The sequence below is a fragment of the Gobio gobio genome (genome assembly GCF_949357685.1).
Source record: "Gobio gobio genome assembly, chromosome: 8".
Taxonomy (NCBI): domain Eukaryota; kingdom Metazoa; phylum Chordata; class Actinopteri; order Cypriniformes; family Gobionidae; genus Gobio; species Gobio gobio.
This window is the reverse complement of record NC_137114.1, coordinates 48,921,498-48,993,586: the sequence shown is the minus strand read 5'-3', so window position 1 is coordinate 48,993,586 and position 72,089 is coordinate 48,921,498. Positions and strand designations below refer to the sequence as shown.

The following is a 72,089-nucleotide window of genomic DNA, read 5'->3' as shown; positions in this document are numbered from 1 at the left end:
CTCCTACATAATGCCTTGAAGAAATTTAAAGTATATAACACACTGCTAAATTAAATAAAAATCAGCATGCCAGAATTACAATATTCTCTTTTTCCAAACTCACTACTACACTCCAGTAGGTGGCGAAAATGCACCTTGAAGTGGTTTACAAACTATCATAAACGTAAAAGAAGAAGATGGTCGTCCTGAGAAGAAATCCAAGCAGAAACAGCTGTATTCTGTATGCCGTATTATAGTAAAAGTTTGTTAAAGAGGAGATTGAAGACATGAGTGATCCAGAACCATCCAGAATAAAACATGAAGATACTGACGAACAAACAGGTTGGTGTCCATTTGTGATTCTTTATTGTTTACTTCTGAGAAACATTAACAGAGCTTCAGTTCAACAGATTGGGTGGCTGTGATATAATAAGCAGTATATAGATGATAAATGACAGAAAATTAATCTAAATGATCATAATCTTTTATAGAAGTTGTCAAACACATTTTAATTATTTTAACAAGTCAGAAAATTTTTGGCATATCAAAGATCTGATACCTGATCTCTATTGCTTTCTTCTGTTAAATCAGAGTTCACTTGAACTGATTTAACCACATAATATTTTTATTTTAGACCAGACGGAAGCCATGAACGAAGTGGAGGGAAGTCGTAGCTTCAAAACTCGAGGAACAAAAGCCAAAAAGCCGTACACCTGCTCTCAGTGTGGAAAGAGTTTCACACAGAAAGGAAACCTTAACATACACATGAGAGTTCACACTGGCGAGAAACCGTACACATGCTCTCAGTGTGGAAAGAGTTTTAATCGCACATCAGTTCTCAGTAATCATCTGCTCTCTCACTCTGGAGAAAAGCCATTTAACTGTGATCAGTGTGGTAAAAAGTTTATTTCGTCATCACAGCTAAAACAACACATGAAAGTTCATGCAGATGAAAAGCCTTATGTGTGTCCTGTCTGTGGAAAGAGTTTTTCACGACTGGACTGTTTTAAACTGCACCAGAAAACACATGATGAAGTGAGAGATCATGTGTGTTATGATTGTGGGATGAGCTTTACTACAATTGCCCAACTGAAACGGCACGAAGTAATTCACACCGGAGAAAGACCTTACAAGTGCTCATACTGTGACAAGAGTTACACTGTGTCTGGAAATCTGAAAGTACATGAGCGACTTCATACTGGAGAGAAGCCGTACTGTTGTACTCAGTGTGGAATTGGTTTTGCACGCAAGGACAGTTTGAAGAAACACACAAGAACTCACACTGGAGAAAAGCCATTCACGTGCCATCAGTGTGGGAAAAGTTTCATTCAAAAACCTCATCTTATCAAGCACACAAGTATTCACACAAGACAAAAGTCTTACACTTGCCCTCAGTGCGGATGGAGCTTCACATTTGAATACAAACTTAAGATACATCTTCGTGTTTGTACTGGAGAGAAATCATACGCCTGCCCTCAGTGTGGAAAGAGTTTCGCACATAAGTCAAGTCTCAGATGTCATCTGCGTGTTCATACTGGAGAAAGACCTTATGTGTGTTCACATTGTGACAAGAGTTTCACTCGGTCAGGAACCTTGAAAAAACATGAGCGACTTCATTGCAAAACCACCATAGACTGATGAGAGACCGTACCACTGCTTATTTGGGAAGAGTTTCACCCGATCAGGAGATTTCTCTCATCTTAGAAGTTGTTGAAATTTATTTTTTTTGTCAGATAAATAAAGGTTAAAGACAATTCTAAAAAATAAAAAATCACAGATTCTTGATTTTATTGCATTTTATTCTGCATATTGCATTTACTCTCAATGACAAATGCGAAAAAGTTAGTTAATGCGTTCATGACCTCAAGGCTAGATTATTGTAATGCTCTACTGGGTGGTTGCCCTGCACACTACACTTAATAAATAAACTCCAGCTTGTCCAAAACCCAGCAGCTCAAGTTCTTACTAGAACCAGGGTGTATGACCATATTAGCCCGGTTCAACACTGCATTGGCTCCTTATTAAACATCAAATCAATTTTAAAAATGTTGAGAGAACCTGAAGAACCACGCAAGAATTCACTCTGGAGAAATGTTTTCACCTGCCGTCAGAGCTTGACAACTGAATACAGATTTAAAGTACATTTAATGTTTTTGTTTTATTTGCATTTTTTTTTCAGCCTAGGTTGTGTGGTTAGGATAAATTGATGCCATCTGCTTATGACTAGTGTCGTGGCAAAATTTCAACTATCACCGCATTACTGAATAAGAGACAAAACCTTGCCCAATTGTCTTTATAAAGATTTATTTTCTTGCAAGAAAGAGTCACAGTCATACAGTCATCCTCAAATGTCTGCAGAGAGCACTAACTAGACATAACAGCACTCAGCTTTTATCAGTTCCCAAAAAAAGTCACTCCTGGAAATTTCCACACATGTCAAGAATCAGTAGCACTTACTCAAATCCCCAAGTCTGCTGTTCATTTTAACTCTGATCTCTAAGTTTGGGCCATCCTGACCCCTAAAGGTCAAATCCCAGTCTTCATGTCTCCTGTACAAAACATGTTTTCGACATAGGTTCCATGTTGTGCGTGTCCCGCAAAGTTGTATATAACCTTTTACCTAGATACACTGATTCTGTATGAATATATGCCATTTATTAAACATTTCATGCACAATGTTTAATCTCGTGGTCATGATTAAAATTTTCCTATAACAATAGTTAGGTGTACTATATAGTGTTCTGATTGTACATGAAATTATGAGAAATAAAACATTGTGATTGCTGCATTAAGTTGTGTGTGCAAATATAAAACAATTTTGATAAACTTTTCAACAACCAGTTTTATTGTTTGATTTGTTACCATTTTAATCTGAATCAGCATATTTCCTTTTTTAGTTATATTTTATTTATTTATTTCCTTGTTTAATTTGATTTCAGTAAAATAAAAAAAAATAAAAGTAAATATCATGCATGGCCACCAAATGTTGATGGTTATAACATCATACACATGTACATCCACTGGACCCACAAAGATATGCCAGCATTTGCCACAGGCTGCTATTTTGCACAAGTCTGTTTTGTCTAAATATGCAGTAATGCCCCTGTTTTAGATTCATAATGCCTTGAAGAAGTAAATGACACTCTTAAATCAGCAGACTAGAATTACAACATTCACTTTTTCCAAACTTAATACTACACTCCAGTAGGTGGCGCAAATGCACTTTGAAGTGGTTTACAAACTTTCATAAAATGTAAAAGAAGAAGATGGTCGTCCTGAGAAGAAATAACGGGAGAAATCCAAGCAGAAACAGATGAAATATGTGAGCTGTACTATAGTAAAGATGGAGTTTATTAAAGAGGAGATTGAAGACATGAGTTATCCAGAACCATCCAGAATAAAACATGAAGATACTGAGGAACAAACAGGTTGGTGTCCATTCTTGAATCTTCATTGTTGACTGATGAGAAACATTAACAAAGCTTTATTTCAGGGTGGCTGTGATATAATAAGCAGGATATAGATGATAAATGGCACAGAAAATGCATTTAAATCATCATACTCTTGTGTTGTCAAACACATTTTATTTGTATTAACAAGACAATTACTGAATTAAACTTTGGCACATCAAAGATCTGATACCTGGTCTCTGGTGCTGTTAAATCAGAGTTCACTTGAACAGATTAAGTTTAACCACTTAATATTGTTTTATCTTAGACTGGATGGAAGTGAAGCAGCAAAAACAAGACCTGAACGAAGCGGAGGAAAGTTGTACCTCAACAACTCGAGGAACAAAAGCCAAAAAGCTGCTCACCTGCTCTCAGTGTGGAAAGAGTTTCACACATAAAAGAAACCTAAACAGACACATGAGAGTTCACACTGGAGAGAAACCGCACGCATGTTCTCAATGTGGAAAGAATTTTACTCGTACATCTGGTCTCAGTAAACATCTGCGCATTCACTCTGGAGAAAAGCCATTTAACTGTGATCACTGTGGTAAAGATTTTAAATCATCATCCCATCTAAAAGAACACCTGATAGTTCATTCAGATGAGAGACCTCATGTGTGTTCCCTCTGTGGAAAGAGTTTTTCATGGCTGAGCAGTTTTAAACTGCACCAGAAAACACATAATGGAGTGAGAGATCATGTGTGCTTTGAATGTTGGATGAGCTTTACTACAGCTACTCAACTGAAACGGCACCAAAGAATTCACACTGGAGAAAAACCTCACAAGTGCTCATATTGTGACAAGAGTTTCGCTTTGTCTGGAAATCTTAAAGTACATGAGCGAGTTCATACTGGAGAGAAGCCGTACTGTTGTACTCAGTGTGGAATTGGTTTTGCACATAAGGTCAATCTGAAGAAACACACAAGAACTCACACTGGCGAAAAGCCATTCGCTTGTCATCAGTGTGGAAAAAGTTTCCTACAAAAACCACATCTTATCAAGCACATGTGTTCACACAAGACAAAAGCCTTACACTTGCCCTCAGTGCGGATGGAGCTTCACAATTGAACACAAACTTAAGATACATTGTGACAAGTGTTTCACACGTTCAAGAACTTTGAAAAAACATGAGCGACTTCATTGGAAACCCAGCATAGACTGTTGAGAGACCGTACCACTGCTTATATGGGAAGAGTTTCACCCAATCAGGAGATTTCTCTCATCTTAGAAGTTGTTGAAATTGTACTTTTGTCAGATAAATTAAGGTTAAAGACAATTCTAAAATAAAATAAAAATCACAGATTCTTGATTGCATTTTACAAAATGTCCCAACTTTTCTGGATTTAGGGTATACAGTATATATCAGGGTTTTTTAATCTCTTAGTGTTACATGATGTGTTTCTGGTCTCAAATTGTAGATTTTGATTATTTCTTACAATTTATACATTTGTGAATTTTTGTCATGATCTTTCTTGTACATAACACTGAACATGTGGTAAAGAGTTGGTTAATGCTTTAAATATGATTGGTGATTTTAATATCCATGAAGATAATGAAAAAGACACTTTGGGATTGGCATTTACAGACATTCTGAACTCTATTGGAGTTAGACTACACGTGTCAGGACCCACTCATTGTCATAATCATACTTTAGATCTAATAATGTCACATGAAATCAGTGCTGATGCTGTTAAAATTCTGCAGCAGAGCGATGACATCTCAGATCATTATCTAATCTCGTGTAAAATATTAGAGGCAGCAAAACCGACTCCCTGTCACAAATATGGTAGAACTATCACTTCTACTACTAAAGATTGCTTTATTAATAATCTTCCTGATCAGTTTCATCTCCTCAGCATACCAGCTTTGAAGAACTCGATGTTGTCGCCTACTATAGTATCGCTTCAGACAGTGGATTGTTGAAACAATACATCAGTACATCATGAACGTAATGACTAGTAATTTCCTACTACTTCATTCTGAATAAACAGTGATTCAAATTATTGGAGCAAAAACCTCCGCCCTGTCAAGTCCTCGTCGTTAGTGAGGAACCTGGGTGTGCTCTTTGATACCAATCTATCATTTGAAAGACACATTTCTAGCATCTGTAAAACCGCATTCTTCCATCTTAAAAATATATCTAACTACGACATATGCTCTCAATGACAAATGCAGAACAGTAAGTTAGTGTGTTCATGACTTCAAGGCTAGATTATTGTAATGCTCTACTGGTTGCCCTGCTCGCTTAATAAATAAACTCCAGCTGGTCCAAAACACAGCAGCTCGAGTTCTTACTAGAACCAGGAAAGTGATGGCTAGTTGATAATCAACCTCGGGCGGTAGATCCTTTTCCTATTTAGCACCTAAACTCTGGAACAGTTTTCCCAGCATTGTTCGGGAAGCAGACACACTCTGTCAGTTCCAATTTAGACTAAAAACGCATCTCTTTAACCTGGCATACACATAGAACATTATCAATTTCTATAATTACAATCCATTAAATGATTGTTCATAAAAAAGAATTCAATTTACGCTAATATTAGTCTCTCTGTTTATCCTGAGGTTTACCGTAGTCAGTCACATCCGGGCCGTATCGAGATCAGATGGAGGACTTCCACATAGACATGACCACAATGCATGATGTGGTCATATTTTGAATGGTCCGATCTAATCTGACTTCTGTCCTGTAATGCTGCCTAAATCAGAATCATACACTCTACGTTTGTTGGCCAGAGGAGAACTGGCCGCACGACTGAGCCTGGTTTTTCCCAAGGTTTTTGTCTCTCTATTCCGTCACCTGATGGAGTTTGATCTGACTGCATTGACGCCATTGTATGAGAACTGAGCTGGACGATGACATCACTGTTTTCTTCAGAGCTGCTTTTATTGATAAATTAACTAAAATGACTTTTTACTATGAAAATTAATCAACCCTGAACTTGCTTAAGCTGGACAATGACACTATTTTCTTCTAGAGCTGCTGTACAGCCAAAATAAACTTTCTTGTATTATTTTCCTGTTATCATCATAAATCTGCTTTGAAACAATCTGTATTGTAAAAGACGTTATATAAATAAAGGTGACAACTTGAAGGTGACTTGAGGGGAAATTTAGTTGTGCACATCTCCCTGTGCCCCTGCTCTTGATTTTATTGGCTCACAGACTGAAGAGAATGGCTTATGAAAAATCTGTCAGTGTCAACATTGTGAGCTTTTTTGGTAAAACTCTTATCACTATCATAGAGCATGTGTAAGGTTCCCTTTACATGTGAAACTCTTTTCACAAATTACTTTTTATGTGCAATTATTTTCAGGCTAGGTTGTGTGGCTAGGATAAATTGATACCATCTGCTTATGACTAGTTAGTTTATTAATGTGTACTATATAGTGTTCTGATTGTACATGAAATCAGGAGAAATCAAACATCTTGTCTGCTGCATTAAGTTGTGTGTGCAAATATAAAACAATGTTGATAACCTTTTCAACAACCAGTTTTATTGTTTGATTTGTGACCATTTTAATCTCAATCAGCATATTTCCTTGTTTAGTTTTATTTTATTTATTTATTTGGTACATTTCTCCAAACTTTCACTTAAATACTTTTTTTTTTTTTTTTTATAAATATCATGGCCGCCAAATGTGGATGGTTGTATTACAACATACACATGTACATCCACTGGACCCACAAAGATATGGCAACATTTGCCTCAGGCCGCTATATTGCACAAGTCTGTATTGTCTAAATATGCAGTAATGCCCGTTTTAGATTCATAAAAATTCAAGTAAATACCGCTCTTTAATCAGCAAACTCAATACTACACTCCAGTAGGTGGCGCAAATGCACCTTGAAGTGGTTTACAAACTATCATAAAATGTAAAAGAAGAAGAAGGTCCTCCTGAGAAGAAAGAACAGGAGAAATCCAAGCAGAAACATGAATTCTGTGAGCTGTACTATAGTAAAGATGGAGTTTATTAAAGAGGAGATTGAAGACATGAGTTATCTAGAACCATCCAGAATAAAACATGAAGATACTGAGGAACAAACAGGTTGGTGTCCATTCTTGAATCTTCATTGTTGACTGATGAGAAACATTGACAAAGCTTTATTTCAGGGTGGCTGTGATATAATAAGCAGTATATAGATGATAAATGACTCAGAAAATGCATTTAGATTATCATAATCGTGATATAATCTTTAATTCACAAGTTCACACTTACATATAATTTATAGAGAGTAAATTTAAATGTGTATTTGGCATGCTGTCCGAGGGGAGGGCTCAGAGTAGTCCCCCCGTGTATGTAAGAGGTTAGAACTAGAAGTGTGGAGAAGAGGTGGTGGAGAGATGCTGATAAACTGTCAATGAACGGAGGTAAGACTGCTGAAAATATATACCTCTTATTTAGGGCTGGGTGATATGGCCCAAAAAAATTATCACAATATAATTTTCCATATCAGTTGATATCGATAATTAGCACGATAAATGTCATATCCCTTTAAACTTTAAAGAAATAAAGATATGTTTGCTCCTGAGTGAAAGATGTAGAAAACAGTTAATTGTGGTTTTAAACTATCCTTTATTGTGAAAACATGACAAACACTTCCCAAACAGGTGAACAATTTATCAGAACTGAGGTAGATGTATTTATTACTAATAAAATCAATATTAATAGAGTAGAATATTATTAATATAAATAGAATAAAATAAGTATCTATAGTAAAATCTAGAACTGTAATGATATAAAATGTGGCTCTGCTGACTGCAAATGCAAAGTTAAAGTGCTTTAAAGATAATGTTTGTCAATAAACTAAAATAGAATAAAAAAAAAATTCTGGTCAGCTTGCCAAACCTTTTAAATAAATGACATGACAATATAAATAAAATAAAGAAAGAAAAGAAAAATCGTAACTGTGGTCAGCATTTTTTTACTCTAAACTCTATATATCAATAATATAATTATATATACTAAAATAAGTGTTTAAATAGTAAAACAACAAAAAACGCAATTGGGCAAAAAATGCGTTTTAAGTTTAGAAACATTTTGAGTCCCCCCTCTCTTGCCTTACAGTGGATTGGTACAACGCGCACCTCACCGACACACACATACACACACACACACACATACACACACACACCTCACCGACAGCGACACACAACTGCCGTGGGCTGGGAGAGAGCTCAAAGTTCAGTCGTTGTGGAACTCCAGTAAGGGCTGTCAAGTCTATTTTTATTCACTTTAAACATCAGATTAAATTATTTTATTTCTATTTTAATACAGGCGATGCTGACTTATAAATCACCAAAGACAAAAAATTATGATACCGATGTATTTTTCCATTAGTCCAATGCAGTGATGCCAGTAACGCGTTACTTAGTAACGCCTTACTCTAATTTGACCACTTTTTCCAGTAACGAGTAATCTAACGCGTTACTATTTCCAAACCAGTAATCAGATTAAAGTAACTTATTCAAGTCCCTGTGAGTTACTTTTTTTGTCATTTTCCTTAGTAAAAATATATATTTTTGCTTTCTTGTTTAGTCTCAGCAGGGTTTTCCTGCATAGAGAACTACGAGGCGGCCGCTCCGTCTGTCGACAAAACTCAAGACAGGCAGACACTTGCTCAGATTAGGCATGTCGTGATAATTAAATAATCATCAGAAATATATATTGTCACATTATCCTTCAGCAATCATTATTAGAATATTATTATTTGCTAGTAGCCTACAAAGTCATCTAAAGCCATTCCATAGCTGAATGTCTTTCCTCCGCTGTAGCTGTCAATCATTCTCCGTTCAGCAAAACTGCGCGTCGCGTTCGGTTCCAGTCAGCAGCACGGTAAAGCTCACTCCATATGATATATTCCCGTTATAATACTTGATATGTTGATAAAATAATTTATCTTCCAGGAGTTTATCTAGCGGTGTCTGAAAGATGTTGTGCTCGCTACTCAGGTGACAACACAAGGACTATTAATTAGCATCGCACGCACAATAACCAGAATTAAAAACTGTGAAGAAACAAATAATCAGTGAATGTTTGGACCGATATAGGCTACATAGTAGACTAGGATTTGAGGGCTCAACGCTCATCTTCTCTTTATGCCGTGAACTCTTCAATGTGCACTCGCGCTGCACTGCGCCCTCTGATTCCATGTTGCTTTAAGCGCATCATTCTGCACCCGGGATGCGCATAAGCGCTTTGTTGCCGCTCTGTTTTGAAGCGTTTCATATATTTTCATAGTTTTGTGCACTTAAAGATTATTAAAAAATATATTGTTCTCACGGATCGATCAAATATTTGTTGTCCCTTTACAGAGCTGCACATTATGTTTACAATAAAATATAAATCTTGTAATTTTATATTATTTGTGTAGGCCCATATCATTATTTACATTCATATATAAATTAAAAATGTTTTTCATAATTGTATTTAATAAGAACACAAAGTAATTTGTACCTTTTCATTAACATGTTTAGGGTTTTATGTTTAGTGTTTTATGTTTAGTGTTGGCAAAAACGGTTGTCATTTTTATGTTGAGGCTGCAGAGGTGTTGTTGGCAACTGATGAATGTAACTAATAAAGTAACTTGTAATCTAACTTAGTTACTTTTAAAATCAAGTAATCTGTAAAGTAACTTAGTTACTTTTAAAATCAAGTAATCTGTAAAGTAACTAAGTTACTTTTTCAAAGTAACTGTGGCAACACTGGTCCAATGTTTTAGTGATTATAGTTTGGTAATGTTAGCTTGTTGTAAGTCACCCACTACAACTAACAAGGCGATACGCCTATGCGTGAACTGATATTAGGCTAATGTAGATTTACCGCTGTGTTGGGCTCAATGCTATATGGAAGAACTTCGAAGAAGCAAGATAATTGAATAATTATATTACCGTGTGGTGAACCTATGATAAGCAGTGCACGTCGCTGTTTTATGTTGGACTGCAAATAGTCAAAATATCTCCAAACCACTGAAGTTGAGGGACCTTTCTTGTCAACGATATCTGTGTCTGCCGAGCTTCACTATCGCTCATTTTTCTTTCTCCAGTCCTCTCTAATCCTCCAAGCCTGTCAGCCACTGTGACTGTCAACAACACCGCGCACGGCACCCAGAAGATAATGTTAGAGTTAGCAAAAAACGTGCAGCATTACGTATAGCATGTAAGCATTATATCGAGCATTTATCGAAGTAGTCAATTATCTGAACGTGCTCCTCCCGAACTTTGTTAATAAAACATAATTTGTATTAACAAGAAAATCACTGAATTAAACTTTGTCACATTAAAGAGCTGATGCCTGATTTCTGTTGTTAAATCGAAAGTTCACAAGAACAGATTTTAACCACTTAATATGTTTTATCTTAGACTGGATGGAAGTGAAGCAGCAAAAACAAGACCTGAACGAAGCGGAGGAAAGTTGTACCTCAACAACTCGAGGAACAAAAGCCAAAAAGCTGCTCACCTGCTCTCAGTGTGGAAAGAGTTTCACACGTAAAGGAAACCTTAACACACACATGAAAATTCACACTGGAGAGAAACCGTATCCATGCACTCAGTGTGGAAAGAGTTTCAGACGTAAATATGGTCTCAGTAAACATCTGCGCATTCACTCTGGAGAAAAACCATTCAGCTGTGATCAGTGTGGTAAAGATTTTAATTCATTATCACATCTAAAAGAACACCAGATAGTTCATTCAGATGAGAGACCTCATGTGTGTTCTCTCTGTGGAAAGAGTTTTTCATGGCTGTACAGTTATAAACAGCACCAGAAAACACATAATGAAGTGAGAGATCATGTGTGTTCTGACTGTGGGAAGAGCTTTACTACAATTGGCAATCTGAAACTGCACCAAAGAGTTCATACTGGAGAAAAACCTCACAAGTGCTCATATTGTGACAAGAGTTTCGCTTTGTCTGGAAATCTGAAAGTGCATGAGCGAGTTCATACTGGAGAGAAGCCGTACTGTTGTACTCATTGTGGAATTGGTTTTACACAAAATTTCAGTCTTAAGAAACATGTCGGAATTCACACTAGAGAATAGCCATTCACTTGTCATCAGTGTGGGAAAAGTTTCCAACAAAAACCACATCTTATCAAGCACATGTGTTCACACAAGACAAAAGCCTTACACTTGCCCTCAGTGCGGATGGAGCTTCACAATTGAACACAAACTTAAGATACATTGTGACAAGTGTTTCACTCGTTCAAGAACTTTGAACTTCATTGGAAACCCAGCATAGACTGTTGAGAGACTGTACCACTGCTTATATGGGAAGAGTTTCACCCAATCAGGAGATTTCTCTCATCTTAGAAGTTGTTGAAATAGTACTTTTGTCAGATAAATTAAGGTTAAGGACAATTATAAAAAATAAAATCATAGATTCTTGATTGCATTTTACAAATTGTCCCAACTTTTCTGGATTTAGGGTATACAGTATATATCAGGGTTTTTTAATCTCTTAGTGTTACATGATGTGTTTCTGGTCTCAAATTGTAGATTTTGTTTATTTCCTACAATTTATACAAATGCTTTAAATATGATTGGTGATTTTAATATCCATGAAGATAATGAAAAAGACACTTTGGGATTGGCATTTACAGACATTCTGAACTCTATTGGAGTTAGACTACACGTGTCAGGACCCACTCATTGTCATAATCATACTTTAGATCTAATAATGTCACATGAAATCAGTGCTGATGCTGTTAAAATTCTGCAGCAGAGCGATGACATCTCAGATCATTATCTAATCTCGTGTAAAATATTAGAGGCAGCAAAACCGACTCCCTGTCACAAATATGGTAGAACTATCACTTCTACTACTAAAGATTGCTTTATTAATAATCTTCCTGATCAGTTTCATCTCCTCAGCATACCAGCTTTGAAGAACTCGATGTTGTCGCCTACTATAGTATCGCTTCAGACAGTGGATTGTTGAAACAATACATCAGTACATCATTCACAAAATGAACGTAATGACTAGTAATTTCCTACTACTTCATTCTGAATAAACAGTGATTCAAATTATTGGAGCAAAAACCTCCGCCCTGTCAAGTCCTCGTCGTTAGTGAGGAACCTGGGTGTGCTCTTTGATACCAATCTATCATTTGAAAGACACATTTCTAGCATCTGTAAAACCGCATTCTTCCATCTTAAAAATATATCTAACTACGACATATGCTCTCAATGACAAATGCAGAACAGTAAGTTAGTGTGTTCATGACTTCAAGGCTAGATTATTGTAATGCTCTACTGGTTGCCCTGCTCGCTTAATAAATAAACTCCAGCTGGTCCAAAACACAGCAGCTCGAGTTCTTACTAGAACCAGGAAAGTGATGGCTAGTTGATAATCAACCTCGGGCGGTAGATCCTTTTCCTATTTAGCACCTAAACTCTGGAACAGTTTTCCCAGCATTGTTCGGGAAGCAGACACACTCTGTCAGTTCCAATCTAGACTAAAAACGCATCTCTTTAACCTGGCATACACATAGAACATTATCAATTTCTATAATTACAATCCATTAAATGATTGTTCATAAAAAAGAATTCCATTTACGCTAATATTAGTCTCTCTGTTTATCCTGAGGTTTACCGTAGTCAGCCGGATCCGGGCCGTATCCAGATCAGATGGAGGTCTTCCACATAGACATGACCACAATGCATGATGTGGTCATATTTTGAATGGTCCGATCTAATCTGACTTCTGACCTGTAATGCTGCCTAAATCAGAATCATACACTCTACGTTTGTTGGCCAGAGGAGAACTGGCCGCACGACTGAGCCTGGTTTCTCCCAAGGTTTTTGTCTCTCTATTCCGTCACCTGATGGAGTTTGATCTGACTGCATTGACGCCATTGTATGAGAACTGAGCTGGACGATGACATCACTGTTTTCTCCAGAGCTGCTTTAATTGATAAATGAACTAAAATGACTTTTTACTATGGAAATTAATCAACCCTGAACTTGCTTAAGCTGGACAATGACACTATTTTCTTCTAGAGCTGCTGTACAGCCAAAATAAACTTTCCTGCATTATTTTCCTGTTATCATTATAAATCTGCTTTGAAACAATCTGTATTGTAAAAGACGTTATATAAATAAAGGTGACAACTTGAAGGTGACTTGAGGGGAAATTTAGTTGTGCACATCTCCCTGTGCCCCTGCTCTTGATTTGATTGGCTCACAGACTGAAGAGAATGTCATATGAAAATCTTTCAGTGTCAACATTGTGAAAAGAGTTTCACGTGTAAAGGGAACCTGGATTATCATTTAAAAGTTCCCTCCTTAAATATAATAAGAATTCACACGGGAGAAAAGCTTTTCAGATGTAATCAATGTTGAGAGAACCTGAAGAACCACACAGGAATTCACACTGGAGAAATGTTTTCACCTGCCGTCAGTGTGGCAAGAGCTTCACAACTGAATACAGATTTAAAGGACATTTAAAATGAAACCTTACACATGCTCTATGATAGTGGTAAGAGTTTTACCAAAAAAGCTCACAAATTACTTTTTATGTGCAATTATTTTCAGGCTAGGTTGTGTGGCTAGGATAAATTGATACCATCTGCTTATGACTAGTTAGTTTATTAATGTGTACTATATAGTGTTCCGATTGTACATGAAATTATGAGAAATCAAACATCTTGTCTGCTGCATTAAGTTGTGTGTGCAAATATAAAACAATGTTGATAACCTTTTCAACAACCAGTTTTATTGTTTGATCTGTGACCATTTTAATCTGAATCAGCATATTTCCTTATTTAGTTTTATTTTATTTATTTATTTTGTACATTAACTCCAAACTTTCACTTAAATACTTTAAAAAATATATATAATGTCCACCAAATGTGGATGGTTGTAACACAACATACAAATGTACATCCACTGGACCCACAAAGATATGCCAACATTTGCCACAGGCTGCTATATTGCAAATCTGTATTGTCTAAATATGCAGTAATGCCTGTTTTAGATTCATAATGCCTTGAAGAAGTATATACCGCTCTTAAATCAGCAAACTCACTACTACACTCCAGTAGGTGGCGCAAATGCACCTTGAAGTGGTTTACAAACTATCATAAAATGTAAAAGAAGAAGATGGTCCTCCTGAGAAGAAAGAACAGGAGAAATCCAAGCAGAAGCAGATGAATTCTGTGAGCTGTACTATAGTAAAGATGGAGTTTATTAAAGAGGAGATTGAAGACATGAGTTATCCAGAACCATCCAGAATAAAACATGAAGATACTGAGGAACAAACAGGTTGGTGTCCATTCTTGAATCTTCATTGTTGACTGATGAGAAACATTAACAAAGCTTTATTTCAGGGTGGCTGTGATATAATAAGCAGGATATAGATGATAAATGACTCAGAAAATGCATTTAAATTATCATAATCGTGATATAATCTTTAATTCACAAGTTCACACTTACATATAATTTATAGAGAGTAAATTTAAATGTGTATTTGGCGTGCTGTCCGAGGGGAGGGCTCCAAGCTCTGAATTTGGCCTGAGCCCAGAGTAGTCCCCCCGTGTATGTAAGAGGTTAGAACTAGAAGTGTGGAGAAGAGGTGGTGGAGAGATGCTGATAAACTGTCAATGAACGGAGGTAAGACTGCTGAAAATATATACCTCTTATTTAGGGCTGGGTGATATGGCCCAAAAAATTATCACAATATAATTTTCCATATCAGTCGATATCGATAATTAGCTGTGTTGGGCTCAATGCTATATGGAAGAAATTCGAAGAAGCAAGATAATTGAATAATTATATTACCGTGTGGTGAACCTATGATAAGCAGTGCACGTCGCTGTTTTATGTTGGACTGCAAATAGTCAAAATATCTCCAAACCACTGAAGTTGAGGGACCTTTCTTGTCAACGATATCTGTGTCTGCCGAGCTTCACTATCGCTCATTTTTCTTTCTCCAGTCCTCTCTAATCCTCCAAGCCTGTCAGCCACTGTGACTGTCAACAACACCGCGCACGGCACCCAGAAGATAATGTTAGAGTTAGCAAAAAACATGTGCAACATTACGTATAGCACGTAATAGGGGTGTAATGGTACACAAAACTGACGGTTCGGTACGTACCTCGGTTTTGAAGTCACAGTTCGGTACGGGTTCGGTACAGCAGTTTTAAAAAATGTATTTTTATTTACTTTTTATTAAACAGTGGTTTACTGAAAAAATTGTGTCTGCCCTTAAATTAATTAAATTATAACTAAAAGTTTCTTAAAGATAAATACTGTAAACTATATAGGGAGCCCTTACTTGCACATTATTACTATAATATTAAAGGTTAACAACAGAGTCCAAACTATGAGCCTATATTCAGCTGATATTCATGTTTAGATATAGTATAATCAACACTCAAATAACACATTGTGTAAACATGTAAACTTCACATAAGGCAGTTTTTGCAATAACTCCTAAATCTAATTATAAAATTATGTTTTTTTCTCCAATTCGTTGTTGAAATATAATCTTAGTGACTATCATTTTCATGACAGATTTATCTAAACATAGCATTAAATAATCAAGACATCACTAACAGGTTAAGTTGAATTAATATATAGGCTAATATAGTGCATATATTTAGTGAAAGAGTTGATTTCTCTATTGAACTAACAGCTGTGGACACTGAATGACTTCTGACTCTGAGGTAAATGATGCTCTGTGACATTGTTTACAAGCTGTTTGACGTCTTTCCGCGATTGAAACACTGAGTGATTACACGACATATGATACGTTTCAGTAAGTGTTATCCTTCAAAATACCTTAAGATATTAATTCATGTTTAAAGAGCGACTATATAATTAATATGTTCGTGTGGGAACTGGGGTTGAAGTGTGTTCCGCACTTAAAACAAGCCAACTGTTAGCTGTTAAAGATTGCATTCGAAACCGTTCGGTGCGCACCGAACCGAAAGCCCTGTACCGAAACGGTTCGGCCCGAATACGTGTAATAATTTCATAATAATAAAACATAATTTGTATTAATAAGAAAATTACTGAATTAAACTTTGTCACATCAAAGAGCTGATGCCTGATTTCTGTTGTTAAATCGAAAGTTCACAAGAACAGATTTTAACCACTTATTATTTTTTATCTTAGACTGGATGGAAGTGAAGCAGCAAAAACAAGACCTGAAAGAAGCGGAGGAAAGTTATACCTCAACAACTCGAGGAACAAAAGCCAAAAAGCTGCTCCCCTGCTCTCAGTGTGGAAAGAGTTTCACACATAAAGGAAACCTTAACAGACACATGAAAATTCACACTGGAGAGAAACCGTATCCATGCACTCAGTGTGGAAAGAGTTTCAGTCGTAAATCTGGTCTCAGTAAACATCTGCGCATTCACTCTGGAGAAAAACCATTCAGCTGTGATCAGTGTGGTAAAGATTTTAATTCATCATCACATCTAAAAGAACACCAGATAGTTCATTCAGATGAGAGACCTCATGTGTGTTCTCTCTGTGGAAAGAGTTTTTCATGGCTGTACAGTTATAAACAGCACCAGAAAACACATAATGAAGTGAGAGATCACGTGTGTTCTGACTGTGGGAAGAGCTTTACTACAATTGGCAATCTGAAACTGCACCAAAGAGTTCATACTGGAGAAAAACCTTACAAGTGCTCATCTTGTGACAAGAGTTTTGCTTTGTCTGGGAACCTGAAAGTACATGAGCGAGTTCATACTGGAGAGAAGCCGTACTGTTGTACTCATTGTGGAATTGGTTTTACACATAGGGTTAGTCTGAAGAAACATGTAGAAATTCACACTGGCGAAAAGCCATTCGCTTGTCATCAGTGTGGAAAAAGTTTCCTACAAAAACCACATCTTATCAAGCACATGTGTTCACACAAGACAAAAGCCTTACACTTGCCCTCAGTGCGGATGGAGCTTCACAATTGAACACAAACTTAAGATACATTGTGACAAGTGTTTCACTCGTTCAGGAACTTTGAAAAAACATGAGCGACTTCATTGCAAAACCACCATAGACTGTTGAGAGACCGTACCACTGCTTATATGGGAAGAGTTTCTTTACTTATCGAAAAAGCAGTTTCTCACATCTTAGAAGTTCCTGAATTGACCCTTTTCAAACTTCTGGGTTTTGAAAATAAAGTATTTTTGTATTGAATATGTATTGCAAATTCTGTCAGGCTAGCTTGTGTGCTACGTATTGTATGTTTTAGATACATTAATTCCATCTGCTTACTGTACTTCTACACTGTGTGCAGAATTATTAGGCACGTTGATTTTCTGATCATATTTTTTTCCAGGCACATTTGACCAATTCCAAACCACAGTAATCCTAATTAATTTAGTATTTAATAATGTATAAGTGATATATAATTGTTCATGAAGGCTGGAAATGAAAAAAACACCTTATTTTCAGGTGTGCAGAATTATTAGGCATGTTTTCTTTTACAGATAAATTGAGCCAAAAAAGAGATTTAACTCAGACTGAAAAGTGAAAAATTATGAAATGCCCACGAGAAGGATGCAATACTAATGCAATACTAGACATTGCAGTTAAGGCATGACCATTGGACAGTGAAATGCTCGTTGGGTCAGCAGGATCTGACAAAAACACGTGGCGGAGAAAAGACACCTGTTAACTGCAAAAGAATTAAGGTAAAGAATTAAGTGTGAAACCATCAGGAACCCTTTAGTCTCCAGCGCCACCATTTTCCAGAGCTGCAACCTACCTGGAGTCTCCAGAAGTGCAAGGTGTCAGGATCTCAGAGACTTCAGTTAGGTAAAGAATCCTAAAAAATGACCCCCACTAGATAAGAATCACAAGCTGAAGTGTTGTAAAATACATGAAGACTGTTTTTTATAAGCTATGTGGACAGATAGGTTGAGAGTGACTCTTGAAGTACCAGCACCACATCCTCTTGCACCACTGTTTGAAGAATTCATCTTCCAGAATCTGGCAGTACGTTTTGGGAGTTCATTTTAGTCCATCCTGAAAGGATTAGTTCACTTTTAAATAAACTTTTGCTGATAATTTACTCACCCCCATGTCAACCAAAATGTCCATGTCTTTCTTTCTGCAGTCGAAAAGAAATTAAGGTTTTGGATGAAAACAGTCCAGGGTTTTCATATAATGGACATATAATGGACGAATGTATACGTAGATGTATACGTAGATGCCTCATTCTACTGATCCGTGCAGTCGCTAATGAGGCATCTACGTATACATCTATGACCACGATCTAATTTGACCTCACTTTCCGGAAGTTATGGCGGAGCTCAGAGACGATCGCATTCATCTGTTAAGAAGTAAAATAAATAACATAAAAATAATATAAATACATAAAATAATAGCATAAATACTGCTCGGTTTCTCGCAGAAACTGATGGTTTCGCTAGATAAGACCCTTATTCATCGTCTGGTATCGTTTAAAGCCATTTGAAGCTGCACTGAAACTGTCATTTGGACCTTGAACCGTTTGGAGCCCACTGAAGTCCATTATATGGAGAAAAACCCTGGACTGTTTTCATCCAAAACCTTAATTTCTTTTCAATTGCAGAAAGAAAGACATGGACATCTTGGATGACATGGGGGTGAGTAAATTATCAGCAAAACTTTATTTTAAAGTGAACTAATCCTTGAAGTCCGTTTTGCAGAGATGGGCTAAAAATGAACTCCCAAAACATACTGCCAGATTCTGGAAGATGAATTCTTCAAACAGTGGTGCAAGAGGATGTGGTTCTGGTCCTTCAAGAGTGAACAATTGTATATCACTTATACATTATTAAATACTAAATTAATAGTAGTTATTAGGATTACTGTGGTTTGGAATTGGTCAAATGTGCCTGGAAAAAAACTAGATACAGCTGAGCTGTCATAAAGCACTATCGCGGAAACAATAAGGCGTTGCATTCTAAAATATTTAGCCAGAGAATATGGTCATATTTCGGCAAAATAATGCTGAACCTTGAAGCTGGTTTGTAGCGTACCAAGAATACAAAAAACTACTGGTGTTATTAGTACTGTGACTGTTATACAGGGAGTGCAGAATTATTAGGCACGTTGATTTTCGGATCATATTTTTTTTCCAGGCACATTTGACCAATTCCAAACCACAGTAATCCTAATAACTACTATTGATTTAGTATTTAATAATGTATAAGTGATATATAATTGTTCATGAAGGCTGGAAATGAAAATCACCTTATATTCAGGTGTGCAGAATTATTAGGCATGTTTTCTTTTACAGATAAATTGAGCCAAAAAAGAGATTTAACTCAGACTGAAAAGTCAAAAAGTATTAAATGCCCATGAGAAGGATGCAATACTAATGCAATACTAGACATTGCAGTTAAGGCATGACCATTGGACAGTGAAATGCTCGTTGGGTCAGCAGGATCTGACAAAAACAGGTGGTGAAGAAAAGACACCTGTTAACTGCAAAAGAATTAAGAATTAAGGTGAAGAATTAAGGGTGAAACCATCAGGAACCCTTTAGTCTCCAGCGCCACCATTTTCCAAAGCTGCAACCTACCTGGAGTCTCCAGAAGTGCAAGGTGTCAGGATCTCAGAGACTTCAGTTAGGTAAAGAATCCTAAAAAATTACCCCCACTAGATAAGAATCACAAGCTGAAGTGTTCTTCCAGAATCTGGCAGTACGTTTTGGGAGTTCATTTTTAGTCCATCTCTGCAAAACGGACTTCAGGATGGACTAAAATGAACTCCCAAAACGTACTGCCAGATTCTGGAAGATGAATTCTTCAAACAGTGGTACTAGAGGATGTGGTGCTGGTCCTTCAAGAGTCACTCTCAACCTATCTGTCCATAAAGCCTACAAAAAAAAAACTCCTTCATGTATTTTACAACACTTCAGCTTGTGATTCTTATCTAGTGGGGGTCATTTTTTAGGATTCTTTACCTAACTGAAGTCTCTGAGATCCTGACACCTTGCACTTCTGGAGACTCCAGGTAGGTTGCAGCTCTGGAAAATGGTGGCGCTGGAGACTAAAGGGTTCCTGTTGGTTTCACCCTTAATTCTTCACCTTAATTCTTAATTCTTTTGCAGTTAACAGGTGTCTTTTCTTCACCACCTGTTTTTGTCTGATCCTGCTGACCCAACGAGCATTTCACTGTCCAATGGTCACGCCTTAACTGCAATGTCTAGTATTGCATTAGTATTGCATCCTTCTCATGGGCATTTAATACTTTTTGACTTTTCAGTCTAAGTTAAATCTCTTTTTTGGCTCAATTTATCTGTAAAAGAAAACATGCCTAATAATTCTGCACACCTGAATATAAGGTGATTTTCATTTCCAGCCTTCATGAACAATTATATATCACTTATACATTATTAAATACTAAATCAATAGTAGTTATTAGGATTACTGTGGTTTGGAATTGGTCAAATGTGCCTGGAAAAAAAATATGATCAGAAAATCAACGTGCCTAATAATTCTGCACTCCCTGTATAGTGTTAATTTAGGCCTGTTGTAGTTGAATTAGGTGGCTTAGGTTTTACTGTGAATTTACCATTTAAAGAATTAAAATCAATAAAAAGCCATTCTTTAACGTCATCCACCGTTGTTTTGTGGATGTTCAGTGAATGTTTGAACCTTTTTTAATAGTTGTGTTTGAGTCCCTCAATCATCCTCAGTGTGAAAAGATGGATCTCAAAATCATACAGTCCCTGCTGGAGAGGGTTCAAATATGCAAAAGATGCTGGAAAACTGAAGAATGTACAGAAGCTGGAGGATTTTTCTGAAGAACGTTGGGCAGTTTAACTGCTCAGGACAAACAAGAGACTCATGAACAACCATCACAAAACAAAAAAACAGCCATGGATCATCCAGGGAACGACACACGGTATTGAGAATCAATGGTTCATAAAATTTTAATCTGGGACATTTTAATAAATTCAGCAATTTTTTTGTCTTGTGGACTATATGTAAACATTTTTTATGTCAAATATCTTATTCAGGACAGTACTAAATAAAAAATAACATGCATTTTGTATGTTCTCTCTTATTTAGTTAAAATTATTCACATTTTCACAGATTCTGCAAGCGGTTCACACTTTTTTTTGCCACTGTACGTCTAGTGTGAAATAGGCCATAGTCTGACTGTAAACCACATTAACACTAAAATGCTGCTGTGACTGTTAGAGGAGATTCTGTTCTCGAAGCAAAAAGGGAAGAATCATTATTCAGCCGTAAGAGCTAACAGATTGTTCATCAGCATTAGCTGTCCATTTTGTTGAAATGCAGAATAAGGCAACCCAAAATACATTTGGTTGTACATTACATTTATGCATTTGGCAGACCCTTTTATCAAAATGAAGTAACATTGCATTTATAGTTTATTAAATTAAGCAAAGGGGGTAACTTTCAGGGTATGCAAGTAGATATAGCAACTCTATGAACATAACCGCTCCAGAGCAGCGCATGTTCCAGGGTTAGTTTGCTTAAAAGCTATTCAGATGAGTGTTATATAATTAATATCATTTGTGATAGAAATATTTTATATAATAGCCTCAGAAGTGGTCATAGGGTTATTTAACATGAAACTACAGAAAAACGCAGACTAAGGATGTTCCGGTCAAAGACTATGTAGGCTTTTACCCAAAAAGGTGCTTAACACAAATAGAACAGTCATGATTAGTTTAGATACAAAACAATCACCAGAAAAAAAAACTTGAGTGACACTGATTTTCCCTCAACTGTGAGGTTTAAATGTACATCTATCTTTCTGTTCTGGAGACTCACTTGGTTGTTGCAACCAGTGATCTCCAGGCCGTAAATAAAACTTAATTCCTGCAAAGAGCAGGAAGTTGTGTGTAGTTTATGCTGTGCAGCTGACAAATACTAAATAAATACTAAAGATTCTACACTCAAAAGAAAACAAAAAAACAGCTCAAGTGTGATTGAGGTAGTGATATTAGTATTCAGGGAATTACCTAGAGATACTGTAGTTCCCTTTCGTTCAGTCACTACGACGTAACGTTAGTGACTAACGAATGGGGGTTTCGCTTAGAAGCCTATCAACTTCGAGTTTTGAGAAAACGCCCAATGGCGTGCCAATGCCATGGGGCATGCGGAATTTGCATACGTAGCTCCGCCTCACTGCGTGAGTATATAAGGAAGTACGAGGCAATATCGCATTATGTTTCTGCTTTCGGAGCCAAGAGTACCTACCTCTTCACTCCTACAGCCTTCTGAGACTCTGTCAGCTTCTTCGAGACGAGCAGCTTTCCAGTCGGTGTTGGTGTGACGGCGCGTTCCAGTGATCGCATACTTCCTGCCTGCTGATCTGTGCAGTGGTCCGCCTGACAGCTGGTGTGTGTTTCCCTGGGCGCTTCGGCATCGACTGCAAGGTTTTCCTCTCACAAAAAGAGCTTGCGCGTGGCACGTCTTTTTCAAGACGGCTCGCCCGTGCACTTCCGGGTGCGATCGATTTTCCGCTGCTGTCTGAGGACGCATTCACTGCTCGAGCGTGTTTGGGCTTCAGCGCGCACGGGCAGTGTTTGCGGATGTGTCACGTTTCCATTACGGGGGCGTGACCTTCGCGATGTCACGGTCGAGACTCAATGATCTCCGTGAGGAGAGAGAGTCCCCTCTGCCACACCCCAATCTACCGTCCCCGAGTGAGATGGTACTTTGGCTGGTAGCCAGGGTGACCTGAGGGCGGTGCTGTGGTATTAAGAACCCCGACGTTCATTCCTCGGGCCACACCCCCCTCTTATACATCGCTTCCGCGAGTGTTGGATTGAATCTACGGCCCGTCTCTGACGCCCCGTTCGTTCAGTTCACGCTCCGGATAGCAGTGAGATGTCGATCGCCGCATCCCAAGGTGGGCTGGAGTCCTTTGGGGATGACGATTAGGTTGTGCTCCGCCTCCGGGTGTGTCAGCACTGCCCGATCTGACCTAAAGTTGACAGCCATGTTATCTCGGGCAGCCGCGAGTCTCGCGCTGGTGTGGAACTCCGCCCAGTCGTGAGTGCTCGTGGTTGCGCGATTGGTTTTTGGGGGCGGCACCCGACAGCTGTTGGGCCCCGCCCCCAATGCCTTTCGCTCCCGGGGTGCATGAGGAGATCACGCGGTCCCGGAAGTCCCCGTGCTTCTCGCGACCGTTTGGTGGCCTCCTCCGCCTTCTCTGCCCTTGATGGGGCCGCGGCCTAGGGTACACTGGGGCCCCCTCCCCCCCCACTGTTGAACTCTCTGTTGCGCACTACGGTGTCCACAGAGGGCTTTGACGTGGCGTGGTGTGGCTGTCCTAAGCACCCCCCCCCAAAGCCTGTGGGCTCGTCTACTTCGGTGGCGTGGTCCCGCAGTGCTACGGGCAGGCCGCCGCCCCTTTGCACATGCACAAGGGTGGAGCCGACCCAGGGCTCTTCATTGAGCTGCGTGCCGCAACTGACCCCGCCCCCGGGCGGTGAAGGTGGCCACACGCTCCCTGGGTCGGGCGATGTCCACAGCTGTGGTCCGGGAGAACACCAGGCCTTACCTGGTGATGTGGAGGACGTTGAGCGGGCCCGCCTCCTCAACTCACCCATATCCCAGGCTGGCCTCTTCGGCGGCGCGGCTGAGAACTGCGCCCAACAGTTCTCGGCCGCCCCAGAGCAGACTGAGGCTGCAACACGTACTGCCCCGGCGGCCAGCTGCTGCACCAGCCGCCGGCCCAGTCGCCTCAGTCCGCTCGCCGCCGAGGGCGCCCTCCCTCTTCCCGCCCGGCCCCAGCAGCAGCCTTCACCTGGGCCGCGCCGTGGAGGTGGTTGAGGATGTCGCCCAGTCCGCTCCCCAGACTGGTTAAACGCCAGGATGGAGGTGGACAACTCAGAGATGGGTTCCAGTTCTTCCCAGGGGATGGTAGCAGGGCCTCTCCTTCCCCCGGTGGAGGGCCGGGGGAAAATCCTTCCGCTGCTGGCCCCCGGGCTAGCAGCGCTTGGGAAGAACTCATGTTCCTGTCTCTGAGCACCCAGAGACCGGTGATGACAGTGCGCGCCACCCTCGGGTCTCGCCACTCGCATCCCTCTCTGTCGCCAGCCCCCTGGCAGAGCAGACCCCAGTGGAACGCGAGTCCTTCCCTGGTCTCCTCTGTCAGGGCGCAGCCGTTAACCGTGCTCCGACCCGGGGACGCCCAACAGCCTCCCCTGTCCGCGCCGGTAACGCTGCCTCGCTGCCCCACCCAGGGTACGTCTGTCGTCCGGATGACCCCGTTGGTGCAGTCTCTGGAAGCCTGGCTTCAGCTTCCGGGGCTGTCCCGCTGGGCTGCCCGGACCATCAGGCTCGGCTACGCGATTCAGTTCGCGCAGGCTCCTCCCCGTTACAGGGGAGTCCGCTATACCATGACCGGGGCCCATGCCCCCGTCATGCGTGCGGAGATTGCCACTCTACTGGCGAAGGGTGCGATCGAGCCTGTCCCTCCAGCCGAAATGAGGTCGGGGTTCTACAGCCCCTACTTCATTGTACCCAAGAAAACCGGTGGGTTACGGCCAATCCTGGACCTTCGCATCTTGAACCGATCCCTTCACCGGCTTCCGTTCGAGATGTTGACTGCGAAACGCCTTTTCGAATGCGTTCGTCCGTACGATTGGTTTGCAGCGATTGACCTGAAGGACGCCTACTTCCATGTCTCCATCCTTCCTCGACACAGACCGTTCCTACGGTTTGCTTTCGAGGGGCGGGCATACCAGTACGCAGTTCTCCCATTCGGGTTATCTCTGTCCCCTCGCGTCTTCACGAAGATCGCCGAGGCAGCCCTTGCGCCCTTTGGCAGCACGGGGTCCGCATCCTGAACTACCTCGACGACTGGCTCATACTAGGCCACTCTCGAGAGCAGGTTTGCGGACACAGAGATCTGGTTCTCCACCACTTAACCCGTCTGGGCCTTCGGGTCAACTGGGAGAAGAGCAAACTTTGCCCCGTGCAGAGGATCTCTTTTCTCGGTATGGAGATCGACTCGGTCGCCATGTACGCGCAGCTTTCGAGCGAGCGCGCGCAGTCTCTGCTGACTTGCCTCCGACAAATCGAGAGCAAGAATGCGGTTCCACTGAAACTTTTTCAGAGGCTCCTGGGGCATATGGCATCTGCAGCCGCGGTAACGCCGCTCGGATTGCTTCATATGAGACCGCTTCAGCACTGGCTTCGCGATCGAGTCCCGAGATGGGCATGGCAGTCTGGCACGCTCCGGGTCCAAGTGACTCGGGCCTGCTTACAGGCACTCACCCCGTGGTCGAACCTCAGCTTTCTACGGGCCGGTGTGCCCTTAGAACGAGTTTCCAGGCATGTTGTCGTATCGACGGATGCCTCTGCCACGGGCTGGGGTGCCATGTGCAATGGACAAGCAGCCGCGGGCTCCTGGACAGGACCCCAGCGTCTCCTGCATGTCAATTGCCTCGAGTTGCTGGCAGTACGGTTCGCCCTGCACCGCTTCCGAGCGTTGCTGAAGGGTCAACATGTGCTTGTCCGGACAGACAACACGGCCGTAGTAGCGTACATCAACCACCAGGGCGGTCTACGCTCCCGCCGCATGTCTCAACTCGCCCGCCATCTCGTCTTATGGAGTCAGAAGCGCCTGAGGTCCCTTCGTGCTGTCCATATTCCGGGAGTCCTGAACCACGCAGCCGACGAGCTCTCGCGGTTTCAGCCTCTCCCGGGAGAATGGAGACTCCATCCCCGGATGGTTCAGCTGATTTGGGAACAGTTCGGCGACGCACAGGTAGACCTGTTTGCCTCCCACGACTCTTCCCACTGCAGCCTGTATTATTCCCTGACCGAGGGCACGCTCGGCACGGATGCGCTGGCGCACAGCTGGCCGCGGGGCCTACGCAAATATGCGTTTCCCCCAGTGAGCCTACTCGCACAGCTTCTGTGCAAGATCAGGGAGGACAAGGAGCAGGTCCTTTTGGTCGCCCCGTACTGGCACGGCCGGACCTGGTTCCCCGAACTCATTCTCCTTGCGACAGCCCCTCCCTGGCCTATTCCTCTGAGACCGGACCTCCTCACTCAGAGACGGGGCACCCATTGGCACCCGCGTCCCGACCTTTGGAACCTCCACGTGTGGCTCCTAGACGGGACCCGGCAGGTTTGAGTGGCCTACCACCTACGGTGGTCGCCACCATCACTTCCGCTAGGGCAGAGTCCACTCGGCATGCCTATGCGTTGAAGTGGAACCTCTTCGTCACCTGGTGCTCTTCCCGCCAAGAAGACCCCTGGAAATGTCCGATCGGGTCCGTGCTTGAGTTTCTCCAAGAGGGGCTGGAGCGAAGGCTGTCTCCCTCCACCCTCAAGGTATATGTGGCCGCAATATCTGCCCACCACGATCTCTTGGAGAACAAAAAGGTAAGTCAGCACGACCTGGTCATCAGGTTCCTGAGGGGAGCTAGGAGACTGAATCCTCCTCGCTCTCCTCTCGTACCCTCTTGGGACCTCGCAGTAGTACTAACTGCTCTGCAGAGACCTCCCTTTGAGCCTTTGCGGTCGGTCGATATTAAGTTTCTGTCTATGAAGACGGCTCTGCTGACCGCATTGGCCTCAGTCAAGAGGGTCGGGGACCTGCAGGCATTTTCGGTTGACGAAGCGTGCCTGGAGTTCGGGCCGGCTAACTCTCACGTGATCCTGAGACCCCGGCCTGGATATGTGCCCAAGGTTCCCACCACTCCGTTCAAGGACCAGGTGGTGAACCTGCAAGCGCTGCCTTTGGAGGAGGCAGACCCAGCCTTGGCATTGCTCTGTCCAGTACGCGCTCTCCGCGCCTACGTAGACATGACGCAGTGTTTCAGGACCTCAGACCAGCTCTTTGTCTGTTATGGTGGAGAGCGGAAGGGAAGTGCTCTCTCAAAGCAAAGGCTGTCTCACTGGATAGTGGACACCATTGCTTTGGCTTACCAGCAGCAAGGCCGACCATGTCCCCTTGGTGTGAGGGCACACTCCACCCGGAGTGTGGCTTCCTCTTGGGCTCTAGCGCATGGCGCCTCGCTAGCAGACATCTGCAGAGCTGCAGGCTGGGCGACACCCAACACATTCGCCAGATTCTACAATCTCCGAGTGGAGCCAGTGTCCGACTATGTACTCGCCCCCCCGAGGGGCCGGTGATGGGCCAGGCTCAGGTGTCTTCGCTTGCTCGCCACTCCACTCCACGGACTGGATACGTGCGATTATTTCCTCAGGTGAGCTCCCCGAGAGCCCTGAGCTCCTCCAGCACTGTCGACGCCGACATCAGTTCAGTCTGCCCTCTCGAGCCCAGACCCTCATGTCCGGCCAGGTGCCCCATGTGCATGGTTCCCTCTGGCGACCCCCACATGTGTATTTCACCGTAAGTCTCCGCAGTGAGCGGGTTTCTTCCCTTGGCGTGTCCCCGCCACCCCTAGGGTTAAAAATCCACCTTCGGCTGGTACCCTAGAGATCTTCCATATGCAACCCCCTCCGGGTCATATGTGTCTCTTAAGTCCTCCCCACGGGTAGGCATCTTGGCATTCCCTCACTGGGATATGCTTCCCAGTGTACCTTGGTAATCCTGTGTTAAGTGGGAGTCCTTCGTCCGTACTAGTCTTATGACAGGGAACTCACACTTACGCAGGGCGCTGGAAGACGGCTGAGTGGCGGGATTATATTGGGACCCCCATTCGTTAGTCACTAACGTTACGTCGTAGTGACTGAACGAAAGGGAACGTCTCGGTTACGGATGTAACCCTCGTTCCCTGAGGAGGGAACGGAGACGTAACGTCCCCTTGCCACATCAGCTGTGTTGCCTGGAACGCAGGAGTTCAGTCTTGGCTCCTCAAGCAGGTAACATAATGCGATATTGCCTCGTACTTCCTTATATACTCACGCAGTGAGGCGGAGCTACGTATGCAAATTCCGCATGCCCCATGGCATTGGCACGCCATTGGGCGTTTTCTCAAAACTCGAAGTTGATAGGCTTCTAAGCGAAACCCCCATTCGTTAGTCACTAACGTTACGTCTCCGTTCCCTCCTCAGGGAACGAGGGTTACATCCGTAACCGAGACGTTTATATTAACAACTGAGAGCTGTTTGAATTGTCCGTGGTGAAGTCAGATATTGGCTTTGAGAATTTCCACGACAGTTTATATTAATATAACAAAATTTGTTATATCGTTAGTTAATATACATTATATATTCTAAATCACCATTAAAACAATCTAATGTTTAAATGTTAATTCAATTCAAGTATATTTATTATTTATTTTATTGTCATCTCACACATGTATCTGCATTCAATTAATTAGTATCAAACAAACAATATAATCCTTATTCTCAGTGAATAAAGATTACTAATTAAAAGTAAATCACCATTAAACAAAAGAATAAGAGGAAGTACAATGGGGCGTTTTTTCTTAGTGTCTGTTTCCATGGTGAATCATTGATTCGTTGCTCTGTTGAGAATGTCTTGTGTGTTAACCGGGAACATACTCGGAGTTGTCTGAACTTACTCACGGACAAGTTTTTGGAACCAGCATACCTCGAGTAAGCAAGGTTTGGGTTAATCAATCGAGAGTTCAGGGTATATGGGATGGTAAATGAACCTTGCTTTCTGGAATACCCCGTTTTGCTTTTCAGCATGTGTACGTTTTAGCCATGTTTCATATACAAATGGTCCCCTGGGGGTTCATTCTTTGGTGATTCTGTTTTTGTTGTTGTTGTTTTTTCAGCTAGTGGCACTTGCAGGTCAAGATTTGTAATTTATACTTTTAAAAAGAGTGTTCAATAATTAAGGATAAATGTTTACTATTGTGTTTTTTTCTGCTGGGTTAAAAAACATTTCTGGGTTATTTGGCAACCCAATGCTGGGTAAATATTGGACAGAACAGATGCTGGGTTATTTTAACCCAGCTTACTGGGTTTTATACGTCAGTCAACCTATTGAAGGTTTTTCATTTTAAATAATAAAAATGCACATATAAACTATACAAGTCCATCGTCCATCAGATTGCCAGACAGAGAAGTGTGACTGGTCACTCCAGAGAACATGTCTCTACTGCTCTAGAGTCCAGTGGTGGCGTGGTTTACCCCACTGCATCCCACACTTTGCATTGCACTTGGAGATGTAAGGCTTGGATGAGCTGCTCGGCCATAGAAACCCATTTCATGAAGCTCTCTACACACTGTTCTTGAGCTCATCTGAAGGCCACACAAAATTTGGAGGTCTGTAGCTATTGATTCTGCAGAAAGACAAGTCTGGGTTTGGTGGTTGCCAGGAGAACAGTACACTTGGCAAAATGCAATCAGGCAAGTAAAGTTTTTTGGAGGGGGTATTATGGTGTGGGGTTGTTTTTCAGGGGCTGGGCTTGGCCCCTTATTTCCAGTGAAAGGAACTCTTAATCCTTCTGCATACCAAGACATTTTGGACAATTTCATGCTTCTAACTTTTATGGGAACAGTTTGGGGATGGCCTCTTCCTGTTCCAACATGACTGTGCATCAGTGTACAAAGCAAGGTTCATAAAGACATGGATGAGCGAGTTTGGTGTGGAGGAACTTGACTGGCCTGCACAGAGTCCTGACCTCAACCCGATAAAACACCTTTGGGATGAATTAGAGCAGAGACTGAGAGCCAGGCCTTCTCGTCCTACATCAGTGCCTGACCTCACTAATGCGCTTCTAGAAGAATGGTCAACAATTCCCATAAACACTCCTAAACCTTGTGGAAAGCTTTCCCTGAATAGTTGAAGCTGTTATAGATGCAAAGGGTGGGCAGACTCCATATTAAAACCCTACGGATTAAGAATGGGATGCCATTAAAGTTCATGTGCATGTAAAGATAGGCGTCCCAAAACTTTTGGCAATATAGTGTAGTTCTTAAGATACAGTCTTAACCTACTGGTTGTTTATGCAACTGGCCATGCATATTTAAATTTCATAATGTAAATTTCAAATAAAGCATTTGTTAAAACAATGACAAGCTCCTAGAATATGAAATTGACTAACTTCTGACATCTGACATTTAGCCTAACTGTAGCGACTATGAGTCAGATAAAATAACTCAACGGGGAATTGAATTAAAATGAAAGAGACTTGAATGACACTGTAATTTATAAATAATTCAGAATTAATGTTTAAACCTTAACTTATTCTTCCGCCGATATGTAAGGACTTAAAGGGGGCTCTGTTAAAGGGAAACATGTATATTTAGCTCAAATGAATGAATTTAATGAATTCATAGGGAATTTTGAGAGTCTATTTTACAGCCGAGCAAATGACTCTTCTAGCGTTCATTTGAACGGGCCGTAAATATCAACTCTGCAGCGGATATCCGAACAATAGTGAAACACTATTTAACAGCCAGGTAACTTAGATCGGCAGTTCAAGACATTAAATTGATAAGCACATAACACAAGAACAGTTATCTTTGAATACAAACGGAACTTTATTGATTAATCTAACACATCAAACTAATATCTAACATAAACACACACGCTCGCACATTCACACGTTGCAGAAAGGAAGAAGGTGAGGAAAGAATAAGTTCTAAGAGAGAGAAATTATGAAATCCTAAGCAATCTATGCATTTATGAAACATGACCTGAAGAAACCATTGATCAGTAATTTAACCTCCTATCGTTTCTTAGGCAGGGTTATTACATTTGATCTAATGCACCAGTTCAGCTTGGAATCAAAAAGGCGTTACTTGCGTTTGGGTTTCGCGTGTCATCTTACAAAGGGGGATTCCCTTCTCCTGGCTGTACAGGGATTTTCCCGGATCTTTGATTCGCTGAAGGTCTGGTTGACGTCTGGGGAAGCCGAACACGTGGCGTGTTGGCGGCTGGATGAAAGTCTTGTGGGCGTTGTTTGAAGTTGGAGCGCGCTGTTAGAAACTCGTTGTTGAGAGACTTTTACGGCGAAACTTAACAGAACCCGAGACTTAACGGCAATAAAATAAACTTTAAGTAAAAGAAAGGAAAGTGAGAGAAAAGCAGATGGCCTGAATGAAATCGTTGTTAACCTATTTTCTCTGATGTTGGTCTGTCACGATAGTCAGACCGTCTCCTGGGAGCTCCGTTCAGAACTCACTCTGGTCAAACTGCTAGGACTTAGATCATCTCTGAACTGCGAACAGGCCGCGAACCAGCTCGAACCGAACTGGAACCGAACTTGAGCTGAACTCTGCACTGCTTCTGGTCTGAACTGTACAGAACTGTAGACAGAACTGCAGACAGAACCGTACACAGAACTGTACACAGAACTGTACACAGAACTGAACTTTTCGTTCGTGTTCTGAGACTAAACTCAAACATTTGCCCATCCCCTGGATGGGTTCTGGCCAATTAGGCTTCAGGGGTGACTGTGTCTCCACCCCTCCCACAAAATTGGGTTATCTATAGAATTTAGTTTCCTGCTCTTAAGCAGAGAGTAAATTTAGACCTAATTTCTTACTATAAGGACATGATCAATTCTATAAAGATTTCATTCAGCTCATCTGTTGGATTATACCCATACGAACACACCGGTATCAAACACAATGCTTTTTCATCCACTCATTCAATAGTTACATAATTGCATGAATTGTGAGTAATATACATGCCTAATAGTCTAACTAACGTGTATTAGTTGTAAACACACTAACAAGTTATGTCGAAGGCTATTTGAATGAAAGTCCAATAATCAGTTATTTGATGTACTCCATAAGCTAACAGTTTCTGTGAGCTTACTCTGAGTTTTAGCTGTGTCGTGGAGTTCATTTACCGGTCATTGCAAAGACAGAGGTCTGGTTGTTTCTTTGTCTTGTGACAACCACGAGCCCTTTGTCCTCTTTTAACTGAGTTTGGTGGCGAGTCCATAGGAAGTCAGAACTAGTAGCTCTGGGCAGAATCAAGCCCCCATCTCCCTCGTGATGATGATGATTTCCTGGAGCTGAATTGTGCTTTGTTGAAAAGGATGTTAATTTGATCGAATCATTGGAAGATTAACTCATCTATATGTCTGCGTCCATAATTGCTACAACACAAACTGGAGGCAAGCAACAGTTTGCTAAATTTCTGCTATTTGATAACTGCCTACAGAACTTAAAGATCTTCCTCTTTTCGTTTTCTTTCTTGCTGCATTAAAGATGAAATGGTTCAACTTCTGCTTTCACGCAGGCGCAGTGATGAGAAATAGAGCAATCAGTTCGTAGCTCTGCTTCAGCTGTTTAATAACCTCACGAGGAGCAACCAGAATATCTGACATGCCAGAAATTCATCCGACCATCCGATTGCCGATCGGGAGAGGTTTGTCGCCTCTCGTTTCCCCCTGTACACTGCACAAACACCTCACGACAAACGACGCACGATAAAGCTGAAAATCCCGACCCAAAAAAAAGAGTCGCACGAGTCGGAATTCGGCTCGAAATCGGACGAAAAACACACAGTGTATGCCCAGGTTTAGGGCTTTTGAAAAAACATTTGTTCATTGCTAAAGAAAGAGATTGATGAAAAACAGATAGAGTTAAAGGTGCACAGTGTAAATTTTAGCGGCATCTAGCAGTGAGGTTGCGATTTGCAACTGCCCACCGCTCACCCCTCCCTTTCGAAGCAGAGAAGAGAAGCTATGGTGGCCGACACAGGACAAAGATGTCATCGTCTTAAACAGCAGAGAGTAGATAGCGCTCTGTAGAGAAGTTTGTCCATTTAGGGTACAGTTGAAACATGGAGGCACAAAATGGCGATTTCACTGCAAGCGAACCTGCGGTATGTAGATAGAAATTAGGGATGCACCGAAATAAAAATTCTTGTCCGAAACCGAAAACGAGGAAACCAAGGCCGAAAGCCGAAACACCGAAAGAAATTATGCCCATTATTAGTACCATTTAATTTATGGCTATGACTGTGTACTAACTTTACTAAAATCAAGGCATTGCAATTGCATTAATTAATATTAAAGTTTCAAAGAATAAATCAATTACAAATTATGCCAATATTTATTTAGCACATTGCAACAATGCACAGTATAAAATAAAATTTTGATGACCCCACTCATTTGTACATTAATAATTAATAATGTACAGGCCTACATAAAGGTTTTAAAATGAAATGTTCTCTCATAAAAACAAAGTGCATTTAGCATTTAAATTTTTTCTCTGTAGGACTGGCCTACTACAAGAAAGTGCATTCAGAACAAGTGCAACTGCTTAAAGATACAACTATTTTCTCTGTAGGCCTTCAACATAATAGTGTATCAAAACAAAGCCATACCCCATATGTTAAAGGGTTAGTTCACCCAAAAATGAAAATTCTGTCATTAATTACTTACCCTCATGTCGTTCGACACCCGTCAGACCTCCGTTGATCTTCGGAACACAAATGAAGATATTTTAGTTGAAATCTGATGGCTCTGAAAGGCCTCCATTGGCACAATGGCACGTTACACTCTCAAGACCCTTAAAAGGTACTAAAGACGTCGTTACAAAGTCCATCTCACTACAGTGGTTCTAAAATAACTTTATTTCTACCAGAAAGACTCGGGAGAATAAATACTGTGACAATTATCCATTTATTAACAACCCAGCAAGCAATAAAGTACTTTGGCATAGGCCCCGTCCGTAGCTCGCAATCTGAGGGTCCGGACTCTGCATATCCTGCCTGAAGACGAAGGCAGAGGCGCAGCCGACCCCCCCGTGAGGTATGGAAGGGACCATCCTGGTGGTGGTGGGGTGGATGTAGGGAAGGATTTGACTTGGAGGTGGTGGGGAGGATGGCGGTGAATTGGAGCGTCAGCATCTGCGAACTCAGACATGAGTAGTTACCGATCTTTTATACCCAAGTATTAGAATGTGATTGGATAGATAAAAAGTTGAAGTGACGTGACAATTAAGTCTTCCTGGCAGAACTCATGCTAAAGCTTTCATGAATCGGCGAGAATAGTTTTTGTGCGCAAAAAATACCTAAATAACGACTTATATAGCGATTTCAAAACACTGAATCATGAAGCTTCGAAGCGTCATGAATCAGTGAGTCGAATCATGATTCGAATCGCGTGTCAAACCGCCAAACTGCTGAAATTTGGCGATCCAAACTGCTGATTCGACTCACTGATTCATAACGCTTTGAAGAGCCATCAGATTTCAACTAAAATATCTTCATTTGTGTTCCGAAGATCAACGGAGGTCTGACAGGTGTCGAACGACATGAGGGTAAGTAATTAATGACAGAATTTTCATTTTTGGGTGAACTAACCCTTTAACTGTAGAGTAGGGGTGTAACGGTACACAAAACTCACGGTTCGGTACAGCAGTTTTACAAAATGGCTTTTTATTTATTTTTATTGGTTTACTGAAGAAAAAAAGTATCTGTCCTTAAATGAATTAAATTATAACTAAACGTTTATTGAAGATATTGCTGTAAACTATATAGGGAGCCCTTACTTGCACATAAATATAAAAGGTTAACAACAGAGCCCAAACTATGAGCCTAAATTCAGTTGCTATTTATTTTTAGGTCTAATAATCAACACTCAAATAACATAGTACACAAACATGTAAACTTCACATAAGGCAGTTTTTGCAATAACTTCTAAATCTAATTATAAAATAGTTTTTTATCCAATTCGTTGTTGAAATATAATCATTTATACACAGTGTCTGTCATTTTCATTACAGGTTTATTTAAACATACATGAAATAATCAAGATATCATATTATGGAGCTAGAAGAGTCTCAATAAAGATAAATGCACACACTACATTCACATATGCACACACAGTATTCATACATGCACACACATGATTCATAAATACACACACAGGATACACAAATGCACACAAAATTCACAAATGCACACACCAAATTTTAAAAAGCACAGAAGATTCACAAATGCATACAAAATTCATAAATGCACACAAAATTCATAAAAACATACACAATTCATAAATGCAAAGAAAATTTACAAATGCACTCAAGATTCAGAAATGCACAGGGCAAGATTCAGAAATGCACAGGGCAAGATTCAGAAATGTGTTTCTGATGCACACACAAATATATCTTGATTTACAAACTGCTTGCGGTCTGTGAACTTCACTGCATTTGTGTGTGAATTTTGAGACTCCCCTGACTTGGCTCAACACACGAATGCCTTTTTTTAAACAGGGAATGATCAGCAACCAATCAGATATCTCCCTTGTTTTAGCCAATCACAAGAACGCACCCCACGTGGGGGATTGTTTACTTATAAGCCAATCACATGAACGCGTTCACACAGCGCGATATGCACGTGGCGCGAGCGCGAGCGTGACTGTGACTGCAAGCGGGAGCGGGAGCGGTAGTGATGGGCAGACCGAGGCTTCGTGAAGCACTGAAGCAGTTGAAGCAAATGTGTCATATTGTTTCGAAGCTTCGAATCAATCTGACACCCGTCTCTACGGCGCCATCTAGTGGTCATTTCCATGTGTTGATCTGAAATACCTTGACAATGATCCATGTAAAAAAAATTGTTTTTAACATCTGTCTGACAACTACATGATCTTGGTTTTGTAACCTGTAGCCTCGTCATTGTAAATAACTATATATATTTTGTTTGTTATACAAAATGAACATTAATAAAATAAATAAAGCCACAATGTGTCACATTTGTCACAAAACATTTTTATTCAAAAATATGAATTGCTCTGCTGTTGAAGGACTCAGCTGACTTCTTTTTTTACATATAATTTCTCCAACCTTTGAAAAAATCCTATCACAAGGGACACTTGTTGCTGGCATGCACAAATATTTTTGGATGATGTAAATACATGGATGATGTATTGTTGCAGAAGGCTAGCTGCCTATCACAATACACACATCTCACTTTATTTGGTGCTTCCAAATAGAAATGCTCCCACACCACAGATGTACGGCATCTCTTGCGTGCAGCCTCCATTTTTATATATTCTATTAATATATCTATCTATATATCACCTATGAATCTATATCTATATAATTCTATATATCTAACTTATGCTGTGCTATCTATCTGTCACTATCTAACTTAGCCTATATGAATGTGTCACTATATCTATCCTAACTATATGTCACTGTCTATACCTATCAGTCAATATATCTAATTTAAATCTAGCCTAAATATAACTAACCAAAGCGCACTATAAATCTCACTGCTATCACAAAATCACTGCTATCACAAAATCACTCTCCTCTCACAAAAACCCACGAGGTGAAGATGGATTTACTTCACTTTTAAACTGTGGGGAATTAGGTTTATACAGATGTGTGACTGTGTGGCTTGTTCCCGCCCCCTTTAATCAACGCAGTTTCGGAAGGCGTCACCTGATGAAACACTTTGAAGCTTCATTTAGCCATAGTCACGTGACATGGGTGTTTCGAATCACAGTTCGGAGCAGTGTTTCGAAACATCTGCGCTTCGGGATCTCGGTAAAGCCCCGAAACGTCTGTTTCGCGTCTGCCATCCCTAGGGAGCGGGAGCGTGACTGCGAGCGCGGGCTAGCGGTGGAGTTGGTTGAGACCTCAAAATGGCTTCTGGCAACGATAGGGGAGCGGTAAGTATAACTTAAGTAATTTACATGTCATTTTTAAACTAGTTATCTCCTTATTATGAGATGTTGTTTAATTGTTAATGTTAACCGGTTTAATTGTGCAACTATCAACATAAGCTAGCGAGCTAGGCTAGCGCGTCTGCATGCTAATAGGGTCAGGCTAGTATCTTTCTATAAAAGTGAAATTCTTGTGAATTAAGTGACTATTTGACAGGGTCTGTTGCCCCAAGCCGAGGTAGCAGCTCAGGCTTTTGTACAGTTATTGGCCCGAGAGCTGTTCAGTGCGTATAACGTTACCGAACGGTCGGCTTGTTTGTAGCGCGGAACACACTTCAAGCGCGGAACACGGCTTGTTTGTAGCGCAGTTCACAGTCGGCTTGTTTGTAGCGCGGAACACACTTCAAGCGCGGAACACGGCTTGTTTGTAGCGCAGTTCACAGTCGGCTTGTTTGAAGCGCGGAACACACTTCAATCCAAGTTCCCACACGAACATATTAAGTATTCAGTCCATTTTATCTCGAGATTCAAACGATAAATGCCGTTTTGACGCTCAATATATGGCGTGACTGGTCACTTCATGATCACAGTTCAAGCGGCCGCGCGTGAACGCGATCATCTGTGAAGGCGATCGATTATGGGGGTAGATTTGTTGCATTATTCCAAACAAATAGATTGTTATCCACAAATAAATGTAAAGAGATTCACAAAAATGAAATAAATTCACAAATAAATAGAATGAGATCCACAAATATATGCAGGAGTTTCACAAAAATGAATTAGATTCACAAATAAATACAATGACATTTGTGAATAAAAAAAATATCCACACATATGTTTTTATGTCACAAACACAACTCTGCCTTGCATTCATTTGTGAATCTCTTCCTGTGCATTTGTGAATCGCTTCCTCTGCATTTGTGGATTGCTTCTTGCACATTTGTAAATCGCAGCACAGCGCGTGGATTTTGAAACATTTCTAGCGTCTACACTCACACAAATCCACAAATAGGTAGACTCCACCCACCGTCTACTTGAGCCAATCAGATAACGGCCATATTGTGCTGACCAATCGTAGCACATTCTCGCTCCAACCAATCACGTTTTGTCCAGAGCCGTTAGTTACCACTCCCATAGACTAAAAGCGTGTCATGGAGTGACCAATAATAGTTCCAGCATTGAACCCTGAACCCCATTCATTTCAGTGTAGGTTATCTCAAGCACACTCCTGGCAAACTGATGAAATTACTGCATATTTTGAGATTTTATGACATTAGTTGACCTCTCAGGAATTTTGATAGAAGATGTATTTTGTGAAGCACGTTAGAGGTAATGTTTAGTGTTATATAATATATCGTTAGACTTCAGTTAGATAACGTGAGCACCACTGCAACAGCTACTATATCCAGATGCTATCTGTCATTTCAACAGTTTTTAGATTCTCTGAGATCTTTCAGTCAAAAGCGTCTGAGAGCTCCGTGAACCGTGACCGCGCGTGCCGCTGGGAGATGAGAGCAGGTCGTTTTTCAACGCCTCTGACTTTACTCATTAGTGCCACACCACTTTTTATTGTTTGAATTTCGTTTTAAAACTTAAAAAAATGTAAACGCTTAGACTTTGTTTCATATCAAAAGCAGGTTTGGCAATTTGAGAGCGAGAGACGCGCGTGAGTGACAGAGAGACGGAGGGAGAGCAGGGAAAGGAAATGCAGCTGAACGTTTTAAATAGCGTTAAAAAAAAGTTAGTCTATGTGTGGGAAACACTGTGATTGGTTATTATTTTCAACAGAAATGCCCGTGATTGACTACAATACTCAACGATGTAATATCATGTTGTACTGTCATGACCCAAATAAAATGACCAGATCACTCAAAAAAAGATTAACGTTGTCTTTTCTTTATCTCTCCCCAGAATAAAATGCTACTGTAAAGCCTAATCGAAGTCAATGCACATATTGTGTTAATATTCGACAGAAATCGCTGCAAATACAGTGAAAATGCTGTCTATCCTGCTAAATCCTATTAAAACAGACTGACAGCGCGGAGATGTTTAGAACTATTGAGAGCTCTGTGGCTCTAGTCAGCACAATATGGCCGTTATCTGATTGGCTCAAGTAGACGGTGGGTGGAGTCTACCTATTTGTGGATTTGTGTGAGTGTAGACGCTAGAAATGTTTCAAAATCCACGCGCTGTGCTGCGATTTACAAATGTGCAAGAAGCAATCCACAAATGCAGAGGAAGCGATTCACAAATGCACAGGAAGAGATTCACAAATGAATGCAAGGCAGAGTTGTGTTTGTGACATAAAAACATATGTGTGGATATTTTTTTTATTCACAAATGTCATTGTATTTATTTGTGAATCTAATTCATTTTTGTGAAACTCCTGCATATATTTGTGGATCTCATTCTATTTATTTGTGAATTTATTTCATTTTTGTGAATCTCTTTACATTTATTTGTGGAGAACAATCTATTTGTTTGGAATAATGCAACAAATCTACCCCCATAATCGATCATCTGTGAAGGCGATCGATCATCTTACTAAAGAATAAACATGAATGAAGGTATGCTGAGGATACATTACAACTTACTGTCATGTATATATGTGGTGTAATCGCTAAATCAGTGTTTCAATGACGTCAATATAACTGCTTGTAAACTAAACCATAACGTTATCACATAATTACCTCAGGCAGTCATTCAGTGTGCACAGAATTTTATACACTAGAGAAATCAACTCTTTCACTAAATACAAGCTCTATATTAGCCTATATATTCATTACATTTTACTTAACCTGTTAGTGATGTCTTGATTATTTCATGCATGTTAAATAAACCTGTCATGAAAATGACAGACACTGTGTATAAATTATTATATTTAAACAACAAATTGGAGAAGAGAACTATTTTATAATTAGATTTAGAAGTTAATGCAAAAACTGCCTTATGTGAAGTTTACATGTTTGCATACAATGTGTTATTTGAGTGTTGATTATTATACCTAAAAATAAATAGCAACTGAATAGTTTGGGCTCTATTTTGTTAACCTTTAATATTAATGTGCAAGTAAGGGCTCCCTATATAGTTTACAGCAATATCTTCAATACACTTTTAGATATAATTTAATTAATTCAAGGACAGACACTTTTTTTCTTCTTCAGTAAACAACTGTTAAATCTAAAAAGCAATTTTGTAAAACTGCTGTACCGAACTCCATGATTTCAAAACTGAGGTACGTACCGAACCGTCAGTTTTGTGTAACACCTCTGCTGTCAGTCTTTTATTTTTTGTCATGCGTCACAACACTTCCTTGAGTTCCAGGTGTTTCCGTGTTGTAAATAAAATCATTTTTTAAATATTAAATGTGTCACTCTCTTTAAGTCACGCTCAGAAATGTGTCATTTGCATACCACTGTTTGAAGAATTCATCTTCCAGAATCTGGCAGTACGTTTTGGGAGTTCATTTTAGTCCATCCTGAAGTCCGTTTTGCAGAGATGGACTAAAAATGAACTCCCAAAATGTACTGCCAGATTCTGGAAGAACACTTCAGCTTGTGATTCTTATCTAGTGGGGGTCATTTTTTATGATTCTTTACCTAACTGAAGTCTCTGAGATCCTGACACCTTGCACTTCTGGAGACTCCAGGTAGGTTGCAGCTCTGGAAAATGGTGGCGCTGGAGACTAAAGGGTTCCTGATGGTTTCACACTTAATTCTTCACCTTAATTCTTAATTCTTTTGCGGTTAACAGGTGTCTTTTCTCCGCCACATGTTTTTGTCTGACCCTGCTGACCCAACGAGCATTTCACTGTCCAATGGTCACGCCTTAACTGCAATGTCTAGTATTGCATTAGTATTGCATCCTTCTCATGGGCATTTAATACTTTTTGACTTTTCAGTCTGAGTTAAATCTCTTTTTTGGCTCAATTTATCTGTAAAAGAAAACATGCCTAATAATTCTGCACACCTGAATAAAAGGTGATTTTCATTTCCAGCCTTCATGAACAATTATATATCACTTATACATTATTAAATACTAAATCAATAGTAGTTATTAGGATTACTGTGGTTTGGAATTGGTCAAATGTGCCTGGAAAAAAAATATGATCAGAAAATCAACGTGCCTAATAATTCTGCCCTCCCTGTATATCTGCCTCATACAGTAGCTGCAGTGATGATGAATTGGACTCATTGATCACAAGAATTAAGAGCACAATGCCAGATGCTGGGTGCAGAGTAGTCAAAGGTGCTCTACTTGCACAGGGACACAGATACCCCTTTTCCACCAAGGCAGTGCTAGAGCTAGTTCGGAGCCAGAGCCTAGTTTCAAATCGGTTCTTTGTGTTTCCACACCCAAAGCCCCAGCTCCGAGCCAGGAAAAGTGGTTCTTAAGTAGCACCAAAACATTGCTGGGCTAGAAGTAAGAACCGATTACGTCAGGCGCTGGGGGCGGGGTCAACAAGACCAACACAAACTTGAGATCCGCCATTGTTGAAATAGCAGCTAATGGAGCTAACAGCTGCTGTTCGTTTGTAATCTCCGTCTATACAAATTACGGCGAACTGCATGAATGCGTTGGATTCGCTGTGTTTTCGTTGTGTTTTGATGCCGATGTAGGATCGTAAAGCCATGTGAATCAATAGTAACGCAACGTTTGCTTTGTTGATGGAAGGCTTGTTCGCAGCGGTGCTGTGCAGAGACCGATCGCCGTATGATAACGAGTCCAGCGAGAGCATACGACTCCTTATGCTTTTGATTCACTCATGTGTTTTTTTTTATATATCATACGTGGATCGGTCTGCGCAGCGCCGATGCATCTCGAACAAGCCTGGTGTGTGTGTGTTTCCCGCAAGCCTGGGGCCCGTTTCAGTAAGGAGGTTCAACCAACTCTCAGTTTAAACCTGAACTCTGAGTTGACTTACTCTGAGATGGGAAACTCTGAGTTCTGGGTTTCAGAACAGCTGAATTGATGTAGTTCAATCAACTCTGAGTGGACTGACTCTGAGTTAAGCACATGCACTCCAACTATGAAAAGCCACGATCAATGGAGCTCCGAAATTACGATTCACCATGGCAACAGCACCCAACAAAAAGACGTTTGCATACTTCCGGGTCAATATGTAAGTTCAATTCTTAATAATTTTAATTAAATAAAATGTTCATGGTATCCAAAAGGCAAAAAAAGAATGTGGCAGCAGCTTAAAATGAAAAATAAAAACAATTCAATCAGATAAAGCTTTAAGCATAAAATGTTCATGGGTGTTGGTTTAATGACTTTACAAACATTTGACATATTAAATAAATATCATTCAGTGTCCAATGTGCAGCAGCTTTTCCCACATAGACCCTTTTCACAGACTGTGATGACTGTGAGGGTGCTTAATAAAGCGTCTATGGGAGTTGATGTAAAAATTAACATCTTTCTCTCTTTTCACTTCCGTTGTCAAACTCACTCTATTTTTTCCCTCTTTTTGAAAGTTGTGAAATCACTATTGTGGAGTTTTTCTTTTGCTATTTGAGCAAATGGGGACACAAAAATATATATTTAATGTATTCTCTCATTCACCACTATAAAAGTTAACCCAACTATGACGACTTCAGCTTCGTAAACCCAGAAATGTGAAAAGGGTCTATGCTCTTTTCACATAATGAAATGTTCTCTAATCCCACCTGTTACATTTAATAATCAGGGGAATGACATTAACATTTGACTTCTACTCAGGCCAGCCAAAACACCAGCACCACTGACAGATGAAGAGGAGATGGAGGAAGAATATTAACATCCAACAGGAAAAAGAATAAAGTATTTGTATGTAAATAAATGTATTTAACAGCTGTGGTGGTGGTTATGGCATATATCTCGTACTACCATCTGGCAGCATCCTTCCATCCCATACAGTAATCCGTTTTCAGAAAGTGTGATGATGGGTATATGAGTGTCATCAATGCGTCCAACCGCTGGAAATCCTAATTATTAGGTTACTTCTAGAGGTTTACCAAGTGAATGTCAGGATCCTGTATAAAAGGACATGCCATTTTTGTCAGTTCGACAGTGTCCACAGGATGAAAATATAAGCAATGAATGAATGTTCCTGCACTGCAAAAAATGCTTTTCTTACTATGTATTTTTGTCAAGTGGCAGATAATTTAATTTGTTTTAAGTAAACTTCGCTTACTTTAGATTTAGATTAAACTTATAATTTTTTGATACTTGCACTTGAAATACAACCAAAATACTCAGTAAGAAAAGCTTTTGTGGCGTTTGAATGAATGAATTCAGTTTTTAAACACTGCTGGCACTTTAAAAAGGGGGAGGAGACCGAAAGAAACTTTGGGTTTACCAAAGAAAACCTGCTCCTGACCAGGTTAGGTTCACAGAGTAAGTTACCCTGGTAACTGACTCTGAGGATAAGTTACCTCTCTTTCAGAAACGGGCTTGACTTACCCTGCTTTCTCGGGTTTGACATACCTCCCATTCTGAAACAGAAAACCCAGAGTTTCCCTTATTTCAGGGTTAACATACTCAGAGTTTTCACTTAACCTCCTTTCTGAAACAGGCCCCAGGTGTGTGTGTTTCCCGCTGCCCAGGGTTGACAGGTTTTCACAACAATACCCGCCCAATTGCTACTTAAAACAAGCCCAATCGCGTTCCAGGGGGGGATTCCCCAGTAAAAATCACATTTGGGGGTAAAATATTTGTTTTTTTGGCATGGTTGCCTACTAAAATTTGCATTCCCGGGGCTAAATATCACATAATTGGGGTCGCTTCATCCCGCGGCAAAACCACAGACTTGGCAACACTGCCGCTGCCTCGCTAGCGTTGCTGAGAAAGATGAGACGTATATATTGACGTAAGACGTGGCTCTGATGTGGCTCTCAGCCCGTGGAAAAGCAAACGGTTCTTAGAAGGCTCCTCAGTCGAACCAACTATGAACTGGGACTAGCTCTGGCTCTGAATTAGCTCTAGCACTGCCTTGGTGGAAAAGGGGTAAGAGTGCAATGGGACCGAGTGTATGCATCCATGCATCGCGTGGACAGTGTAGGTGTGCTTTCCAGGATGACTCGTCTGAGATGTGTGGTGAGGAGGAGGACGTACATGGTTCCTTACCCGAAGTACATGGTGCACATTGACACCAATCACAAGCTCATCAGGTATGTCTGCACACTATCTGTTTAGTTTGTTTTTGTTTCTAGTTGTGGCATTGTGTATATTGTATCACATCGACCAGAGTAATAGATCACAGTGAAGTGAACTTCATTGAATTAGTGCCATGAACTGATTTTATTCTGCTTACATTCCCAGAGATATTGTATTGTAAGACATAGGCTGTTGTAGATGTTATGTAGTGTGTTTTGGACTTACTACTTGTCTGATTTATTTTAACCTAGGTAAAACTTTGTTATCTTTGGGGGAATAGATGGCTATTCAAGAAAGGTAAGAATTTTACCTGTCAAGGACAAAGAACTGCAAAATGTTACTGATAGACCCCATTTTAAGCATGGAAGATGTTTATACGTTTCAGTTTATTTTCTGTACAAACAGGTGGTGTTCCTTAGAAACAAATATATTTGACTTCTATGGTTTTCTGTCATCCAGCAGTGTAGCCTACCCCTAGGGTCATTCCATACCAACTCACCTGGCTGGAACCTCCTAATTCATGTCATAGATTTTCACAGTCATTTGAAAAAGTCAGAATCAGCTGGTCTTTGCAAACTCCTTTGGCTCTACTCCAAAGTACTGATTAAGTTATGCATTTTAAAGTGGGGTCTTCTGATCCTGGTTCTTTTTATGTGTATGTTAAGCCTCACCTGTTGCTTATTAGATTTGCCCTGAACATCCAAGAGACCATTTAGATAATTTGCAACATGAATTATTTATTGTTGAAATATGAAAACGAGTGGAGAAACTAATCTTTGTTTTAAAGATTGTTTGTTTGCATTAGGCTATTTACATGAATACATGTAGCAAATGTCATTATGGTCTCTTGGATGTTCATGACAAATAAAAAAATAAGCAACTGGTTAGCCTTGGCATACACAGCATATTCCTAAGTTCCATTGATTTTAATAGACTTTTCACTTGAATGGCTTTGCAAAGTCGTATTGAACCTATTACATATTATTCTATGTTAACTTTGAGGGTGTACTTTTAACCTTTAACAATTTTCCTGTCAAGTTTACATCGGTCCCATTCAGCGAACTATTCCTCATGCCAATGCAGTTGTATCAGTGCTGAACTCTTTATTATGAACTGAACTAAAATGAACTGTTTTGATTTCTCATGTCATGAGATCCCGTTGTAAATCGAACGAATCAATAGTTCTTACTGTTCCACCTGTCATTTCGACATAGTTTTTACCCCTTCAGAACTTTGTCAGCTGACTTATTTTACAGGGGAAAATAAATTCTTGACAGTATTGATGTATTATTCTATTTGTTCCTGTATGTGTAGATGATGTACCTTAAGGTAGCAGACAACAACCGATCAGATACCCACCTGGCATTCTTCAATGAAGCTGTGAATGAGCATGGGTTTCCTCTGAGGTAGTGAGGTTATTTAATTGTTATTATTATTATTATAATTGTGTAAATTTGAGGCTTCCCTCAAACAGCTCCATCAGATAAAAAAACCACTCAAACTTATTATTGCAGATATAGTCAATAGTATCCAGCTGCAGCCCCACAGCACACCAGTTTCAGAACACCATCCACAGAACCGGAAGTGAGGGGCGGGGCTTAAAAAGTCATATTTGCGCTGATAAATATAAGCTGTTTTCACATGGATTTTGATCGGATCGATGTCTACAATATTTAACAACAATACTTTTAAATAAAGTCACTTTTCTGTTCATATAATATGCATGTTATGATGTACAATGATCAACATTTTAAAACATAGCCTATTGATCATGCTTTATACTTCATGAAAACAGGCTAAAACTATACACAGTTTTTATTTAAAAAATATTAATAAATGTATAACATGTTGTAAAGTGTTTCTCATTTGACTATAGATATATTAGTATGATTTTGTAGTAACCATTTAATACAAGGCCTTAAAGTGAAACATGTCTGAAAGAAAACAAATAGGACATATATAAAATATTTCTAAAATAATATTTAAAACGAATTTAAACGGCACATAATAAAAAAATAAAAACATGCAAAAAAACTTAAAACACAAAAACTTGTGACTCTTAAGCCCATATCATGGCATTTCTGCAGAAATACTTGAAAAGATTAAAGTGTTTTCATCCCTGAAAACTAAATGTATACGTTTAATTAATGAATAATTATTTAATATTAAGACAAATAATATCTTTTGACAAATGCAAAAAAAAAGCTTTAATGATAAAACGTGAAAGACGTGAACAGATTCAATATTCGTTCACCACCACATGTATCATGACAGAAATATCACACACAACTCAATATAATCTCCTTCATGCTTCTGTTCACATCTCACTGGCTTAAATGCATGTTTCTCTTGCATGAAAAGTAACTTTAAAATCCATATGAAAACGACGTGTATGGGTAGCGCCGCTCACTTCCGGTTCTGAAACTGGTGTTCTGAAACTGGTGTTCTGAAACTGGTGTTCTGAAACTGGTGTTCTGAAACTGGTGTTCTGAAACTGGTGTTCTGAAACTGGTGTTCTGAAACTGGTGTTCTGAAACTGGTGTTCTGAAACTGGTGTTCTGAAACTGGTGTTCTGAAACTGGTGTTCTGAAACTGGTGTTCTGAAACTGGTGTTCTGAAACTGGTGTTCTGAAACTGGTGTTCTGAAACTGGTGTGCTGCGGGGCTGCAGCTGGATATGTCTCGATATAGTAGTGCTTTGCAGTTGGCAGTTGACGAGCCATAACATGAATCAACTACAGTATGCTGTAACCTCACACATACTTAGAGTTGACTTCACTAATTCTGATCAGCTGTTCTGGAGCTCGGAGTTTCACTTATCAGGCTCAGTTTTTTAAGCCTGCTTTCTGAAACAGGGCCCAGTATTCTTGCTTGTTTACCGGTTTAGGAAAGAAAAGCAATTGAAGTGACTTGTATTTCTCATTATACCTACAGATCAATTATACTACATACAGTACATAGACCTGTCAGACCATATTTCATTACAATATTATGCAAAAATGCAGGGAAATTTAAAGGATTCATGTATTATTGGTTGGCACTTCTGCATAATTGTGTCCTTGATGAGATCTAAAATTCATGTTTTATTTTCAGAGTGAGAGGAGATCACGGAGGAGAAAATGTGGGGATAGCGGAATTAATGTTCTCAGTTCGTGGAACTGACATTAACAGCTTCATTGCGGGGAAAAGCGCACACAATCAGCGGTGAGTTAAACTTAATTTTGGAAGCCTAAAGGTAGTATTTATTAAGATGCCTACCATAAGCAATTGTAAGAACAGACAATATCCTTACCAAAAAAAATCTACTGGCCATGATCGCAAACATAAAAAAACTCTTAGAATTTAATTTAGAGTATTAACTCCCATGTCAGTTCATTTATATTAAAATGTATACAATTATCAATTTGAAACATGGCCATTTATTCAATGGCTGGGGAAAAGTTGTTATTCAAAGGATCTTAAAGGACACGTTATAAAAAAAAAAGTATTATTTTCCTCCTTTTTTTTTTAAATACAGGATTGAGCGCCTCTGGCGTGATTTGTTCATGAGTGTTACAGGAGTGTATTACAATATCCTGCACTCTCTTGAGGACGAACACCTACTTGACATCAGAAACGTCCTACACATATTCTGCTGCCACTATGTTTTTCTACCGCGCATTCAGGCAAGCCTAGATGTCTTCTGTGACGCGTGGGACAACCATCCCATCAGGACTGAGCAGAACCTGACACCAAATCAGTTGTGGCAGGTGGGCCAGGCCCTTAACCCCATATTGCAGATCCTGAGGTAAATAATGCATTAGTAATGTTGATCCTAAATCAATTAAAAAGCCAAATGCCAAAAAATGAAGGTTGTTCTGACTCTTGACCATTATTAATTGAAGTCCCTTTCTTGGGATTCAAAAAGCCATGGCTTGGTGCAAGCAAGAATAGGATTGTTTGTGTGTACCTCTAGTGAAGTGACAAGAATCTGAGCATAGCCAGGGCCCTGTTTCAGAAAGCAGGCTTAACAAACTGAGCTTATCCCTGAGCTCCAAGTTCATTTTGTGTTTAATGAAATTGTTAAAGCAGCACTAGGTAGTTTTTGCTCTCGGGGTCCCCCTACAGTTGAGAAACAGTATTGTCCTCTACTACTGTCGTAAACTCTGTCATCCTACATCAGGGGATGCATCGCTCGTGCATTTGTTGACATGACAACTATGATAGCCCTGAACACTGCAGGAGGAGTTCACATGCAGGTGTTCTACTTGCGTCGCGTGTGAAATGTCTTCATCCCAGGTACAGTGGCATATGTTTCAGCATGTCATATGAATATAATTTCATGGGTTTTATTTTTTTCAAACGCCAAATGATCGCGATTCTCACGTTTACAAGCCAGCGTCATTATAGTAGCCTAGTCTATTGGTTCCCGTTTTACAGAATCTATATGATACTTCAAATCAATGTTTGAGTGGTAGGTAATAACCATATATCGTCAATATTATAATATCAAGCTACCCTAGATAAACCGATTTGCATTATAGCTTGAGGAAAGACAAATAAACAAATATCACAGACATGTTAGGTATCCTAAAATATGATTTTGTATGTATTACGTATTTTCTTGCAAGAATGTAGCCCCTCCTCCTCTAGCTCACGCCAACGAGCAAGCGCTGGCCCAATGTTGATCCTCGTCCTGCCTTTAATCCCATCACTCTCTCGTTTCCTCTTTTTGCTTTCCTCCGACAAAACCTTTGCTTTCTTATTTTTCTGTGCTGCTTCAGCCCTGACTATAACATTCGGCAAACAAATGATAGTTTTTCTCGCACGTCCGAATTTAAGGAAGTGGGGGTGGTGGTGGAAGTGACGTATATGCCGTAAAGCAGTCGAATAGTTCTTTTTTTTTCTCGGGTTACTACGCGAAACCCGAAGTTTAAAAGTACGATAAAAAACTATACAGACCCCGTCAGGCTATGGCAGACGTGTCATTCAACCTATTGTAAGTCCATGTATCATCACAAGAGGTTTGAAAATATATTATAAAGGCTGAAAAGTTACCTAGTGCTGCTTTAAACACATTCAGACTATCAGCAGATAATAATGGAAAAACTCACTTTTAAACTACATTTCTTTGTTTCAGCTGCACCACAATCATCCTCACTCAGAAATATTCACATTATAGCCTATCCAACATAACTACCATATAGATGTTTCAATCAGTGCAACTACCAAAGATTTGTTCATTGATTGGTTGTATACATATTAGTTTAGTGATTAGGCTACTACAGTAGACCTAATGTAGTTCACAGTAAGTGTTTCAGTACAACCGTTGCCAACCTGACAGCTGCTTTAATGTCCACATAGTCACACTGTAATAAAGGACCGTGTAGCCTATAGATTTTATTATGTGCTGAAGAGAAATCCACGATGTCCGGAGATTCTCCCCGTCATTGATGACAGATTAATCATAAAGCGGTCATGTTCAAGATCATGTTTGGGTAAAAAAAACAACAACACCCTATCTAACCGGGATTTCAATGTTTCTAAAGATGTAAATGAGTTCAGATATGTGCTTTGATAGTGACATTATGAATGAGGAAAATGTAAGTTGCAAGGGTTACTGATCTAGAGTTTATCTGATCTCGTTCTCTGAAACTGAAAACCCAGAGTTTCCACTCAGGCTGAACATACTCAGTTTTCACTAAACCCGCTTTCTGAAATGGGGCCCAGGTCTTGGTCTTGGTCTTGAATATGTAATTACCTTCACATTTTAACACAATCAATGATTCATTCATTTACATAAAATAGAATCTATTCTAAATTGTCTGAAATTACCTGTTTTGTAACAAGTAGTGATATGGGCACAGTGATGTGCAAAGGGCTAATTTGTTCAATAACATTTAATATGCCTAATTTTTATACACACATGTCTTTGTCAGGGAATACCCATCCCAGAGATTCAATGGGAGGAGAGTGGCTACACAAATGAGCCTCATTCCGGGGTCAATATCCCTGAACTGGACAGTCCTCTTTTGGATCTGGAAATGATAGCACTACGAGACAACATGGATCCATTGCGGCAATTGGACTGTTTTGGGGCGGATATATACCTCAACACTGTCCAATACATTAAAAACTTAATTGAGGCAAGATAGAGCTCGTGGCTCTCTTGCTACTTTCCAGTGGCTTCCTGTGACTTTGACCAAAAACTTAACAGAAACTACTTTAGCACATTTCAAATGATATTTTGATTGTGCCTTATGCTAGGAGCCCAGGATCCTCCATACTAATTAACACTACAGATGAATACAGTAAATTTTATAAAGAAGTTTGTGTTTGGGCATTTTATTTTGAAAAGGGTCTTGTTTGTTGCTGGGTTATTTTCAACATTCATGGAGTGTTGACTTAATAGTATTTTTTTACTTGCGCTTTGTATACTATTTGTAAATAAGACATTTTAAGAAAGAACTGATTTATTGCTTTAAAGAAATTATTGTATTCTTTAAACCTTGTAACTGGTGAAAATGTTTTTAAAACTGGTCCAATATTGAGTGAGAAGGCCATTTCAAATGGCTACATAAACCAGGGCAATTGTGCTACAAAGAATAAGACCGTAAAAATGCTTTAACACCTTTAATGTTGTTCTAAGGGACACAATTCTGGGAAGTCTTGTGTAAATGTATCAAATGTAGCAGTACAGTTGTATTTACAACATCCCTGTAAAGGGGTAACAAATCGGCTTTACAAAACCAACATTGTTAGAATATTACTGTTAAAGGGCAACAGTAACATTGGAGAAACTGGTATCTACCTAAACATCTGAATGTATTAAACATGTACTAGCTGTATAAACTGTTCAATAATTACAACTAAATGTCTATGGAAGTCAGCTTAAAGGGTTAGTTCACCCAAAAATGAAATTTCTTCCATTAATGACTCACCCCAATGTTGTTCCACACCCGTAAGACCTCCGTTCATCCTCGGAACACAGTTTAAGATATTTTAGATTTAGTCCGAGGGCTTTCAGTCCTTTGAATGTAAGTGTATGAACACTTTGCTGTCCACGTCCAGAAAGGTAATGAAAAGATAATCAAAGTAGTCCATATGTGACATCATTTGGTTAGAGACTCTTTTGAAGCGTCGACAATACATTTTGGTCCAAAAATAACAAACCAAGACTTTATTAAGCATTGTCTTCTCTTCTGGTTTTGTTTGAATCCGCGTTCACGAGGCCACAGTGACGCTGCTGACGTAAGACGCTGGGACGTGGATTTTGTGCGATAGCAGATACCAGATAACACATCACAGCGTCTTACGTCACTGTGGCCTCGTGAACGTGGATTCAAACAAAACCAGAAGAGAAGACAATGCTTAATAAAGTCTTGGTTTGTTATTTTTGGACCAAAATGTATTGTCGACGCTTCAAAAGAGTCTAACTAACCAAATGATGTCACATATGGACTACTTTGATTATCTTTTCATTACCTTTCTGGACGTGGACAGCAAAGTGTTCATACACTTACATTCAAAGGACTGAAAGCCCTCGGACTAAATCTAAAATATCTAAAACTGTCTTCCGAGGATGAACGGAGGTCTTACAGGTGTGGAACAACATTGACGTGAGTCATTAATGGAAGAAATTTCATTTTTGGGTGAACTAACCCTTTAATGAACTAGAGAGGCCAAAAAAGCTGCCACAGCTCTCAAAGAGATCATATTTATATGATCCAAGCTCATTGTACTGCAGATGACATCACAAAAGTACACTAGCAGCTAGATTAAGAAAATCAGATAAAATAAAAAAAAATCAATAAAGAAGTGCAAAAACAGGCTAAAAGACAATCACCAAACCAACTTGACAGGTGAAGGTGGTGCCTGACAATCAAGTAGAATCATCAAACTTCATAACGTTAATGGTGCATAAACTAGCAGGAATTACTCCACGTGATTCCATTTCAAAAGGGACTGAGTGCACGAAGTTGATGACATTTGCACCTACACAAGTCCAAAGCCAGAACTTACAGAACTGAGGGCCATCATCAAGTCCTGGTGAAAAATCTTGTAGGTCTGGTAGTGGCTGGGGAGCTTCAACTTGAAGAAGCAGGTGTGAGCCACTGGATAAATTGAGGTTACAACCTCAACATTGAGTCTTCTTGTTGGCAGTTCCCACCCAAAACTTCATCAGGTCACGCAGCACATCTGGTGACGCGATTGGAGAGAAAATTGTACATCTGACCCCTCAAAACTTTACATTGGAGTAGATCTTTAAAAAAAAAAACGAAGTAACGATTCTCTCATAAGATTCTTATCTTTTCAACAAATCCAGTTATGGCACTCTTAGATACTCAAGTTAAGATAAAACATAAGCAATGCTGTTTAGACAGGCTTTAAAACAGATGACAAATAATGTGCTAAACTTCAAAATATCAGTGCTGAACTTAAACAGTACAAACTTGTACAAAAGTCAAATCCCTGTAGTCCCTTTTCCTCTCCTAGTTTAGAACGTCAAAAGGATTACTTTAAATACTGTGGAATGTAAACAAAGTATGAAGTTTAATTTAGCAATTTTATGTGCATTTCATCTCAGTGTGAGCTGGGCTTTACTGTTTCTGTCAAACATTCACATCTTTCCCTGTGCTGTTGTAAAGCACACAGAAGAGGACAGAAAGGAAGAGGGAGAGAGAAACATGACCATTTGACAATAAAACAGTAAACCAGCTCACACTGAGATGAAATGAAAATGCACATAAAACGTGGTAAATATGAAGAACCACTTTATTATTGTAGCAACTGGGATTGTTATGAGGAAACAATTATGTGTGAATTAAGATGAGAATGAAAAATAAGGAAATAAAGACCATTTACACTTACAGTATTACCTTACTCTATGAATTTTCTAAAAAATACAGTGACAAGACTGATTTTCTCCAATGGAACAGTGTCGTCCTCATCATCGTCACTGTCAACGTTGGTTTGTGGCCAGGTAATGCTCTGGATCACGGTCTACAAGGGATCAAATATAAACACATTTCATGTCAGGATTGAAACTTTTATTAAATGTTGCAAAGTGATCTCACAAATTGTAGTGATCTTTTTATGAATGAACAATCTATTTTTCACATAAGTAACAACTTTAACATATGACTAAAATAAACCATTCATTTTAGATGTACACCCCTGTGACACCAAACAAAATTACACAGTCTTTGCAAAAATAAAATCTTAAATGGCTGAATAATAAATGGCTAAATTAGCTGGATGTCGAGTCGGCCAACTTCAGCCAGATATCTAGCATGAGAAATATCTGTAGGTGTCGGGGCACCGTTTTGATGAGTTGAGTTCACACATAACGACTGGCAACCGCCGATCGATCACTGATTTACTCCCAATCACAGCCTGACAGTCGCAGAGCAGCAAATCAGGCTAAAAAAAATAGTGTAGTGTGAATCGTGTTTACCTGTGGGTTAAGCTCCTCACTTCACTCCCTTGGGAAAATTAAGGGGTGGACATCTGGCCTATCTGAAAGAAGTGGCCAGATTCCGGTTTGTTTAAGGCCTTTCCGTATTTGTTTAATTGGCTGTTTAACGGTGAAGTACCTGCACACAGAATTGACAGGACAGAAGGTAACATTAACAGAGGCACCATTTTATAGGAAAGAGACCGTAGGCACAGATGCAACATGAGTTACACGGCCAACCTCCAATATAAATACTAACAAGGTAATTTATAAATACAATTACTGCATGTGAAAGCAATTCCTGGAACAGCCAGACACGATTGGTGGAGGTTGGAAATGGAAGATCCCAGGACAGGCAAAGATCAGTCACTTTGGTGTTTTCTTCTGCAGTAAGTTCAGCATTCTTCAGCTAAAGCAGGTACACATTCACAAAAGGTAAAAGAATTTAATTGCATGAAAAGTTGTCACCAGGCAATCCACAAAAAGGCAAAAGGTACAATAAAAATAACATTGAGTAAATAACACCAAAAGCTTTAGAAATCACAGATTACAAAATGTCGGGGTACAGACACGTGTGTGACATGAACAAAAATGTAGTAATTCGTACAAATGTGCAATGTGTAACCAAGCTACTCACCAAACCAATTGTTTCACGATGGTCAATATCAGGACAGTCCTCCAGTGTCAGAGCTGATGCTGCAGTGTCGATGCTCTCACCAGTCAATAGGGTCACCACAGGCAAACTGAGTCCAGAGAAGCTAGACCCACCATGCAGGAAAGAATGGCCGATCATACGACCGGCCATCTCAAATAGGTTGCTTTCCCGCAGGACAGCAGCTGCAGAGGGAACCCGATGTTCTTTTTCCCCCTCAAAAAGGGTTGTAGGAGCAGCAGAGCCTTAATAAAAATATGTATTAAGAAAAGGCCAAGAAACATTGAGCATTATGTTTAAAAGCATGCTTGATCACAGTTAGACCCAAATGTGTCTTTGGAGATTCATTTAGATTAAGTTATAACGTTTATTTAAAGTAGAGTTTACAAAACCATTCTCTAATTTGATGACCGTGTCCAATGAAAAGGCTACAAAAAGTACTGCAATTTTAAAAAAAAGTTAACATGAAAACATATGACACACACACTCATATATACAAACCTAAATGTATTCTGAAGCCAGTTTTCAATTTCTGCATGGCCATTGACAAAACATGTCTGTTGACACCATCACCCACTGCTGCATCTCCTTGGGGGAAAATAATATTTGAGATGAAAAGGACAATCGACCAGATTATGTCAAGTAAACAGAGCATGGTTATTGTGCTAAAATTCTGAGTTTCTACAACAATAAATACAGGGGGGTAAAGGGACATGGACTCAAATCAATTCAGTGAATAACTACCTATAATGGAAAAAGTTACACTTTATTAATACCTCTCAGCCTGCACTTGAATGGAGCTGCCCAGTTCACATTGTTCTGCTTATAGAATGAAATGAATGCACTGTCCTGTTCTTCTTCTGCATCAAATATGTCGAGTGATAGAGAGAGGCGTGGACTTTCAGAGTAACGGTTCAGTAAATCTTCTCTGAACAACTGGCATGCTTTTTGGGGGTCGACTTCAGTGGCCCAGGTTGAAGCTGTAATTTACCACAAAAAAAGTTGTTGATGCAAAGGGCCTTCTAAATGATATACTAATATCAACTTATTTCCAAAGCAAGAATAACTTTGTTTCAGCAGTGACATTTTGAAATCCCCGCAGGTTAATGTAATATGTCAAGGGGAAGTACTTGAAAGCAACATTCCTTTTTTAAAATCACTTTGACAAAAGTTTTGAAAACATTTTCAACAATGCAACACTATAGCAGAAATTGTGCATAAGTTACCTGCTGACGATTGTGGAACTGAGGGTCCTGGCAGTTCTTCTCCCCTTGAGGGACTGGCAGCTAGGCTGGGTTGAGCACAGTTCATTCTTAGAACAGACCAAATAAATTATAATAAAAAACATTGCTTGGAAGAATGGGAAACAGACAAATCATGAGTGGTGATTATTTTAATCATTTACCATCTAGTTGGTCAGTGGTGCCAAATGTTTATATTAAAGTTAAGACATGGAGTTAATATACAAAACTAGGTTAAAGGTGAACTATGTAGGATTTTTGCAGTAAAATATCCAGAAACCACTAGGCCAGTGTTATATATTTTGTTCAGTTGAGTACTTAGAATATCCCAAATGTTTCCAACTATTTGTAAATCGTGAGAAATTGCTATTTTAACCGAGGAGCCGGGACGTGTGAGCTATGCGTGTGAGGGAGTCGCCTGTCGATTGCGTCATATCTGCGTCACCCTCGGTCTCCGGTTTTATTCAGTGAAACACTTTACTCTCACTGCAGTGTGAACAAGTGTCATAGCAGCCGCCGAGCGAACGTCATAACTTCCTTTTCAACACACTCAGATATATCTAATACGATAAACAGAGTTGCGTTACCTCACTCATGAATGGAAAAGAGGAAGTGGCGCCGGCAACCGTGTCATAATAAAAGTCCCGCCGGCGATTAAGCCATAATAACAGTCCTGCTCTTCAATCGCTCCTGCGGCCTTGCTCAGCTCCACAACACTCGGTCCTGCTCTGCTTCAGACTACAGTAATGTTAATAATCGCATCCATGAACATGATTTCTGCCCGAGTCCTATCCTGACTGTTTCCCACCGGCTGTGAGGTGAAGACCACATGTCCCAAAATTCTGCGCTCAAACGAGGCGTCATCAAACTACGCCGTTGTTTTGAACAGGCGACCTCTAGTGGACGGAAAAGTTACATAGTGTAGCTTTAACTAAATGTGCTACAGAATTAATATGAATAAAAAAAATTGTTAAACCAGTAGCTCCAGAAACAATTCAACACATGTCCCCGTCCCCCCACATGTCCTTCCTCATACTTAGAACATGTCATTACATTCTAATAATGTCGGTGACTATCAGTTACCTGAATCTATCAGACATAAACTTCCTACCTGTCACCACATGTGCTTGCATGAAATGGGAGAACATCAGCTGGGTATGATGCAAGACAGATTGGGCAGGCCTGAAAAAAATAAATAAACACTTTTCATACATGAAATTATTATAAGAATAGTGTCCTGTTTTCTGCATCTTACAGACTTGTACTAAAACCTCTGCTTGCTTACTTTATGTGATTAATAAAAAAAATAATGCTTTCTTACTAAATTCCAAAGCAACAGAAAAGACAACATCTATTACCGCCAAGGGTTCATCCATGCCTATGGTAGAAGGGACTGGCTGCTCAAGAACTGAACAATCTTCATCAAGACATGTCCCAGATTCACTCTCCTAAATAAATAAAATAAATGTATAAAAATATATAATAAACAAATACTTAATACTTTGAAACAGTCATTTTAACAAACTAAAAAAAGAGAAATGAGAGACATGTTGTAATACAGCTTACAGTCAATGTGCCATTGCATCCCTCCACATGCAACGGCAACAGCTGCAAAGGCATTTGACTGCCACATGTAATGCATTTTGACTGTGGCATCTTGGCGAACTCTACTGAATCATAGGAAAGTGGTTCAGTAGAAAGCTTCTCCTGTAGTGGCACTACAAATACTATGTTTTTCCCATTGTTAGAGGCTGACTTGAGAAGCCTTGTGGAGTAACCCTCAGCGTCAGTTGGAATTATGGACAGCTTGCGACGTCCGCTACCACCTATTTTAAAATGGAAAGTAGTAAGAGTCCTTTAAAACCTTGCAGTCTCACAATCATTAATATTAAAAGTTATATTTTGTCAGGCAAACAAGTCATAGTACTGTCCTCTATAACATGAATAGTGGTGTGAATGGTAATTCATCGCCGGACATCACATGACATATCTGAGGTTTTGAATTGGAAAAACATTAACAATGTCCTTTTTACAATGCAAGGGGCAGGGGTCGAGAATCGTCGTTTTCCTCTTGGCTGATCAGTATTAAACATACTTGGAAACTGCCTGATGTAGGAAAGACAAAAAGATTTGCAGGGAAACTTTAATTTAAACAATGTCTCAATAAAAGTATAAAATACACTAACCCTATTCATTACTGCTCCAGACACCAATATTAAATGTGTCAGAAGAATATTACTCACTGTCAGTAAAGTGAACATGTGTCACTTAATAGACAATACACAACGCTTTATCTATGTACCAAAAACTTTGGTGGACTGAATAATCTTTTCTTGAGCCTCAAATGTGAATTTTTATGTACATTTCTGCTTTATCAACATTCTTCACCTTAACATTCACGCCAATTAAGCACCCCCAACCCCCAAAAATAATTAGAATAATAAGTTAAATGCATTACCTTCTCATAGCCTGTTTCACCCTAGCATCGCTAACCGGCAGAGGAGCAGCACTGCCTCCCGCCCTGACTGCTGTAACGTTGACGTTACTCTCTCTCGGTGCGTTTGGGGCCGAGGACAGCTCTCGGGCCAATAACTGCACAAAAGCCCGAGCTGCTACCTCGGCTTGGGGCAACAGACCCTGTCAAACAGTCACTTAATTCACAAGAATTTCACTTTTATAGAAAGATACTAGCCTGACCCTATTAGCATGCAGACGCGCTAGCCTAGCTCGCTAGCTTATGTTGATAGTTGCACAATTAAACCGGTTAACATTAACAATTAAACAACATCTCATAACAAGGAGATAACTAGTTTAAAAATGACATGTAAATTACTTAAGTTATACTTACCGCTCCCCTGTCGTTGCCAGAAGCCATTTTGAGGTCTCAACCAACTCCACCGCTAGCCCGCGCTCGCAGTCACGCTCACGCTCCCGCTTGCACACGCTCGCGCTCGCGCCACGTGCATATCGCGCTGTGTGAACGCGTTCATGTGATTGGCTTATAAGTAGGGGTGCACGATATTCACAAAAATGTGATATTGCGATATCGATAATGAATATTGCAAAAAGTATGATGTAAAATTACAAAAGTTACAGAAAACGCATCAAAATAGATTCATAACAAATAAAACTAATTCTTACAACACAAGGTTTAAAGGTTTTCAACTGACAGTCATATTGGACTGGTTCAACATGAATAAATAAATAATCATATCTGGTTGTACAGTAGGGATGCAACAATACAGTTAGTCCACGGTTCAATACATACCTCTGTTTTTAACCACGTTTTTGGTTCGGTTCTGATGGCTTGTCACATCAGTTTTTTTCTATTCTATTCTTAGCCAACAGGAACAGAAAGAGTTATTATTATTTTTATTATAATTTTTTGTTTTTATTGCAATACTCTTTTTGAATTTTACTTAAAAGACTTGGAAAAACCTTACTTAAAACTTTACTTAAAAAAAAACCTTGTACACATTCCTAGTGTATAGTATAATATAAAATAAATATATATAAAGATTTACAGTGGCAGCTCAGAGCAGTACAGCATGAAAGTGTATGAATAAATGTAAAATTAAAGAGAGAGTTCACTCAAAAATGAAAATTTAGCTTTGGGGCGAGTAGGAGGGACCTGGTTTAAAAAAAAAAATAATAGATCCGATAAAGAATGTATATACTGTACAGTGAAACGCGTCTCATTTTGTCATAAACGAAATATCGCATCATTATCGTGAGACTTACGATATAATATCGGGCAACGTGATATCGCGATAACGATATTAAATCGATATATTGTGCACCCCTACTTATAAGTAAACAATCCCCCACGTGGGGTGCGTTCTTGTGATTGGCTAAAACAAGGGAGATATCTGATTGGTTGCTGATCATTCCCTGTTTAAAAAAAGGCATTCGTGTGTTGAGCCAAGTCAGGGGAGTCAAGGAGCCAAGATGCAGTGAAGTTCACAGACCGCAAGCAGTTTGTAAATCAAGATATATTTGTGTGTGCATCAGAAACACATTTCTGAATCTTGCCCTGTGCATTTGTGAATCTTGAGTGCATTTGTAAATGTTCTTTGCATTTATGAATTGTGTATGTATTTATGAATTTTGTGTGCATTTATGAATTTTGTATGCATTTGTGAATCTTCTGTGCTTTTTAAATTTGGTGTGTGCATTTGTGAATTTTGTGTGCATTTGTGTATCCTGTGTGTGTATTTATGAATCATGTGTGTACATGTATGAATACTGTGTGCATATGTGAATGTAGTGTGTGCATTTATCTTTATTGAGACTCTTCTAGCTCCATAATAATTAACAGGTTAAGTAGAATATGATGAATATAACGGCTAATATAGTGCATATATTTAGTGAAAGAGTTGATTTACGTTCACAGATGATCGCGTTCACGCGCGCCGCTGCTTGAACTGTGATGTGATCAGTGATGCCACATTAGAGAGCGTCAAAACGGCATTTATTGTTTGAATTTCGTGATACATGTTGATCGATGTTGGTGTGGGAACTCGGATTGAAGTGTGTTCCGCGCTTAAAACATGCCCACGGTTAAAGATTGCATTCGGAAACCGTTCGGTTTCACAGTGAATTCTGGTCCTCTTCTCATCGAGAACATGAGCTGTTGAACTGAACAGCTCTCGCTGTCAGTGCTTGTGCATCGAGCAGACGTGGGTGTTTCTCAGATATACTGAAATACGTCCACACCGCAGACATGATGCTTCAGACAAGCACGTGCAGGTCGCGGTTTCTGTTTGCATCATCACAACATTTTGGCCGTGTTGTTTCGGTGATAAAAGTCTTTCGGCCAAAAATTTTCGGCCGAAAATTTTCGGTGGCCGAATATTCGGTACATCCCTAATAGAAATGGCTCATTCTAAGGTAATAAAAACATAGGTCATTATGTAAGGTATTTTTACACCACTGAAAACAGTTATGTATATTGCATGTCTGTCAATAGATCCTCATAAATATTACAAAGTGTAATATTACACCTTTAAGACGTCTGCTTTAATGACAGTCAAATTACTGTGGTTAAGTGGTTTAAGACACTTTTTTTAAAGCAAATAATGGTGAAGTTATGGCATTAATGAATTCATAAATAAAAATGCAATATACAAATGCAGCTGTTGTGATAGAAAGATCACTAACACATCAATAGTTCATGCGTTCATGACCTCAAGGCTAGATTACTGTAATGCTCTACTGGGTGGTTGCCCTGCTCGGTTAATAAATAAACTGCAGCAGGTCCAAAACAAAGCAGCTCGAGTTCTTACTAGAACCAGGAAGTATGACCATATTAGCCCGGTTCTGTCAACACTGCACTGGCTCCCTGTTAAACATCGCATACATTTTAAAACCTTGCTTACTACTTAAAAAGCGCTAAATGGTTTAGCTCCCCAATACTTGAGCGATTTCAAGTTAATCAAAATCAACTGCAGACGGTTGATGGAACAGTCTTCCTAGCATTGTTCGGGAAATAGACACACTGTCAGTTTGAATTTAGTCTAAAAACACATCTCTTTACTATGGCATACGCATAAAACATTTAACATTTATATTATTCAAATCAATTAAATGATTGTTAGGCTGCACTAACTAGGTCAGCCGGAACCGGGAACACTTCCCATAACACCAGGGGCCTGTTTCAGAAAGGAGGTTCAACCAACTCTGAGTTTAAACCTGAACTCTGAGTTGACTTACTCTGAGATGGGAAACTCTGAGTTTTGGGTTTCAGAACAGCTGAATTGAGGTAGTTCAATCAACTCTGAGTAGACTGACTCTGAGTTAAGCTCATGCATTCCAACTATGAAAAGCCACGATCAATGGAGCTCCGAAATTACGATTCACCATGGCAACAGCACCCAACAAAAAGACGTTTGCATACTTCCGGGTCAATACACAAGTTTAATTCTTAATTATTTTAATTAAGTTTAATTTTCATGGTATCCAAAAGGCAAACAAAGAATGTGGCAGCAGCTAAAAAAAAAAAAAAAAAAAAACATAATTCAATCAGGAAAAGCTTTAAGCATAAAATGTTCATGGGTGTAGGTTTAATGACTTTACAAACATTTGACATATTAAATAAATATCATTCAGTGTCCAATGTGCAGCAGCTTTTCCCACATAGACCCTTTTCACAGACTGTGATGACGTGTTTTAATGGTCATCAATATCGTAAATCCTGCAATGTTTTTTTTATTTATTTTTTATGTATGTACATTTATAACACTAATACATTGTATTATATTACTTTTGCATCAAATTACAAAAATCAAGTTACCGCTGCTGTGAGAGTGTTTCTAATACAGCGTCTATGGGAGTGATAGTTAAAATTAACATTTTTCTCTCTTTTCACTGCAGTTATCAATCTCACTTTAATTTTTCCATCTTTTTGAAAGTTGTGAAATCACTATTGTGGAGTTTTTCTTTTGCTATTTGAGCAAATGGAGACACAAAAATATATATTTAATGTATTCTCTCATTCACCGCTATAAGAGTTAACCCAACTATGACGACTTCAGCTTCGGAAACCCAGAAATGTGAAAAGGGTCTATGCTCGTTTCACATAATGAAATGTTCTCTGATCCCACCTGTTACATTTATTAATCAGGGTAATGACATTATTGACTTCTACTCAGGCCAGCCAAACTCCAGCACCACTGACAGATGAAAAGGAGATGGAGGAAGAATATTAACACCCAACAGGAAAAAGAATAAAGTATTTGTAGGAAATAAAGATGACTATAAAAATGTAAATAAATGTATTTAACAGCTGTGGTGGTGGTTATGCCATATATCTCGTACTACCATCTGGCAGCATCCTTCCATTCCATACAGTAATCCGTTTTCAGAAAGTGTGATGATGGGTATATGAGTGTCATAAATGTGTCCAACCACTGGAAATCCTAAAGGAAATTCTAATTATTAGGTTACTTCTAGAGGATTATCAAGTGAACGTCAGGATCTTGTATAAAACATGCCATTTTTGTCACTTTGACAGTGTCCTCATGTGCTTTTCTTACTTTGTATTTTTGTCAAGTGGCAGAAAATTTAATTTGTTTTAAGTAAACTTTGCTTACTTTAGATTTAGATTAAATGTATAATTTTTTTTTATATTTATACTTGAAATATGACCAAAATACTCAGTAAGAAAAGCATTTGTGGCATTTGAATGAATGAATAAAGTATTTAAACACTGCTGGTGCTTTAAAAAGGGGGAGGAGAACGAAAGAAACTCTGGGTTTACCAAAGAAAACCTGCCTCTGACCAGGTTAGGTTCACAGAGTAAGTTACCCTGGTAACTGACTCTGAGTATAAGTTACCTCTCTTTCAGAAACTGGCTTGGCTTACCCTGCTTTCTCGGGTTTGACATACCTCCCATTCTGAAACAGAAAACCCAGAGTTTCCCTTATTTCAGGGTTAACCTACTCAGAGTTTTCACTTAACCTCCTTTCTGAAACGGGCCCCAGATGTACACGTTACATCATAAAAAGAATGGCATCTACGCTAATGTTAGTCTCTCTGTTTATCCCGAGGTTTACTGCAGTCAGCCGGATCCGGGCCGTATCCAGATCAGATGGTGGACCTGCACCCAGACATGACCAACGCATCCCTGAAGTGTCAATTAGACTCCCCCTGAAATTGCTTCATCAACACGGCATCCTCAATAATCCCCTCCCCGGCGTGATTATTCAGATTTTTTAGAATATTCCTATCTAAAAAATTGCCTTATCCATGCGACATCCCAATATAGCGTCTCTGGCGTGATGAGTCCGATATTTTGAATATTCCTATCTAATAACTGCCTCATCGACACGACATCCTCAATAAACCCGTCTCTGCCGTGATGAGTCCGATATTTAGAATATTCCTATCTAATAATTGCCTCATCGACACGGCATGATGGCCAGAGGAGAACTGGCACCCTAACTGGTTTATTTTTCTCCATTATGCCACCTAGTGTTTTGGTTCCTTGCCACTGTCGCCTTTGCTATTTGCTTCAATATTTTGAATATTTCAAATAAATATTCAAATAAATTTTGAATTAAATTACTGATCTGCCTGCATTGTCACTATATGATAATTGAAATGAGCTGGACATCATCACCGTTTTCTCCAGAGCGGCTGTACAGCCGAATCTAATTCTGTTGCATTATTTTCCTGTTTAACACTGTGAAGCTGCTGAAACATCTGCATTGTAAAAAGTGCTATATAAATAAAGGTGACTCGACCAGACATCAACACTGAGAAAAGAGTAAATTTTGTGTAAAAAAATTAGACACTCGGACATCAACACTCATCATACAATCCTCAACAATGGTGACAAGAAAAGTAAAAAGCACACACAAAATAAAAGCAGAAAATAGTTAGACAATTCAGCTGCAATTTAATTTATTCAATGCATGCTGGGAGCCATGAATGAGTTTTGTACTATGCTGACACCCAGCATGCATTACAGCATGTAGCATGCCACCTTTGTTGAGTTTCATATCGTTAGCCTCATAGCATAATTGCCTAAGTCATTTGTTGGCCCAATTGAGATATCTGCCTAACTTTACTGTGAAAAAATACCTAAAAATGTTTTTTTTCTTGTTTACCAAAAACTTTGAAATATGACTTAGGCAATTATGCTATGAGGCTAACGATATGCTGATTACTGATGTCTGTGAGCAGAAGGTTGCTGGTTCGATCCCAGCGGTCACCACCAGTGTGTCCTTGAGCAAGGCACTTTACTACATGTTGCTCATGGGGGATTGTCCCTGTAATAAGGCTTTGGATAAAAGCGTCTGCCAAATGCATAAATGTAAATGTAAATAACTATGTCACAACACCGTTGGATATCACTCTGTAGTATCACGTGGTCATAAAAACAATATTTAAATGCATTAAAGAGACAAATGCTTCTGATCCGTGATTACCCTTCATATGTGATCAGTGAATCTGAATATTTCATATGATGCCCCCATAAAATACAGGCAACATCACCTGGGAGGTATTCCAGAGAGCAGGTTATGTGAAATAACTGGGTATGTTTAAGAGTAAGTAAGTGGATAACCTCAACGTTCAGTTACAAAAACAGGTAACTTTCAGGGTATGCAAGTAGCCATAGCAACTCACTCTCTGAACATAACCTGCTCCAGAGCAGGATCTAGTTCCAGGATTAGTTTGCTTAAGAGGTATTCATCTGCATACATGCCCTATTGATGAAGTTACAGTGAATGTGACAGATTGCACACAATATTATATATTAAATCACAGGTTACGGTTATATAATTCCATCACACTTTCTCTCGTTCTTTTTCTCTCAGTCTCCTTCTCTTACCCCGTCTCTTCCCCTCCTCATAGGGTCAACTGACATTTAGCCTATATTTTATTAAGCATTTTCTTAGATAAGTTAATTGACTGAAGGCTACGAACGCTAGGTAAATACGTTTAATAAATTAATTTACAATATGTACACGCACACATTCATTATTCTATGCCTAATCTGGTTGAAATTATTTAACAACATTTATTATATACACCACGGAAAAAAATACAGAGGTCCTGTGACCTCATAGCTGACTACGACCACGATTACAGTCGTGTAGGCAGCCTAGTTTACCTCAACACTTCACTCTACATGGTCAGTATTCAGTCTGGTTCAGCTAGTTTCGCCACAGTGTCTTTACTGTCCACATGATGTTGCGCTTGTATTAAATTCAAATTGATAAAGCGACTGCCTGGCACTCGTTATCACCTCAATAGAGCGGCGAAGGCACCGAACGAGTTTGTTAGCACTGTGCGTGAGATTATGGATCTATTCATTCATTCATTTATCTGAGGTGCCGCAACACAGTTCTGGACCTTTCCGGCCCACTTTAACCCCTGTATATGTGGTTTAAACAACCAGATGCATTCACACTCTAAACACCAGAGCCAGTCATGACGGCCGCGGTAGCATGGGCTCGTGTCGTTTCCACCACTGCAGCACATCTCAGTTTCTTTTAAATTAATTAATGTCTATATTTACATAATCTATTTTTGTATTTGCAATCTAGTCATGGCCAATACAGCCTGTTCGTAGCACTTGATTTTTTTTGTTTTGTTCAAATCTATTACACGATTAAAACTGATCTAAAAAAATGTGCGACTCTAAAATGTCACATTGGTCCCAGTGCCAGTGGATGGGCGATATCTTATCATTTGCGATATACCATTAAAAATTCTCCCTTGGATAAGAATTTGTCTTCCCGCGATAATAATGATAAAGCCTAGTTGATGGCGTATTTCTGTGTGCAACAGTCTGCGACCCTTTGGCAGCTCACGTGTAGAGCGAAAACAAGAATGGCGGAAGATGGGACGTGAAGCTGAGGAGGAGTTTACTGCTAAATGAGGAGCTACCTCTACAATACGGAATTGGTTTGGTTATAGAAAATCAGATGTGGAGCAAATGTGGAGCGTAATATGCAAAGTTTGCAAGAAAACGGTGGTTACAAAGGGTGGAAACATCCGATTTGTTCCACCATCTTAAACACAAACCTGAGTATGAAGAAAATGTGAAGATGCGCGAGGAGACAGAGACACTGACATCGTCAAGTAAGCCTAAAGTTAAGAAATTTCCTACTCAGACAAAAATTGCCAGCGCATTTGCAAATTGCATTCCTTATTATAGTTACATCGTGTAGGAAAATGAAAAGTTGCGATTTTCTAGACCGATATGGCTAGGAACTTAACTCTCTTTCCTGCGTAATAATCAAGGAACTTTGCTGCCCTACCATGGGTGCAGCGGCGCAATGATATTACACAGATCCGGAGATCGGCTGAATTAATTCATAAAAGTAAAACTCAACTGTTTAACTCTAGGGGAGTTGTAAAATGAGCCCATTTTCCAAAAGTGTTCTTTTAAGGTGTGAGCAGTTTGTTATAACTTTCACTACCCAAAATTCTCATGTCAGCCTCATTTCAACATTTTGTTTACAATTTAAGAGTATATCCGCGTTTACACTTTGATTGAAAATGATTTAATTTGTTTTTAATTTATGTTGTGTTTTGCACTATTTGCACTATTTAACCTAACTGAAGGCATAGTTGGGATTGTTACTTTTTGTTACAATGTTTTGCACTACCTTAAAGGCCTGTACACACCGGGACGAATATCGCGCGCGCTTATCGCCAGCGGTTTTCGTGACGTTTTTCGGCGCGTCTTGAGTGTTCACACCCAAGCGATTTTCACTGGCGCTGCGCCGAGTGAACGCGCACATTCAGTAGATGCGCTCCCGGTACACAAGATGGTGCTACGGCACTTTAAGCCTCTGACACTCGCTTGTCACACAGAAGGAGAAGAGAGACAGTATTTACGTGCTTGCCAAAACCATAGATATATTATGTATATGGACAAAACCATTCACACACTTTTTGCTAACTGGCAAGCAGCATAAGCAGTTCATCTTCTTCTTTGTCTACTTACTACTTCTTCGTCGTATCAATGGGTGCTCGGCAAGAGCGTTTTGTGCTTGAGCGCCACCAAGTCGTGTTTTACTGTCACTTCAGCAGCTCCAGGCACGTGAACAAAAGCGCCGATCTCATTGGTCGGCCAGTTTTTTACCCGACGCGTCAAAATAAAAAAACGAACCCGAGGCGTTTTTTTAAAAATGACGCTTTTACGCCTGGCGTTTTGCGCGTCGGTTTGAACCAAGCCTGTAGTGCTCTTGTCAGAAACTGAAGCTTCCGAGCCTCGATCGCCCCCTGGTGGCCGGTCCCAGTACAGCTCCTAAACCCCGCCTCTCCATGTATTTGAATGGACGCGAGACACACTAAACAATTCAATTACACTTTCCTAAAGATGGTTTCTGTCATTTTAGGCAGTTTTTATTACGATGATTTCATTTCAAGTGTTCGTTTTTTAAATAAGTTAAGTTTTAGTGAGTTATGTGATGCTATAAAAACGGGGGGTGTGACGTCATGATTGACAGCTGAGGTTGACGGCTTCTCTGAGTGTTTTCACTGAGGAACTAACAGACTTTTTTCGGGATTTTGGGGAGGAGATTGGAGCTTTAGCTTTAATTTCTACATTTCTATAACTGTTTATTTCACACCAACATAATGAATTGTTATGCATCTGTGAGAGTGTGGGCGGGCTTTTGATAATCGCGCCTCTACTTCCTGTTCTCTACTGCGCAACTCCGGTCCCGAGATCGCTACTGCGCAGACTCGGTCCCAAGATGTCAGCGCCGTGAGCGGGCCTACGAAAGCTTCAACTATGGTCAGCGGAAGTCAATGAAGTCGCGTCGTCCATATTTTTTTACGGTCTATGGTGTGAACACTCACATTGGCGCCCATTGTTTAGTCCCGAGGCGTTAAACGTCGGCAATAAACGCGTGCGAAAATCGACCCGGTGTTAACAGGCCTTTAGTCTTTGTTCCATGAGAGTGTAATAACTTACACTACCTAATTGGTAGCATGTTCCACATACATTTTTACATTTACAATGAACTTTCTATTTGTTACTTTATCAGGTTTCAACAAGTTTTGTTGTTTTCGGAAAGAATCTGTATTTGATAAATGTGATAACTAAAGACTCTGAGATATGAAGGATGCAATAGGGCTCGGGCGCTGCGTTGCATTCTGGGACGTGGCGGCCATGTTGATGGCCTCGCGAATGTAAACATACAGCAAATCGAACGAGGAGAAGCAGAGTTGGGAGAAAGAAAAACTATGTTAAAATCCCGAAAAGGATGTGGAATTTACCGGGATACGTTAAATAGGGAAGCCAGGGACCGGTATATGGACAAAATTGGAACTATTAACGGTTTGGATTCATATGAAATTTGCAGTTCATAAATGGATGGGTTCAGGAGCTGCAGACCATGAAGCCTATGTAACGTTAACCTTTTACCTTGAAGCATTCTGCACTGTTCTGTGTTCTCGGGTTGCACTACTTGCAAATAAACACTGAAAAATATCTGATTGTGTGACACTTCTTGCTTTTGCACATTATACGGTTATTGCGATTGTGTGACACTTCTTGCTTTTGCACATTATATTGATTTAAGTATATTTATTTTGAAGATTGTGGGTATGGATGCAACAGACACTTATGGCTGTATTTAATGCACATTTATTTTATTTCAACGCTAGGGCTCATGTTTGTCAGAGCACAACATACATGGGTCATTCCTGGGATTCGGTAATATTTCAGTCCCCTAGATTTTTGAAAGTGGTGGTTCACCAAAATTAAATGTTAAAAGCTTTTCACAATACTTTGGTATGTCCTTTATAATGAATACAAATAATTATTGCATTTAAATAATTTTTATCATTAAAAAAAATCTTATTTATGTCTTACAGCAAGCATTTTGTCATGTCCCTGAGGTTCTTCGCTGAATTTGTACTTGGAAAATAATTAATAAAATATGCACAGTGTCTATAATTTTCAGCAATAATGCAAGTATTTATTTGTGTTCTTTGCTTTTGAAAAGAAAAAAATTAAAAAAATGCAAGATATTTGATAAAAAACAACTTATAAAGTTACGTCCCTCAGTCTGAACTCAACCCCGTCACGCCAACCATTCTCCGCCCATAATAATTTAGACTCCACCCATATGTGACATCATTCACAGGAAGTTGCATCATTCCGCTCTCTTTAACAGCATGGTGCAGAAGAAGGTGAGTGATATCACTCTTTTTATTCATTTTTTTAGGTGTTTTATAGCCAGGGAGGGTACTGTCAAGCTTAACAACTCAACCCCATCACATATATTTAAGATGGAAAATGATGACTTTTCAAAATTGTATTTTAATCCATAAAAATCTAAAATATACTTATTTAATTGGCTGCCATGTGGCCCACTCTTCTACACCACATTGAGAGCAGTGGCCATTTTGAGCAAAAAAACTCAACCCCATCACACTCAACCCCGTCACATTTGTCATTGTTTCGGGGTTGTAAACTTTGTGACAGGGTTGAGTTATTCACTTAATTTAATCAATTATTTCAATTTAAAAATGTAATTTCAATAAATATATTATTACCAAAATCATAACTCATATTTTTGTTATAGATAAAATATTTGATGTAATGTTTCCACTTAAACTTCAACGGGCATCCTAGTCAGAAATGGCACCCACATCAACAGCAGACAGGCAAAGGCAGTTTCGTGCACGCAGAGATGACCCTGACCCAGAAAAAAGCTGGGGCTGGATGCCATGGTGCAGACGTGGCCGAGGCTGCGTCTGTACGCTTTCCCCCGATCGCTCTCCTGTATAGGGTCCGTCAACAAGGGGTCAGCCTGCTCTTGGTGGCACCTCGTTGGCCGACTCGAGTTTGGTTTTCGGACATCATAGCTCTGCTGGCGGGTCCCCCGTGGCAGGTCCCTCTCAGGAGGGATCTTCTATCTCAGGCGGGGGGCACGATATTTCACCCCCGGCCAGATATTTGGAACCTGTGTGTCTGGCCCCTGATACCTAGAGGCCGGCCTGTCGGCAGATGTGATTGAGACCTTGCTCAGCTCCAGGTATCCGTCTGCAAGGAGACTTAAATGGAATGTTTTCTGCGTTTGGTGTAGAGAGCGTGAGGTGGACCCAGTTAAATGCCCGGTGGCTTCAGTGCTGGAGTTCCTCCAAAATCGCTTCTTTGCGGGTCTAACCCCGTCCACACTCAAGGTGTACGTTGCTGCCATTGGGGCTTTCCACACTCCTGTGAGTGATGGGCCTTTGGGTAGGCACCATCTGGTTGTACGGTTCCTCTGTGGGGCTCGGAGGATGAGGCCTGCGGCTCGTTCTGGCGGTGGTACTTGAAGGTTCGGCTGAGGCCCCCTTTGAGCCACTGGAGTCAGCTGAGGCAAAGAACCAGACCCTTAAGGTGGCCTTTATCCTGGCTATCACTTCTCTGAGGAGAGTGGGGGACCTCCAGGCCTTGGCGTTGACGCTGACTTGCCTGGAGTTTGCCCCTGGCGGAGTTAAGGCCATCTTGCATCCTAAGCCGGGCTACGTGCCCAAGATGCCATTTAGTGTGGCCAGGTCATTGGTTCTTCAGGCTTTCCATCCTCCACCTCATGTGACAGAGGAAGAAGGGAGACTTCACCTGCTCTGCCTGGTTAGAGCTCTTAAAATATATTTGGAGATGTCTGCGCAGTGGAGGAAATCAGAACAGCTGTTAGTGAGCTTTGGTTCACCCAAGAAAGGGCTGCCTGCTTCGACTCAGACAATCAGTAACTGGATTGTCCAGGCTATAGCCACGGCTTATCAGGTGCGCAATTTGCCTTCACCGATGGCCGTGAGAGCTCATTCCACCAGGGACATGGCCTCCTCAGTGGCCCTCCTTTCTGGAGTCCCGATGCAGGAGATCTGCGAGGCGGCTGGGTGGGCCACCTCGCACACTTTCATTAGATTTTACAGCTTGCATCTCCCTGCGACGCCCGGCGCTAGGATGCTCCAGTCCTAGTTGTGCCTGGTCTCCAGCTTCACACTAGGGCAGGCGTGACCCTCGGTGTGGCCTAGTGGGTACTCGTTCCCCGAATTCGTCGTTCCGACGCAGTGCGAGTTCCCTCGAAAGGGAACGGCTCGGGTTATGTCTATAACCCTTGTTCCCTGAGTCTCGTCGCCACACTTCGTCACGCCTGGAGCGCATGCTTCATCGCGATAACTGACATTACTATGCGCCGGCCCCCCTTATGTAGCTTCCGGGTATGCCGTCACATACTACGTCATGACGCAACATCAATCAGGATTGGAATAGTTTCATTCATACTTCAGACACGCTATTGCTAAGGGAGCGCAGTGCTCATTCCCTTTCTCAGGGAACAAGGGTTATAGTCATAACCCGAGCCGTTTTCTTTGTTTAAATTCTCACTGCAGTTCAGATAATAAAGTAAAAACTAAATATGACTGTCTTTATTACATGGTTGCCTAAAATTAAATAGTGTTTTGTTTGAGTCTCAAAGAGGGATTTTCGTATTAAACACATACAAATTAAAAGTAGGCCAGTGTGTCCTTTCAACCCTGTTACAGTATTCAACCCCATCACAGCATTCTCAACCCTGTCACATTAATATTTTTGGAAAATAAAATAAGGAAGACAATTAAAAATTAAAGCATTTCTTGCTGATTACCACCCGACATGTTAAGGGCTAACACAGTAAAATTGTGGTTTTAGTGAAACATCTAAATTAATTTTTTCTTACTAAAATAAAGAGACCACGGACAAACAATTTGGTTATTTGTAACTTCCATCACATACAAATGTGAAAATGATCATAAATGTTACATTTGAAGTCATTGAATTGGTATGAGGGACACATGAGCAGTAGGTAGATGATGATTTTATAACAAGTTTTGTGTAAAATCCTGTTTAAACTAATTCAATTTTGTCCGTTACGGGGTTGAGAATAAAATGTGTACACATCTGAAAAAAACTCAAAATAATAAAAAGTCTTTAATGCCTGAGATGGGAAAATATGATTTTTTGAAGGTTTGATATGTGCCTAATAATGTGGGGTATTTAGAAATTTAATCATATGTAGTTCAAAAATTAAAAAAGTACAAGTTAAAATATTACCGAATCCCAGGAATGACCCACATACACAATCTTATAGAGGAATGTCATGTCTTCGTCCTTGCTTGGCAACACCATGTGAATCGGTACTTTATCTGACAAAATAGTGTACTTGTTGCGGACGGTTACAATCACCCTTTCCACGTGAATTCGGAGGTGGGCATTTTTTCTTGTGCTCCCCACATCTCTTGCATCA

The 72,089-nt window shown here is 40.0% G+C and overlaps 5 protein-coding genes across 6 annotated transcripts; 4 read left to right on the top strand and 1 right to left on the bottom strand.

Annotated features, from left to right (window-relative positions):
• Positions 1-154: 154 nt before the first annotated feature.
• LOC307129969 (uncharacterized protein) lies at positions 155-2,811 on the top strand. The gene is made up of 2 exons (XM_079822792.1): positions 155-321; positions 614-2,811. The coding sequence occupies exons 1-2, from the start codon at positions 267-269 to the stop codon at positions 1,615-1,617; spliced, it is 1,059 nt and encodes a 352-aa protein (XP_079678918.1). The 5' UTR covers positions 155-266; the 3' UTR covers positions 1,618-2,811.
• Positions 2,812-3,277: 466 nt separating this feature from the next.
• Positions 3,278-4,939, top strand: LOC307129992 (uncharacterized protein). Its single transcript, XM_079822822.1, has 2 exons — positions 3,278-3,407; positions 3,697-4,939. The coding sequence occupies exons 1-2, from the start codon at positions 3,293-3,295 to the stop codon at positions 4,494-4,496; spliced, it is 915 nt and encodes a 304-aa protein (XP_079678948.1). The 5' UTR covers positions 3,278-3,292; the 3' UTR covers positions 4,497-4,939.
• A 9,572-nt stretch (positions 4,940-14,511) lies between these two features.
• LOC307129991 (uncharacterized protein) lies at positions 14,512-18,461 on the top strand. The gene is made up of 2 exons (XM_079822821.1): positions 14,512-14,687; positions 16,542-18,461. The coding sequence occupies exons 1-2, from the start codon at positions 14,573-14,575 to the stop codon at positions 17,339-17,341; spliced, it is 915 nt and encodes a 304-aa protein (XP_079678947.1). The 5' UTR covers positions 14,512-14,572; the 3' UTR covers positions 17,342-18,461.
• A 23,027-nt stretch (positions 18,462-41,488) lies between these two features.
• On the top strand, positions 41,489-50,844 carry LOC307129999 (uncharacterized protein). Its single transcript, XM_079822829.1, has 6 exons — positions 41,489-44,033; positions 44,271-44,316; positions 45,334-45,425; positions 47,112-47,222; positions 47,536-47,805; positions 49,937-50,844. Exons 3-6 carry the CDS (start codon positions 45,334-45,336, stop codon positions 50,043-50,045), a joined length of 582 nt encoding a protein of 193 aa, XP_079678955.1. The 5' UTR covers positions 41,489-44,033; positions 44,271-44,316; the 3' UTR covers positions 50,046-50,844.
• On the bottom strand, positions 50,619-57,895 carry LOC307129975 (uncharacterized protein). 2 transcript variants are annotated; one of them, XM_079822801.1, is made up of 11 exons: positions 56,914-57,195; positions 56,706-56,795; positions 56,459-56,529; positions 55,333-55,418; positions 54,883-55,086; positions 54,608-54,694; positions 54,092-54,351; positions 53,738-53,863; positions 53,455-53,593; positions 52,869-53,000; positions 50,619-52,196 (listed from the first exon to the last, which is right to left on the bottom strand). In XM_079822801.1, exons 1-9 carry the CDS (start codon positions 57,001-57,003, stop codon positions 53,579-53,581), a joined length of 1,029 nt encoding a protein of 342 aa, XP_079678927.1. In that variant the 5' UTR covers positions 57,004-57,195; the 3' UTR covers positions 50,619-52,196; positions 52,869-53,000; positions 53,455-53,578. The 2 variants fall into 2 exon arrangements, with proteins under 2 accessions (XP_079678927.1, XP_079678926.1); XM_079822800.1 differs by having other exon boundaries at positions 50,619-53,000; positions 56,914-57,895.
• Between the last annotated feature and the right edge of the window lie 14,194 nt (positions 57,896-72,089).

Excerpts from the sequence above, each read along its gene's own strand:
- LOC307129992 (XM_079822822.1), top strand. The coding sequence starts at position 3,293 with ATGAAATATGTGAGCTGTACTATAGTAAAGATGGAGTTTATTAAAGAG. Across the intron at positions 3,408-3,696 it reads AGATACTGAGGAACAAACAG|ACTGGATGGAAGTGAAGCAG; the intron begins GTTGGTGTCCAT and ends GTTTTATCTTAG.
- LOC307129975 (XM_079822800.1), bottom strand. The coding sequence starts at position 57,003 with ATGCCACAGTCAAAATGCATTACATGTGGCAGTCAAATGCCTTTGCAG. Across the intron at positions 56,530-56,705 it reads GCATGGATGAACCCTTGGCG|GCCTGCCCAATCTGTCTTGC; the intron begins GTAATAGATGTT and ends TATTTTTTTCAG. Across the intron at positions 55,419-56,458 it reads GCAAGCACATGTGGTGACAG|AATGAACTGTGCTCAACCCA; the intron begins GTAGGAAGTTTA and ends GTCTGTTCTAAG.
- LOC307129991 (XM_079822821.1), top strand. The coding sequence starts at position 14,573 with ATGAATTCTGTGAGCTGTACTATAGTAAAGATGGAGTTTATTAAAGAG. Across the intron at positions 14,688-16,541 it reads AGATACTGAGGAACAAACAG|ACTGGATGGAAGTGAAGCAG; the intron begins GTTGGTGTCCAT and ends TTTTTATCTTAG.
- LOC307129999 (XM_079822829.1), top strand. The coding sequence starts at position 45,334 with ATGATGTACCTTAAGGTAGCAGACAACAACCGATCAGATACCCACCTG. Across the intron at positions 45,426-47,111 it reads GAGCATGGGTTTCCTCTGAG|AGTGAGAGGAGATCACGGAG; the intron begins GTAGTGAGGTTA and ends TTTTATTTTCAG. Across the intron at positions 47,223-47,535 it reads AAAAGCGCACACAATCAGCG|GATTGAGCGCCTCTGGCGTG; the intron begins GTGAGTTAAACT and ends TTTTAAATACAG.
- LOC307129969 (XM_079822792.1), top strand. The coding sequence starts at position 267 with ATGAGTGATCCAGAACCATCCAGAATAAAACATGAAGATACTGACGAA. Across the intron at positions 322-613 it reads AGATACTGACGAACAAACAG|ACCAGACGGAAGCCATGAAC; the intron begins GTTGGTGTCCAT and ends TTTTTATTTTAG.